Source organism: Cucurbita moschata, unplaced genomic scaffold (assembly GCF_002738365.1).
Source record: "Cucurbita moschata cultivar Rifu unplaced genomic scaffold, Cmos_1.0 Cmo_Scf00045, whole genome shotgun sequence".
Classification (NCBI taxonomy): Eukaryota; Viridiplantae; Streptophyta; class Magnoliopsida; order Cucurbitales; family Cucurbitaceae; genus Cucurbita; species Cucurbita moschata.
In genome coordinates this window covers 63671-120289 of record NW_019268561.1, presented here as the reverse complement: position 1 = coordinate 120289, position 56619 = coordinate 63671, and the positions used below count along the sequence as shown (strand labels likewise).

General features: G+C 35.8%; 6 protein-coding genes and 2 pseudogenes across 6 annotated transcripts; 4 read left to right on the top strand and 4 right to left on the bottom strand.

The window, feature by feature from the left end:
• The first annotated feature begins 4646 nt into the window (after nucleotides 1–4646).
• On the top strand, nucleotides 4647–7019 carry LOC111434482 (7-deoxyloganetin glucosyltransferase-like). The gene is made up of 3 exons (XM_023071892.1): nucleotides 4647–5166; nucleotides 5966–6067; nucleotides 6164–7019. The coding sequence occupies exons 1-3, from the start codon at nucleotides 4647–4649 to the stop codon at nucleotides 6910–6912; spliced, it is 1371 nt and encodes a 456-aa protein (XP_022927660.1). The 3' UTR covers nucleotides 6913–7019.
• Nucleotides 7020–10682: 3663 nt separating this feature from the next.
• On the top strand, nucleotides 10683–12882 carry LOC111434519 (polygalacturonase-like). Its single transcript, XM_023071933.1, has 3 exons — nucleotides 10683–11111; nucleotides 11815–12104; nucleotides 12205–12882. The coding sequence occupies exons 1-3, from the start codon at nucleotides 10683–10685 to the stop codon at nucleotides 12650–12652; spliced, it is 1167 nt and encodes a 388-aa protein (XP_022927701.1). The 3' UTR covers nucleotides 12653–12882.
• A 3300-nt stretch (nucleotides 12883–16182) lies between these two features.
• On the bottom strand, nucleotides 16183–23546 carry LOC111434518 (annotated as a pseudogene).
• A 6657-nt stretch (nucleotides 23547–30203) lies between these two features.
• On the top strand, nucleotides 30204–32135 carry LOC111434692 (cinnamoyl-CoA reductase-like SNL6). The gene is made up of 4 exons (XM_023072171.1): nucleotides 30204–30520; nucleotides 30599–30799; nucleotides 30949–31271; nucleotides 31358–32135. Exons 1-4 carry the CDS (start codon nucleotides 30239–30241, stop codon nucleotides 31455–31457), a joined length of 906 nt encoding a protein of 301 aa, XP_022927939.1. The 5' UTR covers nucleotides 30204–30238; the 3' UTR covers nucleotides 31458–32135.
• Nucleotides 32136–34598: 2463 nt separating this feature from the next.
• On the bottom strand, nucleotides 34599–36713 carry LOC111434691 (polygalacturonase-like). Its single transcript, XM_023072170.1, has 4 exons — nucleotides 36266–36713; nucleotides 35313–35602; nucleotides 34997–35225; nucleotides 34599–34906 (listed from the first exon to the last, which is right to left on the bottom strand). The coding sequence occupies exons 1-4, from the start codon at nucleotides 36698–36700 to the stop codon at nucleotides 34688–34690; spliced, it is 1173 nt and encodes a 390-aa protein (XP_022927938.1). The 5' UTR covers nucleotides 36701–36713; the 3' UTR covers nucleotides 34599–34687.
• Nucleotides 36714–38542: 1829 nt separating this feature from the next.
• Nucleotides 38543–40717, top strand: LOC111434690 (polygalacturonase-like). The gene is made up of 4 exons (XM_023072169.1): nucleotides 38543–38990; nucleotides 39654–39943; nucleotides 40024–40252; nucleotides 40343–40717. Exons 1-4 carry the CDS (start codon nucleotides 38556–38558, stop codon nucleotides 40559–40561), a joined length of 1173 nt encoding a protein of 390 aa, XP_022927937.1. The 5' UTR covers nucleotides 38543–38555; the 3' UTR covers nucleotides 40562–40717.
• Nucleotides 40718–45235: 4518 nt separating this feature from the next.
• Nucleotides 45236–46492, bottom strand: LOC111434517. The gene has a single exon (XM_023071931.1). The coding sequence runs from the start codon at nucleotides 46490–46492 to the stop codon at nucleotides 45236–45238; it is 1257 nt and encodes a 418-aa protein (XP_022927699.1).
• Nucleotides 46493–53018: 6526 nt separating this feature from the next.
• Nucleotides 53019–55898, bottom strand: LOC111434516 (annotated as a pseudogene).
• Between the last annotated feature and the right edge of the window lie 721 nt (nucleotides 55899–56619).

Below are 56619 nucleotides of genomic sequence, written 5' to 3'. Positions count from 1 at the left end.
AAAAAAAAAAAAAAAAAAAAAAAAAAAAAAAAAAAAAAAAAAAAAAAAAAAAAAAAAAAACCTAAGACTCTTGTACCAAATAATAAAGAATCAATGAAGAGAAAATTTTGATACGAAATCTTAAGAACTCACGGAAGAAGTAAGATTGGGATTACTTTTTTATCAAATATTGGAAGAAAATAACATTTTTTTTTTTTTTTTTGTTCAAATCACTCCATAAAGTAAGATTGATCATATCAAACTTCAATGATTTTAAGCCTGCAATCTAAACGGCATAGAATTGCAAATAAACTTAGCCCTTCAAGAAAAGAAAGCACAAATATTTTTTACTCCATGTTTCAACTCTACTTTACAAGATAAGAAACATGACTTTGTATAGCTTCAAAATCAAACCTTCCATCTTCCGTGAGACATTTCAAAAGTTATGTAACTTTCGTACTTCAAGATCATAGCCAGTAAATGTATTGTGAGGCTCCTGGTAAAGCTATATATAGTAAAGCTATATATGGTAAAACTATATCCGGCTATATATGGTAAATAGCTATATATAGTAGATAGCTAAATTTGGTAAAATTATATATAGTAAACTATACCATATATATATCTAGTCCTTTTAGCCATAGTTGAAGTCTTCTGTACATTTGAAGATGTACTTTTCTATTATCTGTAATTCTTCTGTACATAGTTGAAGTCATCAATACAAAAAATCCTTTTAGCCATGGTTCTCCTTCCAATTTTCTCTATCCTATTATTTGTGATCTATGTACATACTTGAAGTCATCAATACAAAAAATCCTTTTAGCCATAGTTCTCCTTGCAATTTTCTCTATCCTATTATTTGTGTTCATCTAGATCGAGCGTGTGCGTTGTTGTGCGATCTTAGCAACTGGTATCAGAGCTAACGACTGATATCGATCCTAACAACTGGTATTAGAGCTAACGACTGATATCGATCCTAACAACTGGTATCAGAGCTAACGACTGATATCGATCCTAACAACTGGTATCAGAGCTAACGACTGATATCGATCCAAACATGTATCCTAAAAATAAATAAATAAATAAAATATTAAAACTTAAGATAAAACACCATAAATCTAAATTTTAATCATCCTTCTAAAGTTGTAACCATCTAAAGATAGATGAAGACTGCATTTGAAGTATCATGAAGCCCTTCAATTCTTCTGATGTGAAATTTATTGCATGTTGAGTTCAACTTTAATAGAACTTGATTTTATGTTGCAGTAATTTGAACAACATTCTTCGAGATGTTTTGGTTCATATGAAAGTTTTAATTAGTGATGACCATAGGGCGAGACAGAGGCAGGGAAGCTTTCCCCATCTCCATTCCTATAAAATTTGCCATTTATTTTGGTAGGGATCGGGGCGGGAATTTTCCATAGAGAATTCTCTAACTGTACGTCATCAATGTAAACCTTTAGTCATATTTCTATTGCACTTTTTCTCTCCTATTTTTTATGTTCATCTAGATCGAGTGTGTATTTTTCTCTTATATTCTTTATGTTCATATATATTGAGGGTGTGTTTTGTTTGCGATCCTAACAATTATTTATCATTTAAAAAAAAAAAAGTTTGGGTATTATAATTGCATTGATGTTCAAAAAAATTCAATGGCTCAAAAAATTCAATCAACTCGACCCAACATACACGATTTGGGTTGAGTTATGAACTTATTAGGATGGGTTGGTTCAATTAAATGAAAACTTTATGAAATGGGTTGATTCATGAGTTCTCCTAGAACTAGATTGGGTTAAACTCAACCAATCTTAATTTATTATTTTTTTCTTACAATACAATTATATATATATATATACACTTTTATTTTATTTTTATTAGTTTCATAACTATTTTATGTTATTTATTCTCCCATATTTCTTTATACTAATTTTCTTTTTTTAATATTTGGAAAGGTAATGTTTTAAAATATATATTTAAATTGAGTTTCAATTTTTAATTAAATGTTTGAAAATCATTAATTAAATGTTCTACGAACTAACATTTTACTGTTATTCAAATAAATAAAAAATTGCATAAATGACGCGAACCAATCCAAAAAAAAAATTAAAATTAGATTAATTAAGATTATTTAATAAGAGTTATTTGAGCTAAAAAGATATACGATCCGATTGAGTTGAATCTAAAATTGGTATAAAACTTGTAATAACATCCATTGTTAGGACTTGCAAAAAAGTGCTATAAAATGTTGACTATAACTATGTTTTTGTTAGCTATCGTGTTCATTATTATTTATTATTATTATTATTTATTTATTATTATTTTTTTTTTTTTGTAGTGAAGTGAACTATCGAAAATCCAAACCTACGAACACTTACAAGAGAAGAAATATGTTAATGAACCAAAAAGTGCTTTATTAAGGGACATAGTGAATGCCATTAGGTATTAATTTATCTTAGTGGGATATATTTGAGATCAATTTTAGAATAAATGTTTATAGTCAAAGTGATTTTGAGTATTGTATTTCTTTTTTGGTCAAATTCTTTAATTAATAAGTCATATTAAAAGTGAAAACATGATTATAAGTGTGTTTAAAATTTTTGTTCCCAAAAGTGATTTTTAATCAACAAATGATTAAAATTTTCGAGAAAATGAGTTAAATGAATGATATAAAAAAGTTTTAGAGTTAAAAAGTCAACCAGTGACAAAAATTTAAAGGAATAAACGAATTTAGAGAATAATTTAAGTAAAAATATATAGAGAAAAAAGAGATTTGAAAAATGATGACAAAAATCTGAGAGTGACAAAAATGTTCGAGAATAACACACCGTTTAAAGAGAGAGAGATTAATACAAAATGTATGTTTGTCATCTTGCCACGCCCGAGCTCATATCTCGATGAGGCCTAAAGATAGTAGAGAGTCAACATCATATCTCCCCTACAGTACATTTTAAGATATTTTTTATTGGATACTCATGTCCATCAAATGGTGAGGAGTTATAAACTGATATCGAGCATATGTGTGGTGTTATATTGACACCCGTTATGGCAAGCTTGTGTCGTACAATCATAAGAACTTAACTCTAGACCTGCTCATTCAAAATAACGTTGAAACTATAATTTTTAAAGTCATGGCTTGGAGTACATTTGAACCATTAAACTTGTCTACCACAATGTTAACGGCATGTAAAATTGAGATGAGATAAATTGTAAAGAATAGTATTTTAAAAAACTTTTGTCATAGATAAGATACAGAACAATTTTAAAAATTGGATGAAGCAAAATCTAAAAGCTACGTGAAATCACTTTTAAATCTTATTCCAAACGTGCTTTTTTTTCTAAATTCTTAGAGAATCAATTATACCAAAGAGTTTGAATTTTCTAACAAGCACTTTTATAATCTTCCAAAGCAATTATTTTTAGTTATTCCTAATTTCATAGATTTATCGATTACTTTCTCATCTTTAGGTTATTAGGCTCTGGCCTTAATTTTTGTGTTTTCAATTATTAAGGAATAAATAGGAGTCTACCCGAGTTTGATTGGAGAAATCTTTTGAACCAACTCGAAATCAGGTTGATGATTAGAGTAGCCCGAATAAAGTTTCTAACTCAACCCTCTCTTTATAGGTTGAGTTGGATTGAGTTGTAGATTTATTATTATTATTTTTAATTATTTTATAAAATTCTACATATTATGTTCGGTTGATAACTAAAATTTCATAAAACTAAGCATCTAACATTCACAAGTCACAATGCATCAATAATATTGATGGCAAAGTCAAATATTCTTAATCTTTGTAATAATCATAAAAGTAGGGTAAGATATGGTTGGGTTGTAACTCTCTTTTCGGATTACTTAGATTGACTTGATAAAAAGATATTAACTCACGAACCAACTCAAATTTTTGATTTTATAGGTTATTATGCTCGAGCCTTAATTTTGTGGTTTCAATTATTAAGAAATAGTAGGAGTCTACACGGGTTGAGTTGAAGAAATCTTTTGAAACCAACTCGAAATTAGGTTGATGAACCGAGAAACTCGAATAAAGTTCTCAACTCAACCCTCTATTTTCAGATTGGGTTGAATTGAGTTGTCGAGTTGTTAGTAGGAGTCTACACCGGTTAAAATGGAGAAATCTTTTGAAATCAACTCGCAATTAGGTAGGTAAACCGAGCAACTTGAATAAAGTTTTCAACCCAACCCTCTATTTTCAGATTGGGTTGGATTGAATGGTTGAGTCGTTCTTTAAATTTTTTTTTTTTTTTTATAAAGTTCTTTCATTAATAACTAAAATCTCATAAAATTAAAATATCTAACATTCTCAGTCACACCATGCATCAATAACATTGATCACAAAGTCAAATATTCTTAATCTTTATAATAATTTTAAAAGTAAGGTAAGATAAAGATGGAATGGGAGGTAACCTTATATTCGAGTTGCTATCGTTGACCTGGTTAAAAGGTGCTAACCCATAAATCAATCTAATTTTTTGATTTTTCAAAAGTTCAACTCAACTAAAATTGAAAATATATCTAATCAAATTTAATTTTTATAGTTAAGATTGGGTAGTCTGGGTGGTAGACTCCAATAGCACACGTGACTCAAAAGATTTAAACAAAGAATCAACCAAATGTGGGTATAAATATGATGAAGCATTGAGGCACCCATATGGATTGTGATATCATGACGAGTGATAAGCCTCATGCTGTGTGCATCCCAGTTCCACTTCTAAGTCATGTTATGGCAATGCTAAATGTTGCAAAACTTCTCCACCAAAGAGGCTTTTCCATAACATTTGTCATCACAGACTATGTTCATAAGCGCATAATCAAGTCAAGAGGCCCCAATTCTCTTGATGGCATTCTTAACTTTCAGTTCAAAACCATTGCCGATGGTATTATGGCGCAGGGCACTGATATTGAGGCACCACAGGACATGGCCTCTATTTGTATCGCCATTTCTAACAATTTCTTAGCTCCATTTCGTAGCCTACTTTCTCAACTCAATCATGAGGCTACTCCGCCAGTTAGTTGTATTGTTAGTGATGGTGGTTTGTCGTCGTTCACCATTAAAGCTGCCATGGAATTTAACATTCCTATTGCACACTTGTGGTCTGTTAGTCCTTGCAGCTTTCTGGGTTTTATGCATTTTGGTGATCTTGTCAAGCGAGGGGTGATTCCATTTAAAGGTATCAAATAAACTTATATATATATATTTTTAAAAGATTGTACCATATATGTTATTACGATTTATAGAGGTTTAACTATATTGTTAAACTTTGAGTATTATTTTTAAGTTACAATTTAGCCAGTGGTGTAATGTCTCATGCCTTTCATCAGAATTCGAAATCCGTATTTGACACCATATAATCTCGATATTGTTGAAGATGGTAAGGAATGATCATGGGTTTATAAGTAAGAAATACATCTCCATTGGTATGAGCATTTTGTGCAAGCCCATAGCAAAGCAATAGAGCTTAAGCTCAAAGTGGACAATATCATACCATTGTAGAGAGAATACTGATCCCGCAGACAAGTACAAATTATTTTAACATGTTTTGTTCTCACTTGTTTCCTAAGAAAATTCTTAAGAGATCACCAACGTGTAGGATTTCTCCAAACAAAGCATATTTAATTATGGAGTTCTTATGATTGAGTCGTCGAAAAGGAAAGTGTATCTTGTTGGTATAGGTAATAACATTTAGTTTTTTTAAGCTTTTCTTAGTCACATTCGAATGTGGTTTTTTGGTATGTGCATGTGTACCCCTCTTTTACTCTAAGTGATTATTATTGCATTGAAGTCACCCGCTTATTTTTTTCATTTCTTGTCTTTAGAACTACATACTAGAGTCTTTTAGATAGTCTTAATCAAACTATTTGTGGAGTGATTCGATTCAAGCGTCGCTCCTAATCTTGATCATCAAGGTAATTCATTTCAAAACTTTTGATTAAGTTGATTCTTCATCGTTTTTAGATTGATTCATGCAGATGAGAGCTATTTAAGCAATGACTATCTCAATACTACTATAGATTGGATTCCAGGGATGAAGAGTATAAGACTTAAAGATCTACCAAGTTTCATTCGAACAAGTAATCCAAATGATATCTTTTTAAAATATTTTATTGAGCAAACAAAGTGGACTCGAAAAGCTTCGGCTATTATATTGAACACTTTTGATGCACTAGATCATGAAGTTTTGGATGCTCTTTCTTCGATGCTTCCTCCAATTTATACTATTGGTCCACATCACTTACTTTCAAGGCAAATCAAGGACCAAAGTGAAGAAGCAATAGCTACAAATTATTGGGAAGATAATCATGAGTGCATCACATGGCTTGATTCCAAGGAACCCAACTCAGTTATTTACGTAAATTTTGGAAGCATAACTATAATGACATTTAACCAAATCACTGAGTTTGCATGGGGCCTTGCAAATAGCAAACAACCCTTTTTATGGATCATAAGGCCTGATCTTGTCAACAGCGATTCACCCATTTTATCCCATAGTTTTCTTGAAGAAACAAAGGGAATTGGGATGATAGCTAGCTGGTGTGCTCAAGAGGAGGTTCTAAAGCACCCATCAATAAAAGGGTTTTTAACTCATAATGGATGGAATTCAACACTTGAAAGCATATGTGGTGGAGTGCCAATGATATCATGGCCATACTTCGCCGATCAACCAACAACTTGTCTATATTGTTGTGAGAAATGGGGCATTGCATTGGAAATAGATAATGATGTGAAGAGAGATGGAGTTGAGAGTTGTATCAAAGAGCTTATGGAAGGAAAGAAAGGCGAAGACATGAAAGCCAAAGTTATGGAGTTGAAAAGAAAAGCTGAGGAATCATGTAGACATGGAGGCTCTTCTTACTTTAACTTGGACAAGCTAATAACCGACGTCCTATTATCGAAATGCTATGGTGAAGTGAAGTAGTCGAAGTCTTCCCTTTAGCCCAACAATAAAAACTTTTATTGAAATTCAATGTCGTTTTATTTTTAGTATTTAATGATTTAGACTTTGTAATTTATAACATTTGGAGTTCGTTTAATAATATTATGTTATTATGTAAATAGATGAGCCCATAAACGAGGTTGATAAGATGCAGCATATTGTGAAGATTAAGGTGAGAAGTATTTCTGAAGTAAACATAAGGTAACAAGTATATCATCTCTAACTAGAGAACCCTCCATTTATTTCTACATTTTAAAAGTTTGAAACTCTGATTTGAAGTGAGGCATCTCAATCATGTAATTGTTGTAAGTTATCCTGAAATGTATTTTCATTAACTCTCATTTAGTTCATAATCCTTGATTCATACTCTCATTTAATTTGGTTATTAATTCTTTATAACTATTTTGTTTCATATTCTCATTTATTTGGTTATTAATTCTTATTTTGGTTATTAATTCTCATTCATTTCATAACCATTTTGATTCATATTCTCATTTATTTGGTTCAGTATTGGTATGTCTATATAAGACTTCTCTTGTTGGAGACGTGGAGTCATTGTCATTTTGTATTTGCCTAAAGACAATTGGGAGGAATTTTGTTGAAAGATTTTGTAGTGTGAGAGGGTAAGAAATACACTTGTAAACACTTTGGTTATAGTGATTGGCTACCACCTGTGGATGTGGAGAAATTTCTTCTCTCCAAACTATATAAATCTTTGTGTCTCTTTGTTTAATTTCTGTTTGTGGATGTGTGAGTGCGATCTATCTTGCTTCTGCTTCCTCCACAACAATTGGGTATTGAAATATTTTGGTTGTGGTATTGCGACACAACAAGTGATATCAAAGTGCTAGGTTTATGACATTTGGGGTATTGTGAAAGACTTGACCTCATCGACCACTAGACGTGTTCACACTCACCATCAATTATCGAAGATAAGTTTCTCATTAGAAGTTTGCTTATTTTATTCTTGAAAATCATATTTTTCAAGAACTGTGATTATCTCCATCCATTTGGATTTTGTTGGCATTTGTTGCTCAATTTAATCTTGAACTTGCACAACTCAATATAAAAACTGCTTTCTGCAGAGAGATTTGGAAGAAGAAATATATATGACACACCCAATTGGTTTTCGAGTAGTTAGACAACAACATTTGCCATGCAGATTGAAAAAATCTTTGTATGGGCTATGGGTGATATTTGTTATTGAAAAACATATTTTCATGAATTGTGAATATCTTCATCCATTTGTTTTTGTTGACTTTAGTTGGTCAATTTAATTGTATGATGCACAACTTGATATGAAAAACGGTTTTTTTGTATGGTGATTTGGAAGAAGAAATATATATGACACATTTAGTTGATTTTCAAGCCGTTGGAAAACAACACTTGATATGTAGATCGAGGAAAACAACATTTGATATGTAGATTGAAGAAATCTTTGTGTAGGTTGTCGGTGATATTTGCTATTGGAAATCATATTTTCAAGAATTGTAATTGTCTCTATCTATTTATTATTATTATTATTATTATTTTGTGCTATTGTTGCTTAATTTAATTTTGAGCGTGCACAACTTGATATGAAAAGCGGTTCTCTTATATGGAGATTTAGAAGAAAAAATATATATGACACGGCCATTTTTTTTTTGGTAGTTGGCAACAACATTTGTTATGTAGATTGAAGAAATCTTTGATGGTGTGAGGTATGTCTCTAACAAAGATTTCTTAATTTGATTTCCGTTGGTGTTTTGGATATAAATTGTTATCGTATCACTTTGGAAGGGGGGAATTTGAAAGTAGCTCATGGAGCTTTGGTGGTAATTAGAGGGACTAGAAGAGGTAGCATACACTACTTCAATGGAACCACGCTAATGGGGCATGTTGCTATGGCAAGTTCAGAAGAACAAGATATATCGCAACTATGGCACATGTGACTCGGTATGCTAGTGATTTGGATAAGCGACCACCACTGCGGGTATGGTGGTGCGATAACTCCCCCCATAGCCACTTTTATTACTCCTCACAATCAATCTGCACTTGTGGCTCTCTAGTAATCATGATCGACGAGTGGGCCGCCTCCCTACTTAAGGCATCGACGACTACGTTCACTTTACATAGTGGTATAAAATGTCTATATCAAAATCATTTTGGGGAAGAAATACCAAATCTTTAGTGCAAAAACCCCTGTAGCTAACTTCAAGTCACGAGTGGGGTAATTTTGTTAATAATTTTTCAATTTTCGAGATGCATAGACAATGACCTTCTCATGCCACATCACACACCAATCCTTTATTGGAGGTGTCACTATAAATCACATAACCTCTTGATCATTTGGCACCGTGAGCACTAGGGCTGACACTAACCCGTGTTTATCTTGGAAGCTCCATCACAAGCTTTGGTCCACACAAACAAAACACCTAGAGTAAATACTATCCACACAGACCAACACAAGTTTTTGCAGCATGTTTTGTCCTCACTCAAATACATCCTAGAAAATTTTCCAAATGGTTACCCAACATATTATTACTCTAAGCAAAGCATGCCTAACTATAGAGTTCTTATATTCAACCACCGAAAAGAAAGATGCATTTTATTGGTATAGTTATAGTGACTTTTAATTCTTTTAAACTTTTCTTAGTCATCGTATATTCATGATCATTCTCATACAAACGTAGGATCGGTTCATTAATGTATCTCTCCTTTACTCAGATATCACGATTATTAAATTATTTTAAATTTCATACTAGTTAGTAACCATCCATAACTCAAGATTCTCAAAAAGCTAAGTCGTTATAACCAACATGTGGAGTTAATATACGAATTCAATCCAAAGATTAAAAAACAAATGTTAAAAGAGTTTACTTCCAAAAGAAGAAAATTAAGAAAATGTTTCTTGAAAACCAATCAAGCTTGCGGTTATTGAACTTTCCAAGGAATCCCACGAGAGTATTTCTTTCAATAGCTTAGAGTAATGATTTGAAACAAAACGTACACACCATTAAAAAAAATAAAAAACAAGTTCATAATATTGAAAGAGTTGTAAATATGTGATATTCCACATGGGTTGGGGAGGAGGAGAATGAAGTGGAAACCTTTCTCTAGTAGACACGAAATAAGAAAACCCACAAGGAAAAGCCCAAAAACCTTGAGGGGAAGTCTGAAATGGAAAGTTCAAAGAGGACAATATCTGGATGAGCATCGGTTCCGCTGTGTAACTCTGAAAGACGTGTTTTAAAGTCTGAGGGGAAGCCCGAAAGGAAAAATCCAAAGAAGATGATATCTACTAACGATGGATCTATGGATCTGAGTGGAGGACAATATCTACTAGCGATGGATTTGTGGATCTGGACAATTACAACACCATTAAAAAAAAAAAAAAACAAGTTCACAGGGTAGTAGCATGTCGTTACAACTACCCTAAAGAGTTCACATGGGGATTGCATCCAAACGTTAAAAAACAAATGTTAAAAGAGTTTACTTTGGAAATAAGAAATTTAAGAAAATGTTTCTTCAAAACCCATCAAGCTTTCGGTTAGAGTAATGATTTGAAATAAAACGTACACACCATAAAATAAAAACATGTTCATATTGTACGCCATGTTACGTTCATGCATCCACTTTGACCCTAAACCCTGGTGCTTCTAACATGTACGCCACATGCATCTCTTTTGACTTTTCAATTTTGCTTCTTTTGTTCATCAAATCTCATACATTATATAAACCCCATTTCCTTACACAAACATATCATAAACAAAATGACCAACTTTCCCTTTTCTCTTCTCTTTATAATTATCATCTTCTTCCCACCATCATTGGGTGCTCGTACCTATAATGTTGTCAGTTTTGGAGCTAAGCCTGATGGCCGAACGGTGTCCACTGCCCCTTTTCTCAAGACATGGGCGTCTGCTTGTAACTCAGCTGCACCTTCTTCCATTTATGTTCCTAAGGGAAGGTTCCTACTCAAAGGCATTGTGTTCAAAGGCCCTTGTAAGAACCAAATCACATTCCGAATAGATGGCACGCTTGTGGCTCCCTCTGATTATCGTGGCCTTGAAGATTCGGATTCTTGGATTTTGTTCTCTAAAGTTAACAAAGTTTCTGTCGTTGGCGGTACTCTTGATGCGCAGGGTGCTAGTTATTGGGCGTGCAAGAAATCGGGGAAGAATTGCCCTGTTGGAGCTCCGGTATGTTATGACTCTGATATCATGTTAGTTTTTTTTTCTTTTTTCATCCAGTGATGTTAGAAATCACCACTCCTCTACAATGATATGATATTGCCCATTTTGAGGATAAACTCTTATGGCTTTCCTTTGGGCTTTCCCAAAAGGTCTCATACCAATGGAGATGTATTCCTTACTTATAAACTCATATCATTCCTTAAATGTGGGATTCCCTCCCAACAATTCTCAAGAATCCTCCTCTCGAACAAAGTACTCAAAGTATACTATAGAGCCTCCCTTGAGGCCTATGAACTCTCCAGCAGTCTCCTCTTAATCGAGGCTCGACTCCTTCTCTAGAGTCCTCGAACAAAGTACAACCTTTGTTCGACACTTGAGTCACTTTTGACTACACTTTCAAGTCTCACAACTTTTTTGTTCGACATTTGAGAATTCTATTGACATAACTAAGTTAAGAGTATGACTCTGATATTATGTTAGGAATCACGACTCTCCACAATGGCATGAGGCCTTTTAGGGAAGCCCAAAACAAATCCATGAGGAGCTTATGCTCAAAGTGGACAATATCATATAATTGTGGAGAATCGTGATTCCTAACATAAAATATCTTTACTTTTAGTTTTGAAAGGAACTCGTACAAACCTTTTAATTGTATTTTATTAATTTAGCTAAAAATAAGCGGGTTACTAAAATGTTGTACGTAATACAGTCGATGACATTCAATTGGGCAAACAACATCGTGATCAATGGATTAACGTCAATCAATAGCCGACAAACTCATCTCGTAATCAATGGCTGCAAGAAGGTGCTTGTTCAAAATGTGAAGGCAATAGCGCCGGACCAAAGCCCCAACACAGATGGAATTCACGTTCAAACTTCTACGGATGTTACAATCACTAGCAGTACGCTACAAACAGGAGACGATTGTGTATCAATCGGTGCAGGAACTTATAATTTGTTCATGAGTAATCTCAAATGTGGACCAGGCCATGGCGTAAGGTAAATAAACTTTGCTTAATTTTGACTTGAAGTTCCTTCTCTTGGAGGCTTCTATTTTGAATTCTAAGCGTAAAAAAAACCAAACATTTCTTTGGAACAGCATTGGAAGCTTGGGCAAGGAGCTCAACGAAGATGGAGTTCAAAACATAACCTTAAAGGACTCAATATTCACAGGGTCCGACAATGGCATAAGGATAAAAACATGGGCTAGACCAAGCAAAGGCTTTGTCAGGAACATCCTCTTCGACAACATTATCATGAACAATGCCAAAAATCCAATTGTAATCGATCAAAATTACTGTCCCGATAACAAAGGTTGTCCTAGACAGAGTTCGGGCGTACAAATCAGCAAAGTTACGTACCGAAATATTCGAGGAACATCAGCAACCCCAGAAGGTGTGAATTTCGATTGCAGTGTTACAAATCCATGCAAAGAGATAAAGCTACAAAACATAAAGCTTCTTTATAAGAACAAAGCAGCCATGTCGTCATGCAAGAATGTTCGTGGATCCGCTAATGTCATGTTGATGCCTCGGAGCTGCTTGTAGCAAAGAAATTTGGATCGTCTCGCCATGAATAAGTAAATATTAAATATTAAATGGTTTAAGATTCGATTTTTATTTGATTAGAGTAGAAGATTAAGTATTCATGACGTTGCTTGTTTATAGGGTGTGAATGATGTACGGTGACAGTTTATTGTTAGAGATAGGGGCTTGTGATGTTGTATTGTCTATTAACTAATGATTGATAATGATCAATGCAATCATTGAGACAATCACCACAAGAGATTAGACAGTTTGGAAAGCTTGATTAAGTGGAAATTAGGAGTAATTATGCTTGTAATATTATATCGTTCTTAATTAAATATAAATCTCTAGCTGGCGTAAGAGATTTTTGTTGTAAATTGTCGTGAAGATGTATTGTCTTTAACTTTCATTAAGTTTATAACCATTTTAATAAATAATCTATTTATTTTGGTTATTAACTCTCGTTTAAGTTCAAAATCCTTAATGGTTCATATTATCGTTTTGAAAGGTTGTCTAGGATGGTTGAGAGTATTGAGTTTGATTGAGTTTGAGTGTCATTTTGTATTTGTTGAGTGACATCTGAGAGAAACTAGGTTGAGAGACTTTGTAATGATAGAGTGTGAGATATACACTTGGTAAACAATTTGATTATTTGAGATTGATTGTCATCCATGGATGTAGGAGAATTTCTTCTCTCTGAATCATACAAATCTTTATGTCTCTTTGTTTTTTATGGTTCATATTATCATTTTGATACATGAATCATCCCTCTATAAAAGGTTGTCTAGGATGGTTGAGAGTATTGAGTTTGATTGGGTTTGAGTGTCATTTTGTATTTGTTGAGTGACATCTGGGAGAAACTCTGTTGAGAGACTTTGTAATGTTACAGTGTGAGATATACACTTTGTAAACAATTTGATTAGTTAAAGATCGCGTATTTATTTAGATTTCTGTCAATTAATATCTTATTAAATCTCATTGTAGTTAGGAGTTGATTTAGTTTTTTGATTTGTTTACTGGTTTGTCACCAAATTTTCTATCGATTTTTAGGTAGATTTTCTAAATATCTCTTGGTATTCTCTGTATATACAGAGGGCATTCTTGCTCTTCGTAATTCAATCTTCTCATAAACCATTCAATAACTCAATCTTTCACTAACAATTGGTATCAGAGCCATGCTTTAAACTTAGTCGTGCCAATAGATTGGTAAATCCTCAAATGTCTAACAAAGGACTCCAAAAAGAAAAAGGAGTCAAGCCTCCTCGGAGGCAGTAAAAAATGACTAAGACTCCAAAGGAGTCGAGCTTCGATTAAGGGGAGGCGTGCTTTATTCGAGGGGAGGTGTTGGATGATGAAAGTCGCACATCGGCTAATTTAGGGAATGATCATGGGTTTACAAGTGAGGAATACTAACTTCATTGGTGTGAGGTCTTTTGGGGAAGCCCAGAGCAAAGCTATGAGAGCTTAGGCTCAAAGTGGACAATATCATACTATTGTGAAGAGTCGTGTTCGTCTAACATAGTATCAGAACATGATCTTGCTTCCGTTTTTTGCACAACAATAGAAATTAGAGCATTTTGGTTGTGGTATTTGGGGTATTATGAAAGATTTAACTCCATCGACCACGAGACGTGCTCAGACTCACCATCAATTATCGAAGACATGTTTCTCATTGCAAGCGTGCTTATTTTCTTGGAAATCTTTTTTTTTTTTTTGTCAATAATTGTGTTTTCTACTCTCATTCAGATTATTCTTTTAGCGGAGAAACTTGTTACAAATGATAGTCATTCTGGTACTAAATCATGGCATGGATCGAGAATTTTGAACTCTAATCTCGAAGTATAAAAATTTGATGGAACCAATAATTTCGGTATATGGCAAGGCAAGCTTAGTGATTTATTGGCCATGCAAGACCTTAGTGTTTCTTTGGAAGAGGCGATGTTTGAAGACATGACAGATGCAGAATGGAGGAAATTTAATCGACAAGCTTGTAAAATTATTTGATCCTGTCTTGGCAAGGATCAAAAGTATTCATTTATGAAGGTGACCATGACGAAAGAACTATAGAATAAGCTTGATGCCAAATATATGCAAAAGAATGTGGAGAATAAATTCCATTTGGAGAGGAAAGGAAACATTCTTATAAACGTAAGGAAATCTCTCCCTAGTAAACGCCTTTTAAAAACCGTGAGAGAAAATCCAAAGGAGAAAGTCTAAAAAAGACAATATCGGTTACCCGTGACTTCTTAGGTAAGGCTCACAAACAACTTTCTTCTAACATATTTATGATATAAGTGAGCTTGTTAAAATAGGACTTGGGTTTATGCTTGATTTGGGATTGTTGTTGTTTTCCAAATAATTGTTGATAGTTTTGTTTTTAAGAAAATTGTAGTAGAAGTAAATTTGTGTTCGGTAAATTTTAAATTTAAATCTAAAAAGTCAAAATTATATTATTCAGTAAATTAATGCTAAATTATTGTGAAATAACTTTAGTAGCCAAAATAAACACACGTTCAATACGGGTGTACACCCAATCCGCCAACCCGACCCAACCCGAATTATAAGAGTTGGGTTGGGTTTAAAAGGACTTCGGGTTCGAATTGGGTTCATTTTTTGGAACTAGATCCAGTTCGGATTGGGTTGGAGTTCAAATTTTAAATTATTAGAACAATCCAACCCAACCCGAACCCGAAAACCAAGGCCCAAACCACGCAGCCCGCCCATCTGGTCTGACCCTGCCACGTGGCACACCTGCAATATTAAAGGTGCAGATTTTCTCTCTCTTGTTGAGACTTAATTATTGTCTCTCTTCTCAGAGGTACAGACTCTCTCTTATGAAAGGTGCAGACTTTTTCTCTCTCCTTCTATCTCATTGGGTTGATCTTGATCGTTCTCATCTCACGGTGTTCATTTTCTCCGTTGACGTCCTCATCTCGGATGTCGATCTAGCTCGACGATCACCTCTTTATTTCTCTGTCAGACTCTCTTCTCTGCTCCCATTTCTCCACTCGGCTTCGTCGACGTCGTGCCGACTGTCTCTCCGCTCGGCTTTCCGTTCCATATCCGTCGGACTTCTACACTCTGTGTTTTTTGTCGGACTTCTTCAGTCGGCCATAGTTTTTTCTCCACTTCTTGTCTTTTCTCAGTTTGGAACAACCCGAATCCAACCCGAAAATAAAGGGTTGGATTGGGTTGGGTTGTGAAAATTTTCAGGTTGGGCTGAGTTACCAATCCAACCAACCCGAACTTTTGGGTTGGTTCAAAAAAGTCCCTCAACCCAACCCGACCCGGATCATGTACACCCTACGTTTCAATTAAGCATGAACTTTAATTTTATATAATTCAACTTATAGTTTACTTTAAATACTTGGTCACACTAATTTTGATCTAAGTACTAAAAGAAAAGGAAAGTAAGAAAAATATATGAGAAGAAACCAATTAAATCTAAAAAGAAAATAATAAAAATGAGATAGATAAATGGTAAAGAATAATAGAGCCTACCGATCCTTAAGCTTCCACGGCATATTTTAGACTTGTAAATTAGATCAACCTTAGACGTTATCGATCTTTGAGCTTCCATTGCCTTTCTGGACAATGTCAACTAGATCAAATCTAGAGCCTACAAATCCTTGAGATTCCACTCCATTTCTAGACAATATCAATTGTTGGATCAAATCTAGAGCCTACAAATCTTTGAGATTCCACTCCATTTCTAGACAATATCAATTGGATCAACCCTAAAGCCTTCTCATCGTTGAGCTTTGCAGAATTACATGAGCTTAAAAGAGAATTAAATTGTTTTAGTAAGTCGTCGAAACACCAAGTGTTTCGATGATCAAATATGACGATTCTTCCATTGAAGAAAATTCATAAAATGGATGCTTAACAACCCTAGCAGCCTTGCTCATAAAATAGATGCTTTTTGGTAGCTTAGCACAACAAGTGGTATCATAGTTTTGAAGTTTATAGTTTTACGACATAACCGTTGTTACCTTATGTTTACTTGAGAAATACTTCTCACCGTGATCTTTCACAATATGATGCATCTTATCAACCTAGTTTGTAGGCTCATCTTTCTTCATAATAACACAATATTATTAAGATTTAATGGTATTTCTTACCTAAACAGTAAACGAAGTAGGAACTAAAATGTTTATTGATTACAAAGCCTAAATCATTAAATACTAAAAAAACGACATTTAAGGGAAGATTACGACTACTTCACTTCACAATAGCATTTCGATAATAGAACGTCGGTTATTAGGTGTCCAAGTTAAGGTAAGAGCCTCCATGCCTACATGATTCCTCAGCTTTGCTTTTCAAATCCATCACTTTGGCTTTCATGTCTTGGCCTTTCTCTCCTTCCATTAGCTCTTTGATACAATTCTCTGTTAGGATCGATACCAGTTGTTAGGATCGCACAACAACGCACACGCTCGATCTAGATGAACACAAAGAAAAGGATAGAGAGGAGTTGCAAGGAGAACTCTGGCTAAAAGGATTTTTTGTATTGATGACTTCACGTATGTACAACAAGAGAGTACAGAGAATAGAAAAGTACATTTAAGAGCTTTACTGGACGGGATATATATATGGTTCAGTCTACTAAATATAGCTTTACCAGATTTAACCATCTACTATATATAGCTATGTACCATATATAGCTTTACCGGATATAGCCATTGACCAAGCTATAAATACAGGGAGCAGACTCCATAACTCAACAATTCTCCCACTTGGAGACTGATCCTACACCATACCAATTAGAGCTTTGCATAGCTTTAATTTTCCAACATCAACACATTTTGTCAACATGTCTGCTGGATTCTTTGCACCCTCTATCTTCTCCAAACACATATCGCCTTCTTCCACTAACCTGCGAGTGAAATGGTACCGTCTTCTAATGTGTTTTGTTCTTGAATGATAGACTGGGTTTTTCACCAACTGTATGGCACTCTGACTATCTGTATAAAGGATCTTCTTGCACTGCTTCCGGCCTAATTCTTCTAGATAGTCTGTCATCCATATCATCTCCTTTCCAGCTTCAGCTATGGCCACGTACTCAGCTTCAGTAGATGAAAGAGCAACGCATTTCTGAAGCTTAGACATCCAACTCACTGCTGTTCCATCTATAGTGTAGATATACCCAGATGTGCTCTTGCTGGAGTCTACATCTCCACTCAGATCAGCATCCACAAAACCTTGCAGAACTACTTTGCCATTGCCATAACAAAGTGTAGTATTGGATGTACCTCTCAGATATCTTAGAAGCCACTTCACAGCTTCCCAATGTTCCTTCCCTGGATTTGCCATGTACTTGCTAACAACTCCCACTGCATGTGTTATGTCAGGTCTAGTGCAGACCATAGCATACATCAAACTCCCAACTGCAGAAGCGTACGGAACTGATGCCATGTGCTCACGTTCCTCAACTGTCTTGGGAGATTGCCCCTTTGACAATTTAATATGATTTGCCAAGGGGGTAGTCCTGGGTTTAGCGTTATTCATCTTGAATTTGGACAACACCTTCTCAATGTACTGCTCTTGGGATAGATTTAATGTGCCAGCAGATCTATCTCGAGAAATCCTCATCCCAAGGATCTGCTTCGCTGCACCTAAATCTTTCATCTCAAATACTGAAGACAAGCTTGCCTTCAGGTGGTTTATCTCCCTCATACTTGATCCAGCAATTAGTATATCATCCACATACAGGAGTAGAAACACATAAGAATCAGTGTATTTCTTGAGGTAGCAACACTGATCCTTTTCACTTCTGTGGAAACCACTCTTGCTCATGAAGGAGTCAAACTTCTTGTACCATTGTCTCGGTGCTTGTTTCAGTCCATACAAGCTCTTATTGAGCTTACACACCATGTGCTCCTTGCTTGGAGCTGCAAATCCTTCGGGTTGTTGCATATAGATCTCCTCGTCTAGATCTCCATGTAAAAATGCCGTTTTTACATCCATTTGCTCAAGGTGCAAATTCTCCGATGCAACAATACTCAGTAGAATTAAGATAGTAGTTAATTTCACAACTGGAGAAAAGATCTCAGCATAATCAATGCCTTTTCTTTGTGAATATCCTTTAACTACTAACCGAGCCTTAAACCTCCTTCTGCCATCTGGTTCAACCTTGATTTTGAACACCCATTTGTTCAACAGAGCTCTCTTTCCTGTAGGCAACTCAGTCAGCACCCACGTATTATTCCTTTCAAGTGAGCTCATCTCATCATCCATGGCTTGCTCCCACTTAGTTGAATCTTCCACTTGTAGGGCCTCATCAAAGGACTCTGGTTCTCCTTCGTCAGTCAGCAACAGATAATGTAATGAGGTTGAATATCTATCTGGTGCTCTGGTAGTTCTGGATGATCTTCTCAACACCTGCTCAGGTGCAACTTGCTCCACGTCTGGTTCTTCAGCAATAGGATCAGGAGTTTCTTGAGCTTCTGTTGTACCATCACTGTGTGAATTTTCTTGCCACTCAAATTCAACTCCCACTTGCTTCGTAGTCTCAGAGTTTATCTTCTCTCTGTCCTTGTACATGACATTTTCATCAAAGGTCACATCACAGTGTCTTAGGATCTTCATATTTTTCTCATCCCAAAACCTATACCCGAACATGTCAGAGCCATAGCCTATGAAGTAGCATTTCACAGCCTTAGCATCAAGCTTATCTCTCTTCTCTGGATCAACATGAACATACGCAGTACAGCCAAAGGTTCTCAAGTGAGAGTACTTGAGTTCTTTTCCTGTCCATACTTCTTCGGGCAATTTGAACTTCAAGGGTACTGACGGCCCTCTATTAATCAAATATGCTGCTGTGTTCACAGCATCAGCCCAGAATGCCTTTGGCAATCCAGAATGAATCCTCATGCTTCTTGCTCGCTCATTCAAGGTTCTGTTCATCCTTTCTGCAATACCATTTTGTCTTGCCTTACCGGGAATTGTTCTTATTAATCTAATTCCCTCAGCTGCACAAAATGTTATAAACTCTGATTTGTTGTACTCTCCTCCATTGTCAGACCTCAGGCATTTGATCTTCAAGCCGGTCTGATTTTCAACTTCAGCTTTCCACTTCTTGAAGGTGGTAAACACATCTGACTTATGTTTCAGAAAGTAAACCCATACCTTCCTGCTGAAGTCATCGATGAAGGTGACGTAGTACCTTGATCCACCAAGTGATGAAACTGGAGATGGTCCCCAGACGTCTGTATGGACCATTTCCAACCGCACTTTCTTCGGTTCTCTGGCAGCCTTTGTGAAACTAACTCGTTTCTGTTTGCCCATAACGCAGCTCTCACAAAGACCCATATCAACAGATTTTAAGCCTTCTAAAGCTCCTTTCGCAGTGAGCATCTTCATTCCTTTGACGCTCATATGTCCAAGTCTATTGTGCCATAGACTTGAATTGGAAGCACTCTCAGCAGCAGCAGTCATGTTTATACACTCTGCAGTAGTGTATAAGGTTCCAGATTTTGTGCCACGCGCAACAACCATGGCGCCCTTCACAATCTTCCAGGAACTCTTTCCAAACTCTGCTGCATAGCCTGTGCTATCCAACTGACCAATAGAGATCAGGTTCTTCTTGAGACCAGGAATGTATCTGACATCTTGTAATGTCCATTGATTTCCTGCTGGAGTTTGTATGGAGACATCTCCCTTTCCTTCAATCTCCAAGGTTTTATTGTCGGCAAGATACACCTTCCCGAAATTTCCTGATTTGAAATTTCGAAACAATTCCTTACTTGGAGACGAATGGAAAGATGCACCTGAATCCAAAATCCAGGATTCAGCTGGGCTATCCACACTAAGGATTAAAACGTCCTCAGCATCTTCTGTTGTGTATATAGAATCATCATCATCTTCAGATTTATGATTCTGCTTCTTCTTTAGCTTTGTACAATCTGTCCGAAAGTGTCCTTTTCCCCCACAGCTCCAACACGTTACGTTGGGTTTGTTTGGAGATTTTCCCCGGTTCTTTGATTTTGAACGCCCATGTTTGTTTGAGCTCTTTGATTTGCTTCTTCCCCTTCGATCAACACTGAGAGCATTGCCTGATGAATCTCCAGTTTCCCGTTTGCGAATACTTTCGCTGAGAACTACATCTCGAATTTCATCAAACTTCAGTTTATCAGATCCTCGGGAACTGCTGATTGCGGCAACAACAGTATCCCATGACTCGGGTAAGGATGACATCAAAATCAACGCTTTAATTTCATCTTCGAAATTAATTTCCACCGAACCCAGTTGACTTATGATCATATTGAATTCATTTATATGATCCGCAACACGTCCACCTTCAGACATCTGTAGATTGAACAATCTACGCATCAAATACACCTTGTTCATAGCCGACGGTTTTTCATACATATTTGACAGCGCCTTCATCAGATCTGACGTTGTCTTCTCCTTGATGATGTTAAACGCCACGTTTCTGGATAGCGTCAACCGGATCATCCCTAAGGCTTGTCGATCCTTGAGCTTCCACTGTTCCGTGGTCATGGTATCCGGCTTCACCCCCAACAGAGGTTCGTGAAGATCTTTCTGGTACAGATAATCTTCAATCTGCATCTTCCAGAAACCGAAATCGGATCCATCGAACTTCTCAATTCCAATCTTTGAACTTTCCATCTTCACAGATCGTGGTGAATTTTGCCTCGCTCTGATACCAGTTGTTAGGATCGATACCAGTTGTTAGGATCGCACAACAACGCACACGCTCGATCTAGATGAACACAAAGAAAAGGATAGAGAGGAGTTGCAAGGAGAACTCTGGCTAAAAGGATTTTTTGTATTGATGACTTCACGTATGTACAACAAGAGAGTACAGAGAATAGAAAAGTACATTTAAGAGCTTTACTGGACGGGATATATATATGGTTCAGTCTACTAAATATAGCTTTACCAGATTTAACCATCTACTATATATAGCTATGTACCATATATAGCTTTACCGGATATAGCCATTGACCAAGCTATAAATACAGGGAGCAGACTCCATAACTCAACATTCTCAACTCCATCTCTCTTCACATCATTATCCATTTCCAATGCAATGCCCCATTTTTCACAACAATATAGACAAGTTGTTGGTTGATCGCCAAAGTATGGCCATGATATCATTGGCACTCCACCACATATGCTTTCAAGGGTTGAATTCCATCCATTATGAGTTAAAAACCCTTTTATTGATGGGTGCTCTAGAACCTCCTCTTGAGCACACCAGCTAGCTATCATCCCAATTCCTTTTGTTTCTTCAACAAAATCATGGGATAAAATTGGTGAATAGCGGTTGACAAGATCAGGCCTTATGATCCATAAAAAGGGTTGTTTGCTGTTTGCAAGTCCCCATGCAAACTCAGTGATTTGATTAAGTGTCATTATAGTTATGCTCCCAAAATTTACGTAAATCACTGAGTTGGGTTCCTTGGAATCCAGCCATGTGATGCACTCATGATTCTCTTCCCAAAAATTTGTAGCTATTGCTTCTTCGCTTTGGTACTTGATTTGCCTTGAAAGTAAGTGAAGTGGACCAATGGAGGAAGCAATGAAGAAAGAGCATCCAAAACTTCATGATCTAGTGCATCAAAAGTGTTCAGCATAATAGCGGAAGCTTTTCGAGTCCACTTTGTTTGCTCGATCAAAAAATTCAAAAAGATATCATTTGGATCCGTTGTTCTTATGAAACTTGGTAGATATTTAAGTTTTATATTGTTCATCCCAGGAATTCAATCAATAGTAGTATTGAGATAATCATTGCTTAAATAGCTCTCATCTGCATGAATTAATTCAAAAATGAAGAGGAATCAACTCAATAGAAAGCTTTGAAATGAATTAACTTGATAGATCAGAAATAAAAAAACTTATTTTTAAACTCCTAAATTGAATCATTCCAAAACGACTTAAGTAAAAGAGTGGTATATGCACGAACTGACACCATATCCGAATGTAATCAAGAAAGGCTTAAAAGAACTTAATGTTACTACGTATACCAACAAGATACACCTTCCTTTTTGATGACTGAATCATAAGAAATCCATTATTAAACGTGTTAATCCTACGATAGGTGACCTCTTAAGAATGTTCTTAAGAAACATATAAGTGAGGACAAAACATGTTGAAATGATTCGTATTTGTCTATAGAGATAATATTCACTCTTAGGAGCAATAAATAAATAACATGATCATGTCACACGGAAGGTAGAGATCATAAGGTATCAAATCCATATTCCAAATCCCGATAAAATTAATACTAAAAGGTTTAAAAATATAATTAAACTTCTATAAATCCTAACCACATGTATAGTACAATCTTGTCAACATGTATAATACAATCTTGTCGTTCTTGCAGCATGATTAATTAAGGAACTTTATTAAAAAAAATTGTTTGATACCTTGAAATGGAGTTACCCCCGCTTGACAAGTTCATCAAAGTGCATACAACCAAGCAAGCTGCAAGGACTAATAGGCCACAACTGTGCAATAGGAACGTTAAATTCCATGGCAGCTTTAATAGTGAACGACGACATACAACCATCACTAACAATACAACTAACTGGCGGTGTAGGCTCATGATTGAGTTGAGAGAGTAGGCAACGAAATGGAGCTAAGAAATGGTTAGAAATGGCTATACAAAGAGAGGCCAAGTCCTGTGGTGCCTCAATATCAATACCCTCCGGCATAATACCATCGGCAATGGTTTTGAACTGAAAGTTAAGAAAGCCATCAAGAGAATTGGGGCCTCTTGACTTGATTATGCGCTTATGAACATAGTCTGTGATGACAAATGTTATGAAAAAGCCTCTTTGGTGGAGAAGTTTTGCAACACTTACCATTGCCTTAACATGACTTAGAACTGGAACTGGGATGCACACAGCATGAGGCTTATCACTCATCATCATATGGTTTTTCTCTTAACAAATGCCCCAACACTTGCGTCATATTTATAGCCATGTTTGGCTGATTCTATGTGTAATAACATATATTATCGGTTTTGGTCCATTGCGTGTAGTTGTAACCTTATAGCTTTAAAACACGTCTATTGGGGATAGGTTTCCATACCCTTATAAGAAGTGATTCGTTTCCCTCTTCAATCAACGTGAGATCTCACAATCTACACCCCTTAAGAGTCAGCGTTCTAGCTGACATACTGTTTAGTGTCTGGCTCTGATATCATTTGTTGCTCAAGCTCACCGTTAACAGATGTTATCCGATTTAGCCTGTTACACATTGTCGTGAGTTTCACGATTATAAAACATATTTGGTAAGGAGAGATTTTCACACCCTTATAACATCGGGACAAATTGGTAAAAGAGTCCATCATTTGTCTTTTCTTTCAATTAATAACAGCACAAATTCCAAACGTATAGAACAACACGAAAATGAAAAGGACAAAGGCAACTTCCTCCTCTTTAATGGAGGTGTGAATTTGACAACTTTTAAAGTACTTTCATAATTTTTTGGTTTTTAATTTTTTTTCAATGAAGCGAAAATCAAAATAATTTTTTAAAAACAAAAACTCAAATAGTTATTAAATGGAATCTAACCTTTTCATATTTGAATGTTCACGATAATAACTATGAACGAATTGGTTTAATAAGACATATATTAAATGATAGTCAATTTCAATGAGTTTCGTACTAGAATAGAGGAGTCTATTTAAGACCCTAACGACTTTTACGCAACAAACAAACTTGGTAGGTAGGAAAGATTTATTAAGAAAACCACGTAATCGAAACATATACCACAATTTAAAGAGAAGCACGTTCAAGTGAGTGTTAGAGATGAATACAAAATGTATGTTCATCATCTTTCAATGCTTGCCAACATCATGACATATGCATGTGTCATGATACTGCTCATGACTGCTCAAGAGTAGTGAAGAATCAACATCATGCTACCCATAAAGTACATTTTTTATCGAATACTCACGTGCATGGAATGGTGAAGAGTCATATGTCAATCTTTAAGTGTTTTTCTAGTGTTTAATTGACACAAATTATGGCAAATTTGTGCGTTACAACCATAAGCATTTAACTCCAAAATTGACAATGAAATTCCAACTAAATCTTTTATATGTGGGTCAGGTTGGGTTGAATGGTCAAATTGTTCTTTTTTAAAAATTCTACTTACCACATTACATGTTAAGTTAATAACTAAAATCTCATAAAACTAAAATATAAGTCACAATGCATCACTAACATCAGTTAAGAAACGTCAAATATTAGTTATTTTCATAATAATCTTAAAAGTAGGGTGAGATAAGGTTGGGTTGTAACCTTTTGTTGTGGTTGTTAGTGTTGACCTGATAAAAAATATTAACTCATGAATCACCCCAAAATTTTAGTTTTCCAAAAATTTAACCCAACCAAAATCGAAAAAATATCTAACCGAATTCGATCTTTATTGTTAGGATTATGTAGTCTTGGGTGGTCAGTTCTTTATATGAAAGATGAATACTCACAAAATTTGGTGTCAATCGAACACTTGAGAGACGCTCCAGGAGTTGTATGATTGATCATCAAAATCATGTTTACTCTAGAAAAACTATAAATGCCTCAAAATGTAAGAAAACATGGTATCAAATCTCCACCACCCTTGGGTTCTATGGCATAAGCAAGCTACCATGTGGCACCTACGTAGGTCACAGCGTGAGCAACCGTTGCGAGAAAAGTGTCTTAGTCATTTTTCTTTTAAAGGGTCTTCCAAGGACAGTGTCGGATGACACGAGTGTGTCAACATTGTGCTCAACCCATTTGTCGGAGGTTGGTATATACACCCGCTATCTGGTACAAAGTCCATAAATGACATGGCATGGACACAGGAAGGTTCATGTCCCGCTAGAACCTAAATGGATGGATGATCAAGATATTTCGTATCTATAATCGACACAGGGGTTAATTTTTGATAGACATGTCCGATTAAGCTAAAATGGTCGAGCTGCCCCGAGACATTGAATGGCATAACAATACATGGATTGTGTGGTTGGAAACCAAGATGATAATGAGATACTACGTTACTTGTGAGAGACCTTACATACATGGGATACAATACTTGGCCTAAAATAAAGGCAAGTCAACTAAAGTTTCGCTGAACATGCACACTTGGGTAGAGTATGTGGTTAAATAAATCTGAATTCCTTCTAAGTTGTGTTTGGTTAGCGAAGGCAAACCTCGTCTAAAGTCCAACAAAGTCACGAAATTGGACGAAAAATGTAAACAAGTCTTAAGTTCCCGTTCATGCATGAACGGACTTCTAAAGTGGTGCATCGTTAAATAGAGGGGCATAAGCATAGAGATCAACTAGTTCTGCCAATAATGATGAGCCAGCAACCTAAGGAGCCTATTTAAGACCATAAAGATTTTTATACAACAAACAAGCATGAGATAAGAAAGATTTATGGTGAAAACTAGGAGGTTGAGACACATACGGTAACGATAAGGGTTTCAAAAAAGGCAAAAAAAAAACCTTAAATCTCACCGAAATGGTGGGATTTCTGGTGAGGCACACCTTGCCAGTAAGGGCGTATTAATGCCTTGAGTCCCCATATTAAACCCTAGGTAACTTAGTAGCAGTCTTTTACTTTCGAGTCACCATCGTACCTGTGAGGGAGGAGCCGAAAGGTTAGGTGAGGGATCGACAACATCGTGAGACTTTGGACTTCTGTGAGCCCGTAGGTAGTAGCAAACCGACACTAGGGTACTTCGGGACAAGCGGAACAAACGCATCGCCAAGGACGACGGTGGTCTCATCGGCAACGGCAGTTGAACTCTGCGATTAGGGTTCATTGGGATCCTCGAGTGAAGAAGACGCAAAGTCGAGTCGGGTTTCGGCCTTTGAACCGGCCCACGGAACGAACGCGGGCCCTGTGCGTTTCGGCCCAACACGGATGCGTGCTGCAGCCTTGGTCTCGACTCTGTACGCGTGCTCTCGGCTCGGCTTGACGTGTACGGCATCTCGGCTCCGGCAAATCCCGCAGCTCGGCTTGGCGGCTTAGTTGGTCAGCTCGGCAGCTCGGCTTGGTGACTCGGTATCACTATAATATATCGATTCCAAGGTTTTCGACCCTTCCGAAGCCGTTTCTGCCCTTAGTTTTACCATCGGAGGTCAATATAGTTCCTAAACGTTAAGGACAGATTAGGTCGGGGGTTTATTTTGATAAATAGCATGAGGTTTAGCTGGGGTATGTTATGAAAGGTTCCTAAGTTTTTTATGTGGTTATCATAGGACATATTTAACTGCTGAGATTAGCTCGTTGTGAGTGACTTCAACCGAGACCATCAAAGTGAGTGCCCTTACTGTTGACGTTAGTTATGTATGTATGTTGGTGCGTGCCCTGTGGCCCTTGCATGCACCATGTGTTGTTAATGTATACTAGGTTAGATGTTTTTTTGAAGTGAAATGCTATGTATGCCATATTTATGTATATGATTCTAGCAGTGAAATGCTATGTATGCCATGTTTATGTATGTGATTCTGGCTGTGAAATGCTATGTATGCCATGTTTATGTATGTGATTCTGGCAGTGAAATGCTATGTATGCCATGATTATGTATATGATGTTTGTGACACGGTTTGTTACCCTGTATGTATGAGCTTGATTGACATGCCATGATTGTAATGAGAACCTCGCATGCCATGAATGAGATGACTAGTATGCTATGATATGCTTGCTCGATGTTGACCCAATTATGCTATGTAATGCGGCGAGGGGATGGAACGTTGTATGTATAATGCTATGGAGGTAAACCTTAAGAACCTCATGCACGCTATGGTTATGTACTTGGGGCACTCCCCCGTTATGCTACTGATGGTATGGACGCGTATATTCGATATTGTGTTCGCCACGATATCATGCAGGCCCTCCTTTGTCCGTAGCGTCCGGTATTGTATGTCATACATACCCGACCAAGCCAGGCCCAGGGAGTTCGCTTGCGAGCTCGCTTGGTGGGCCCACAGTCACACACGTGGGCTATGTGTGGAAAAGTACCATGCATCCACCCCCGCCCGGACAAAGCAAGGGCTAAGGTCATGGGAAGGAATGGAAGACAGACCCCTCTCTCAGTTTTCCTTCTTTTGACACTTGTGCTTATGTATGTGTGTCGTATGCGATCGTGTGTATCCTAATGTATGATTATATGCTTAACTCCAACAATGGGGCGACTTACTAGGTATTTCATATAATACTCAAGCCACGTGCTACCCATATTTTCAGGTAAGGGCAAGGCCCCCATGTACGGCTGACGGTGGATGCTGCGAAGGCCATGAAAGTCTTAAGGAGGGTTTGTAGTGTCGTCGACGTCTTGTGGGATTCTCTCGGTTATTAGTTATTGCAATTGTCCCTCTAGTTATCCGTTGTTTATTTCTAGGTTAGGCTGTCGTTATTGTTTTCCCCAGACATGAACTGCTTATAATAATGAACGTATTGGCAGTTTTGAGGCTATCTTACATAAACTATCGCACTTTCGTTATATGATTACAAGGTAACGTCACTATTTAGGCTAGAGAAAATTAGGGGCGTTACACATACATAGAGAAGTGAAGGTGAGGCGGTATCCAAAGTGGATTAGGACAGGGTAGGGTCAGGTTGGAAACAAAGAATGTAATCTCCATCCCATCTCAATTTAGCTAACAAATTTCTCCGCTACCTCCACTATTTCCCGCTTAAACTAGGGGTGTACATTCAACCCGACAACCCAGACCAACCCAACCCGAACTATAAGGGTTGGGTTGAGTTGGATTAGTATTTCGGGTAGGGTTGGGTTCATTTTTCTGAACCCGAACTGAATCGGTTCGGTTTCGGGTTCATGGGTAAAAGTTTCGGATTGACCCGAGCCATAAAAATATTTAAAATATATTAAGAATACATTTGTAGGATGGGATAAATAAAACTTAAAAAAAAATTGACAACCCAACCCGAAAATAGAGGGTTGGGTTGGGTTGGGTTGTGGAAAGTTTCGGGTTGGGTTGGGTTACCCATCCAACCAACCCGAACTTTTGGGTTGGGTCAAAAAAATCATCCAACCCGACCCAACCCAGACCATGTACACCCCTAGCTTAAACAAAGATTCTCTGTCTCTCCATTTGAGACAGGTCTCTATTAAACTATGAGACTAAATCTTTCACTAAAGTTAAATCCTTCAACCAAACGATACGTCTTAGCGACTAACCTTGCCTTACATCGAGCAGTAGAATTGACGGCTAATACGTCTTTGTCAATTGATTTAGCAACTAATAATAAATCTTGGCGACTAATCTTATTCAGGTGTAGGTTTTGAGCCCAACTCTTCTAGAAAACACTCCGTACTTTCATTTATTAATCAATATGAGATTACAAAGACACTTTGTATAAACTACTACCATAGAAGCTGAACGAAGATATTTATTTTTATGCACCATTATTTCCTCATCTTTTCAACACGACATTGTAACCTCTTCGAATAACTTTACCGATCTAGTTTGGTTTAGTTCTAGTCAGTTTGGTGGGGGAGTCACTACTCATGAACATTCAAGAAAGTAGCCACGTAGAAAGAAGGATTCAAAAGGACTAGGTTAAGAAGAAGTTATAAATACAAAAAGTACACGTGTAAGGTATTGACAGGGTCCACCGTGAAGAGTCCACGTGGCTTTCTAATTCGCATGCCAGATCACGATGAGATGACAGCCGAACGCGCCTACCAGTTGTCCTCTGTCCTATGACGATAATTTATCTATATTTTTTTTTTAAAATAAAAGCAATAAAATTTGGAAAAATTAACTTGTATATTTCATTGAAGTAGATGGAAGTTGGTTGATGTGGCTGCACCTTCCAAGTCACGAGTGACCTCATCAATGCCGATAATTTTGACCCTTTACTATTTTTTTAATCATTAAATATCTCTTTTTTTTAAAAAAAAATAAATCGCTTGATCTACTTGCTTGCTGGGTTGGAAGGAACGGATCAGGCAGGCAGTAGGAAGACTCACTCAACTAAAGATGAATCAGAGTGAACAGTCAGTCTCGACTCAACTCCTTATGAGAGAGAGTTTACGGGACAGGCAGGACTATTACTTCTTTCTCCTTTCTTGCTCACCTGCCTGCGGTTAGAAGGAACTTGCTTGCCAACCCCGAATCCTCATAATTTGGAGGCTTCAAGCATGTCCTCAACTTTTGAAGTCAAAGGTCCCGCGAACTACACCTACGAGTATTTGTGGGTTAGGTTGAATTGAGTTAAGTTGAGCAATTTTTTAGACTCAATCCAATTATTCAGAGCGGTAAATGTTTTCAACTAAACAACCAACCAAACCCAACTGATCCAACCAAATTTTTTTGTGTCCTTAAATATTTAAAAAATTATTAGACACAAAATTTAAAAAAAATATATATTTTTTGGCGTGAACCAATTGAGTTCAAACATGAGTGGGTTTTGCCACGTAACCATCTCTTTCCTTTACTCATTAATTGAATCTTACTTTCATTTAATTTAGTCTCCAACCAATCACCACCTCTCTTCCAACCAACTACTCATCTCCATGCCCTAAGTTTTTAATGCCATTTTCTCTCTATTTATATACATTCCTCTTTCCATATCAACATCTCATTCCTCCATTTGGGTAACACATATTGCCAATGGCTCCTTCATCACCCAACAATGTCGTGTGTGTTATGGATGCTTCGACCCCTCTCGGCATCGCCCTCGTTGACCGTCTCCTCCATCTCAAGTTCACCGTCCACGCCGCTATTCACTCGAGTATCAGCGAGTTCATGTTCAATGGATATGACAATAAGAGCCTCAAGATCTTCCACTCTGACCCGTTTGATTACCATAGCATAGTCGATGCGTTGAGAGGGTGTTGTGGCTTGTTTTACACGTTTGATCCTCCTCGACACCAACCCACCTTTGATGACGATGTAAGTTTAGCTCTTCTTATTTATATTTGTATAAACGCCCTAAAAATATTGATGAAAATTATGGTCAAAATATTGAAGGAAATGATGGTGATGGGAGAGATGGAGGTGAGAGCGGCACATAATGTGTTGGAGGCTTGTGCTCAAACTGACACTATTGATAAGGTTGTCTTTACATCTTCTGTCGCCGCTGTTATTTGGGGGCAGGATCGTAATTCCACATCTATTTCTCATTTAGATGAGAGATTCTGGAGCGATGTCCACTTTTGCCGCAAATTTAAGGTATTAACATTCCTTCTCGAAAAAGTTAGGTCGAAATTGTTTATAAAATAAAAAAGAGATGATTTGTGAAATTTAACATAAATACCAAATTAAAAATATGTGAATTGAAGTATTTAAATTACAATTATGCCCCTGAATGCATTGAACAGCTGTGGCATGGGCTGGCAAAGACGCTAGCAGAGAAGACTGCATGGGCATTAGCTAGGGACAGAGGAGTCAACATGGTATCGGTCAACGCAGGGCTGTTGGTGGGCCCCGATTTGACCATTGATAATCCGTATTTAAAAGGAGCGGCGGAGATGTACGAAAGTGGATTGTTTGTGACCGTTGATTTGAACTACTTGGTGGAGGCCCACATTCGTGTGTTCCAAGATCTCTCATCGTACGGTCGGTACATCTGTTTCAACCACGTCATCAACACCAATGATGATGCAGCTGATCTCGCCCGCAAATTGACGTCTTTGCCCCCAGGGTTAGTGCCTTTTTTTATTTATTTATTTAGTTTTCCATTATTTCTTATTTATTTATTATTTATTTTTTAATTATGTTGATTTACAGAGAAGAGCAGCAATTTGCGAGGGAGATTCCACAGAGAATAAGCAACAAGAAGCTGAACAAATTGTTGATGAATTTTAAGGGAGAAGAGCAAATAGATTGAAGGATAGTTCAATTTTATTTTTAAAAAATAAAATAAAAATGTGTATATGAGAGATATGAGAAAAGTGTCTCGATGTTGTATGTATTAATTATGTAATGGCCCACGCTCACCGCTAGCAGATACTGACATATCGGTTTCCCCTTCGGGGCCTAGTGTCCTTACTGGCACATCGGTTCGTGTCTATCCCCCTTTGGGGAACAACCTTCTCGTTGGCATATAGTCTAGTGTTTGACTCTAATACCATTTGTAACGGCCTAAGCCCACCGTTTGCAGATATTGTCTTTTTTGAATTTTTTGTTAGGCTTCCTGTTAAGGATTTAAAAGGTGTCTGCTAGTGAAAGGTTTTCACACCCTTATAAAGGATATTTCGCTCTTCTCCCCAACCAACGTGGGATTCTCACAAATTACTACGGGAGACAAATTTTTGGATCTATTTTCAATGATTTTAAAGAAGCAACCACATTGTGGCCAGAGACCGTCCATTTAACCACACAGACGTGGAATCTCTGTTTAAAAGGAAAATGAGACGAAGAGTGGAGAGGAATTTCTAATCGCTAACTAAATGTGGCCGGCGAGAAAAGGCAAGTCTATTAGATGCCTTAGGAAAGCGTGTGCAAGTTTCTTATTGTTAGGAACAACTTTGGACATTGGTATGATGTTGTCTATCTTGAGTATAGACGCTCGTGGTTTTTACTTTTGGTTTGTTCAAAAGATCTTATACTAATGGAGATAGTATCCCTTCTGTATATACTCATGGTTTTCCCCTTATTAAACAATGTGAGACTCTAACAAGCCTCAACAATTCTCCTCTCGAACAAAATACACCATAAAGCCTTATTCGAGGCCTCTTCTCTAGAGCCCTTCAACAACCTTCCCGTAATTGAGGCTCAACTCTCCTCGAAAGTCTTCGGATGAAGTATGCCCTTTATTCAACACTTGAGTCACTCTGACTACACTTTTGAGACTCACAACTTTTTTGTTCGACACTCGAGAATTATATTGACATGATTAAGTTAAGATAAGGGTATGAATGTATATCATGTTGTTGAACACAAGCCTTTGTGGAAAACATTCACACTTTTATTAAGACCAATAAAAAAGAAGTTACAAGACACTTTGTAGAATACTACTACGTATTGCTTTGCTTGGAATAACTTGTGACGAAATATCTAGACAATGAACTCACACAATTATTGGACTTGATCCTATTGAGCTAATTATGATATTTTAACACTCATTTCTACTAGTTCACATTCACGGTACCACGTTGATCATCTGTTTTTTAATGATAGTTGTGTTGACATACTTAGATTTTGACTTTTGAATTCTTTTCGATCGTCTAAGTTGTTGAGGTACTGGTTTTTTTTTCACTGAATTCACCTCCTCAGCACTAATCCTCATTCATCGTACCACGTTGGTCATCCGTCTTTTATAATAGTTGCAGTGAAAACTTAGGATTTGACTTTCAAATTCTTTCCGACCATTTAAGTTGTTTTGATATTTTTTTTTCTTTTCATTGAGTCACTTCTTGCTCAAGAACATAAGTATCACTTGGATCTTCAAGTGCATTAACACTTGACCAAATGTGTGTAATTTGCTCTCCCATCTTCTGTGGTAGAGTTTTTTCTATGCTGTTTGAGTCTGTCAAGACTTTCTTCTTCGAGGAACACCACGAAGATATTTCATCAAACCTATATCTCTCGTGGTGTAACATCTTCCAATTGTTGGATCACTAACACTTCTATTTCATCAAATCCTTGGACTTAGTGACATTTTTCCTGCAATTGTAGCAAATACTTTCAAATCTCTTCCTTTGAAAACTTTTGTTGTCGTTCTTCTAAGCTCTCCAAGCTTATGCAGCTTCTTAGTGACTTCTTCTTTTGCCAGCATTTTTGTATCCACCTGCACTTCTTCGTCACCCTTCAACGTGACGACTTTCATTGCTTAGCCATTGCTTTTTGGCTGGCTAGCAAATTTTTAAACTCTACAAGTGATGATTGAGCGGATCATCCATGTACAGTAATAATGAAGCTTCTATACTCTGGTTGCAATTTGTGGATGATGATTCTTTGATGATCTTTTTATTTGAGCTGCTCTAATGATAGACTCTTAATCTAGTTCAGTAATCTCTCAACAAATCGATTTGACCTTGTGGAAGTATTGAGCGATCGCCATATCGCATTGTGAGATTGATAACAACTTGTTATTCAGAAGTTGTAACCTTGTATGTTTTTATTTGAGAAAAGCATCTCTATCGTGTCTCATACTCTTTCGGTATCTTGTCATCTTGAATGTGCTCCAATATCTCTTCTTCAAATGTGTTTTTCAAGGTAAACATTGTCTTGCATTTCTTCACTTCCTTGTAGATAGGACATCATGCATGTCCTGCCCACATGTTATAGTTATTGCCGTTGAGTTTCTTGATTCCTCCAATGACTTGGAGATCGCCCAATCGTGTTGGTTGATATGAAGAAACTTATTCACTAATAATCTCAATAAATCATTCCTGATGCGAAAGATTAGCCAAACCTGCCACCACAAATCATACTAGGAGTTTGAAGAGATATAACAACCTATACCATCTCCCTTGATACCAGGTTAGAAACAACAATCCTCACATTGGTATGATATTGTCCACTTTTAGTATAAGCTTTCATTAATTTACTTTTCGTTTCCCCAAAATGATCTTTCCCTTAATTAAATAATGTAGGACTCCAACAATTCTCAACACGCTCATACGTAGAAACTTCTTCAAATTTGCATGAATTAGCTGACCGATCTCCCGTATGAGCAATCATTTCTGAAACTGGTTAGGAATCGACTCCATGAGACTAGCCGAAATCCAACCATCTCTCTCTTCTTCTTCTTCTTTTTTTTTTTTTTTTGAAGGGCATCATAGCATGCTATTATTTTTTTTCATGGTAGTCTCGAAACTTGGCGTATGTAATATATGTCAACTTTTGAAAACTTTTGCTTAACTTTGGGCAAATCCAACCATGTTATTATTATTTTTCATTGATTATGTTTGAAATAACTTTACTAGCGTTTAAGCCTATGAAAATGTTTAAAAGAAAAATATTTTAAATGATTTTTTTCATATAATATTCATGACGTACATATACTAACAAATAGAGTATGATTTCTTAAGAATACATATTCACATTAAATAAATCATGAAAGAAAACTCTAAACAAATGAGATTTTCAATTAAGTTGGACTTTTTTAATTCATCACAAGCAACTTTGTGGCATAAGTACTCCCATACTTGATCCACCAACGTTGTTGCATGTCGATGTCGTTGCCTTGTTGTTATACGTAAGCTTGATGTCCTCCAAACGTATGTCACCACATGGATTGGTAGGGCTGCAATCAAATGTTATAGCCTCTGATGTTGCTGATGTTCCTCCAATGTTTTTATACGCCACATCGCTAATCTTCACTCCAGCACTCTTTAAAACAACAAAAACAACACTTTATTAGTTTATTCCAACACCAATTAATGGTTTGATGTACTTGTGAAATGACAACAACTTAGTTACCTGACCAGGACAACCTTCATTGTCCGGACAATAATTTTGATCGATTATGATGGGATTCTTAACATTGTTCATAACGATGTTCTGAAACACAACATGTTTCACGAAGCCATTGCCAGGCCTTGCCCACGTCTTTATCCTCACACCATTATCGGATTTAGTGAACACTGCATTCATCAATGTTACATTTTGGACGCCTTGTTCGTCAAACTCTTTTCCCAAGCTCCCAATGCTGCATTATTTATTATTATTATTATTCTTATTATTTGAGATTAGATCATAAAAATGTTTGATATGTTGTAAAGAATTGATTCATTACCTTACGCCATGGCCAGGCCCACATTTGATATGAGTCATAAACAAATTCTTAGTTCCATCTCCAATGGATATGCAATCATCACCAGTTTGGATGGTAGTTCCTGTGATGGTTACATCGGTTGATGACTGCACATGAATGCCGTCAGTATTGGGGCTTTGGTCGGGAGCCATTATCTTCACATTCTTAACCAATACATTATTGCAACTGTTAATTGTAATATGAGACTGCCGGCTATTGAGTGATGTCAGCCCACTTAATATGATGTTGTTCGCCCAATTGAATGTTATTGACTGCATCAATTTACCCAAAAAAAAAAAAAAAAAACATGTTACTAACGAATGTCGGGATAGAGTCCCACGTTGACTAATTTACAGGATGATGATGAGTTTGTAAATGAAGAATACATCTCCATTGGTATGAGGTCTTTTGGGAAATCCCGAAGAAAAGCCATAAGAGGTTATTCTCAAAGTGGACAATATCATACCATTGCGGAGAGTTGTGATTTCTAACATGGTATTAGAGGCATGCCCTTAACTTAGTCATGTCAATAGAATCCTCATATGTCGAATAAAGAATTGTGAGCCTCGAAAGTATAGTCAAAAGTAACTAACGTGTCGAGCAAATTGTGTACTTTGTTCGAGGGCTCCAGAGAAGGAGTCAAGGGTTCTATAAAGATGTAGTCAAAAGGGACTAATGTGTTGAGCAAAGGGTGTACTTTGTTCGAGGGCTCCAAAGTAGGAATCGAGGGTTCTACAGACCTCAAGAGAGGTTCTATGGTGTACTTTATTCGAGAGGAAGATTGTTGAGAGGGATAAGTATGGAGAATAGAGATGTATTCGTACTAGGCATTTTGGGAAAGCCCAAATAAAATCCAGAAAGGTTATGGAAAAAGTGCAAGGACATTTAGGGTAATTATATTAATAATTATATGGTTAAGGTTTAAGACGACATACCCTAGCTCCCGGTGGACAATCCTTTCCAGAGTCCCTGCAGGCCCAATACGAAGCGCCCTTTGCGTCAATGTTGCCGCCGAAGAAAGAAACATCGTTAACTTTAATGAACAAAATCCAATACCCAGAACTTCCAAGGGCACGGTAGTCTAGAGGTGCCACAAGGGTTCCATTCAAACGGAATGTAATCTTGTTGTTACATGGCCCTCTGAATGTGATGGGTTTGAGCAAGAATCTTCCCTTAGGGACATTGATGGTGGACGGCGTGGAGGAGCTGCAGGCCGATGTCCATGCCTTGAGAAAGGGTCGAGTCGAGTCGGTTTTACCGTTGGGTTTTGCTCCATAAGTAATCACATTGTAAGTGGCTGCACTCGAGAGTTGAAGGAAGAAATAGATGGAGGAGATGATGAGGAGTAATGTTTTGATTGTGTAGGCCATTTTTGGAGAAGAGAAGATGATGGGATATAAGAGGCATAACAAATGGAATGTGTTATTTATAGTGAAAGAAAATGGAGTGACATGCACTTCTCCATGTGCATGAATGTGCCTAATTGAGGTGGCGGCTGATAAGCGGTGGTTTGATTAAATTGAGGGAAATCTGCGGTGGTTTGATACATACATTCTTGTGTTTTCTATTACGTAAACAATAAGTATTATTGTTTGAATACTCAACTAAATACGCCGTTAACTTTATGTTGAATCTATGGTATGGATATTTACAACATTTTATGGCATAAACACCACTGCTTTATTTGCATTGTGATGCACGGTCTCCAAACTAATTAAATATATGATAATGTTATTGATTGAAAGTACAAAAACAGCCATTCATACGCTCGGTTTTCCCTTGAATCCGAAGGCACACCAACATAACTACTGATCCACAAAATTATTGGTAGAACAACTTTAGTAGTTATCAATTCGTGGAACAAATAGAATATAATGTCCTGAATTTCTTATTTCTAATGATACATTTGTTGTCATCCAATAGAATATAATATCCTCTAGTCATTAATTGTCCAACACTCAATAAATTATACCATCAATCAGGCACAAATTGAACACTTTCTAACAGTTTTATCTTACCATGACTGGTTTCAACTTTCACTGTGTCTTTTACCTCAACTTGCATCTCTCTTGCATTGTCCAGTTGCACCTAAATTATTGGCATCTCATCAAGCTTTTAGAACAAACCATAAATCACACTTTTTTTTGGGGTTAATATCAACAAGCCATAAAAAGTTTTTCTTCTTTTTCATTTTTTGCAAAATTCATTTGCTAATCTTTATACCAACAATAAGATTTTATTTTATATGCTCATATCTTCTGCAATAGTAACATTGAATGACATTCCTTGTGTTACTTCGATTATTGAATTATTTTTTCCATCATTTCTCCCTCTACCTCGGTTACCACAACCACTACGACTGTTGTGAAATCCTCCTCTTCCGAGGCCTATACTTGCTCAATGAATATTTTTTCCTTCGTCACGCTCGGTCTCCTTCACTTAAAGTGTTTTTTTTCATTCCTTATTGATAATCTATTGATTTTTGACTCATGAGATTGAAGTGAGCCCATTAGTTTATCAACAAAGAATAACTTCTTAACATTCTTGTAGCAATCGTTTCCTTGCAGCAATTGTTTCCTTTGAAATTTTCTCTGGGCCTTACCTAGGCTATTTTTTGCATCAACATAGCTTAGAATATCCAAAATTAATCATGTTGAGATAGGAATCAAAGCTGTCCGCCTGCTTTCTTCTATTCTACGAAGCTATCTTACCTATTAATGCAAGAAAATGATAATATATATATAACTCATGAAAATGGGTGCCGTAGCTATATAGCTGCGCTTTGGCATTCAATGGAAGACCAATCGGCAAACGTACGAATGGCTGTTTTCGTACAACCAATCAAGATTGTCATATATTTAATTCATTTGGAGATGGTGCATCATAAGGGTTTTAAACACAACAAATAAAATATTGTCAATATCCACACCAAAGTTTCAACATAAACTTACTTATTGTTTACGTAATAGGAAACACAAGAATGTATGTATCCAAATTTACGTGAAAAAGAAGCACACAATTTGTGGGATACACAAAGGAAAATGCATGAGGATTGCGGCGAGCAGATTTCCCTCATTTTAATCAAACCACCGCTTATCAGCCGCCACCTCAATTAGGCATATTCATGCACATGGAGAAGTGCATGCCACTCCATTTTCTATCACTACAAATAACACATCCCATTTGTTATGCCTCTTATATCCCATCATCTTCTCTTCTCCAAAAATGGCCTACACAATCAAAACATTACTCCTCATCATCTCCTCCATCTATTTCTTCCTTCAACTCTCGAGTGCAGCCACTTACAATGTGATTACTTATGGAGCAAAACCCAACGGTAAAACCGACTCGACTCGACCCTTTCTCAAGGCATGGACATCGGCCTGCAGCTCCTCCACGCCGTCCACCATCAATGTCCCTAAGGGAAGATTCTTGCTCAAACCCATCACATTCAGAGGGCCATGTAACAACAAGATTACATTCCGTTTGAATGGAACCCTTGTGGCACCTCTAGACTACCGTGCCCTTGGAAGTTCTGGGTATTGGATTTTGTTCATTAAAGTTAACGATGTTTCTTTCTTCGGCGGCAACATTGACGCAAAGGGCGCTTCGTATTGGGCCTGCAGGGACTCTGGAAAGGATTGTCCACCGGGAGCTAGGGTATGTCGTCTTAAACCTTAACCATATAATTATTAATATAATTACCCTAAATGTCCTTGCACTTTTTCCATAACCTTTCTGGATTTTATTTGGGCTTTCCCAAAATGCCTAGTACGAATACATCTCTATTCTCCATACTTATCCCTCTCAACAATCTTCCTCTCGAATAAAGTACACCATAGAACCTCTCTTGAGGTCTGTAGAACCCTCGATTCCTACTTTGGAGCCCTCGAACAAAGTACACCCTTTGCTCAACACATTAGTCCCTTTTGACTACATCTTTATAGAACCCTTGACTCCTTCTCTGGAGCCCTCGAACAAAGTACACAATTTGCTCGACACGTTAGTTACTTTTGACTATACTTTCGAGGCTCACAATTCTTTATTCGACATATGAGGATTCTATTGACATGACTAAGTTAAGGGCATGCCTCTAATACCATGTTAGAAATCACAACTCTCCGCAATGGTATGATATTGTCCACTTTGAGAATAACCTCTTATGGCTTTTCTTCGGGATTTCCCAAAAGACCTCATACCAATGGAGATGTATTCTTCATTTACAAACTCATCATCATCCTGTAAATTAGTCAACGTGGGACTCTATCCCGACATTCGTTAGTAACATGTTTTTTTTTTTTTTTTTTGGGTAAATTGATGCAGTCAATAACATTCAATTGGGCGAACAACATCATATTAAGTGGGCTGACATCACTCAATAGCCGGCAGTCTCATATTACAATTAACAGTTGCAATAATGTATTGGTTAAGAATGTGAAGATAATGGCTCCCGACCAAAGCCCCAATACTGACGGCATTCATGTGCAGTCATCAACCGATGTAACCATCACAGGAACTACCATCCAAACTGGTGATGATTGCATATCCATTGGAGATGGAACTAAGAATTTGTTTATGACTCATATCAAATGTGGGCCTGGCCATGGCGTAAGGTAATGAATCAATTCTTTACAACATATCAAACAATTTTATGATCTAATCTCAAATAATAAGAATAATAATAATAATGCAGCATTGGGAGCTTGGGAAAAGAGTTTGACGAACAAGGCGTCCAAAATGTAACATTGATGAACGCAGTGTTCACTAAATCCGATAATGGTGTGAGGATAAAGACGTGGGCAAGGCCTGGCAATGGCTTCGTGAAACATGTTGTGTTTCAGAACATCGTTATGAACAATGTTAAGAATCCCATCATAATCGATCAAAATTATTGTCCGGACAATGAAGGTTGTCCTGGTCAGGTAACTAAGTTGTTGTCGTTTCACAAGTACATCAAACCATTAATTGGTGTTGGAATAAACTAATAAATTGTTGTTTTTGTTGTTTTAAAGAGTGCTGGAGTGAAGATTAGCGATGTGACGTATAAAAACATTGGAGGAACATCAGCAACATCAGAGGCTATAACATTTGATTGCAGCTCTACCAATCCATGTGATGACATGCGTTTGGAGGACATCAAGCTTACGTATAACAACAAGGCATCGACATCGACATGCAACAATGTCGGTGGATCAAGTATGGGAATTCTTATGCCACAAAGTTGCTTGTGATTAATAAATAAAAGTCATGCTTGATTTAATATCTCATTTGATTAGAATTTCCTTTCATGATTTGTTTAATGTGAATATGTATTCTTAAGCAATCATAGAAATTAGTATGGTGTATTTAATTAACCTCTTAATGTATTTATGTAATGAATTGGTCCTTTTTACACCCTATATATTTTTTCTCACTACTTCATGTATATAAAGATAAGATATATTGAACAAATAATAAGGCTCAAAGAATTAAACATGTACATAAGTCATTTCAAACATAATCAATGAGAAATAATACTACTACGGTTGGACATAGGAAAGATAACATCACCTATCTTGTTGATTGATTTGAATCACGAGTTTAGAATCGAGTTTTCCTTACTCTTAATCTTGATCTTGATCACGTAGGTAATTTGTTCCAAAACTTTCCCTTTGGTTGTTTCTTATCGTTTTTGAGATTCTTGAATAATTTAGATCTAAAGGTCTTGTTCTTGAACAAGGTTCTTAGATCAAATCACATGAGTTTCAGAACATTTGGTATCAGAACTTTCTTTTGGTTGATTTCTTATCGTTTGGTATTAGAGCTTTAGGCTCAAGATCAAATGTATGTTTCCTTTACTTTTTATTTATTTTTATTTCTCTAGTTTTTAATTGGCTCAGAGTTTGAAACTCAATCTCAGCTCTATTAAAAACTTTGAGAAGTGAGAATGAGAACTTCATTTGTGTAAATGAGTGTAAATAAAGTGCCTTTGAATGAATATACGTGAGAGAGTTTTGTAAGTTCCTTTGTATATCCTTACCTTACTTTTGCAACAAAGGTTCATAAATAGATTCGAGAACAAATCCTCTCGAAGAAGTAGAGATATGAACCAATACATCAATCATGCAATATAAATTTCAAGGAAGATGTGAAGAAAAAGGTTGTTCAAATTATCATAAGATGCATCAATTCATGCCACATTAAAGAAAAATCAAACTTCATAAATTGTATGTTTAGAATCATTCAAGCTTGACATGATCAATCTTGTTTCTGGAGTGATTTGAATCTCAATCAAGTGTTATTGTCCTCCGATATTTGATCAATAAGGTAATTCGAGTCTTACTTCATTTGTAGTGGTCCCTTATTATTTGGTATCGTGTTCTAAAATTTTGTATTTCATACCATCTTGAAATTTTGGAATGCATAAAGGAAAAAATATGTATTTTGATAAAGATGCAAGGAAAGATTCCTTTTACATTCTTTGCCACATGTCACAAAAGGAGATCAACCAAATTCATGTTTCATCTAGGGACGTTGTAAGAACCCTGATCCATTTTGGATAGCTTTTAAAAAAAGTTTAAATGAAATCCACCCATCTATGAAATACGTGTCTAAATTATGTCCATTAATAAATTTAAAGGACTAAGTAAGAGAGAGACAAATTGTACAACTCATTCAAAAAAAGAAAGATTGTCTTATGCCGAGAGATATTGTTTCAAATGATGATATTGTTACTGATGACCTGGAGACCAGCAAAGACAATATGCAAGTATATGTTGCTCCATGTCCACTAGAGACAAAAAGTGAAGAAAGTAAAAAGGAGAAAGAGCGTGAGGAAGAAATATTTGATACATGTACCGAAATTAAAGAGAAAGAGGTACTAGAGTTTGTAAGGAGAACCATGTTTTGTATACCAAACTTTTTGAGAGCACTTAAACTAAGTATACCTCTATATATATATATATATATTTTTTTTTTGAATTCTTACATGAAATTAAAATGCTTATTGACATACAATATTAAATGATTGATTCCAGCCCGAGACCACATCAAACTTATGAAAAAAAATAAGAGGTGACATTCTCATTTCATTTTTCCATCCGACCATGATCTATAGATAAAAGTAAAGACATCAAGAAGATTTAGACCACAAAATGCAAATGATTTTAAGTTTGCATTACAAGGGAATCAATTGAGTTCGAGGATGAATCCTCTCGAAGAAGGAAACAATGATACAAAATAAGGTGTTTTAATTTTGTCATAAAGATTTCAGGGTGTTTTATTTTAAGTTTTAGAGAATTATCTTTAAGATTATAAGTTACATTTAGACAGCAGTCATTATGGTAATGATGTCGTTACAAACTTTCAATTAAGCGTAAGTTAGTATAAGGTTTAATTTCAAAGCTGTAATTAGTCATTCACGTTATTGTTTTAGCATATTTTGGATATTAAAAATGAAATTTGCCTATTATGTTTGAAGCCATGAGCTTCTTCTCTTGTATTTCTTGTGTTTAGATTTGTATGCTAGAGTTATTTAAGTAATCTTGATCAAGGTATCTTTTCGAGTGATTCGAATGACAGAGTTTAAAAACAAGTTTTATTTATTCTTGATCTTGATGATCAAGATAATCTGTTCCAAAACTTTTATTTTTATCGTTTTTGGAATCTTGGATACTTTAGATCAAAAAGTCTTATTCTCAACAAGGTTTTTAGATCAAATTTTAAGAGTTTCATAGCAGTTGTGCTCTCTTGGTCGATGAGGGATCATTGAGGTCTACTTGTGTCGTTTGAGAGAAACTACCATAATCAAAGAATAGATTTAGAATTTTTTTTTTCTTTTCGTTTCCCTCTTTTTTAATTTCGAAGTTTGAAATTCAAAACAGTTTGAATAGAAAATAAAAAACATAGCAAACAAAATTTAGTTTTTCAAGCTTAAATTAAAATTAATGAATAATTCAATTATGAAAATAATGAGTTTGAAGACTTGATTAAAGTTTTCTCATAAAAAATTTGAAAATTAAATGGATTTAAGTTTAACTCACTCAAATTTGATATTCAATTTGGTTAACCTGAATTAATCTTCGAAAAGAAAATGTTGGCTTCACTTCAAGATGTGGGGTGTCCTAACCAAACTAGAAATCAGTAGGTTGTGCCTCTCATGTTACGTCGAAAGTAGTGGTGCTATATGAGTGCTACTTGTCGAGCCGTAACAAAGGTTGAGTAAGAGAAATGTTATGATGAGACCGAAAATGATGGTGCATCCTCTAACACAACAAGAAGTGTAGACAGTAAAAAAGAACAAAAGCAACAGTATTGTTAATGGGGTTAGAGACAAGCTTAATGGGAGCTAGATGGGGTCCCAAGCCATGACCTTAAAAGTTGGGGTTCTTATGAGATTTTTGACAAGCGTGCTAGAGTTAAATTTGTATGAGTGAAATAAGAAAGTTCGTCAAATTTAGTGCTAATCGAACATCAAATGAACATTCCACGTTACACGACTCCTCTTTGTTTTGATATACATGGGTGATAGATCATATATATGCTTTAGAATGTACATGGAAGAGATATGATATTGACTCTTTACCACCCATAAAACTCATGCTCTAAGTGAGTTACCCATGACGCATGTGTATGTTAAGACATAGGATGACGCATGTGTATGTTAAGACATAGGTGAGTGTTGGAAGATGAGTCTCTTGAGAATTTTTCTTTCCAAATAAAATTCTAATGACAATGATAGATCGACATTAATGTGCCAACATTGCACCACTTCCCATGATTCAAAAGTTGCCTTTTGAAGCATAGGGAGAACTTCTTCTGCCTCCTCGACAATCAATCCCCTTGTTAGGGTCGGGAGGCTATATAATTATTTATTTCTAAAATGCCTAAATCATATTTCTAAAATATATATAGATAATGAGCTCATATAATTATTGAACTTAACGCTATCAGGCTAATGATGATAGCAAACCTTATCTATAGATAGGTGATATATATCAACGTCCCAATAAAAGTTAATAAGAAATAAGATTGATGCTTTAAAGAAAATCAAGAGTTATCCGATTAATATTCCTAACATATAGATATATATAAATAACCAAAGCTATAATAGATATTGATTGCTTGATTGGAACATGGTTCTTTGACATGAAATTGTTAAAGTTGAAAAAAAAAAAAAAGGTTTTGGTTCTTTGTTTTGTCAACTCAAAGCCCAAAGTCCACTTCTTTGATCCAATCTTTAGGTTTAGTGTTCGTAGTTGCTCGGATGTTCACGTTCGTAGTCTCAAAAATACTTTTAAATTTTTAAAAAAGTTTAAAAAGTATTCTTACCGTTAATTTTGGATGAAGACCCTTAATATTTTGTTTATTTAAGCTTCTAAAAGAGTTTCAAAAATACCTTTAAACTTTGGAAACGTTTAAAAAATACTCATGAGTTTTCAAAAATTTCGTTAATACCCTTAATTTTTTTTTTCAACAACTTCAAAAACATTTTTAAATCTTTTAAAAAAATTTAAACACAACTTTTATAAGAAATTACCACGTTTCAAAACTACCCAAAGGAACATTAATAAGGGAGATAATCTATGAGGTGCCAATAAACTATTTTTGTCTATAGACCTTTTTAAAATTCAAGGGTATTTTTGAAATAAAATATTAACTGTTTTCATGTAAAATAAAAGTAATTTTGAGATTTTTTTAAAAAGTTTAAGAGTATTATTAAAAAAATTTAAAGTTGAAGATATATTTTTATTAATTTAGACTATAATATAGGGTAAGAAATATGACAAATGGATAAATGTATAGTGTTGGACTTAGAGCGATGTATCCTTTGAAAAGATTTATTTCATTCTCGTCTGACTATTCGTGCATAGATAGCCAAAGACAGTACATTACTAAACCATAAGATTATAGAGAGACAAGGTGCTTTACGAGCACAAAAGCTTGTAAGACTCGAGCGACATGATTTTTAGAGAGAAAAAGTGCTTTACGAGCACAATAGCTTCAAAGCTGTTCACACGTCCTAGACAATCTTTGCTCTTAAAGTGAACACGAAACTTTAAGTTGTCTAGTCCCATCTCCATATACCAAGCCTTGTAAACGCCATCAAATTTCTTGCTATCTCCCAGTTTAATGTTGATCTGATCGAGTGCAAACTTTGCTACATCGACCACAAGTGAGATTAAAAGATTAGGGATTTGAATCCACTTCTCTTCTTTAGGCACATCAACAGGCCCAACAATATGTCCAGGACTTACTAGGATGACGACACTTACTAGCTTTCTGACTCTTTCAGATTGATATTTCACTTCGAACACCACAAATTCATAATTGAGACAACGTTCCAAAAAGTCAATGGCTTTAATATGGAGACGGTACTTTAGACTATTTGGGCTCAACTCCCAATACCAACCTTCATAAACACTATTGAATTTCAGAATATTTCCATATTTACGGTTGAACTCATCCACTGCAAACTCTGCAACCACTTGCACACATGGCTCTTTAACGGAAGGGATTTGAATCCACTTCTCAACAACTAGGCTGGAAAGTTGGAAAGATTCAAGAATCAAGATTTTCTTACCAAGGATGTTCTTAACGAACACAACAGCCTCATAGCTGTTCACACGTTTAAGACAATCGATCGCTTTAAGTTTGAGACGAAACTTTAGGTCATCTCGACCCATCTCCATATACCAACCCTCGTAAATACTATCAAATACCAAGTAATCTTTATATTTGATGTTGAACTCATGCACCGCAAACTTTGATATCTCTATCACAAATACCGCTTGAAGATTAGGAATTTTAATCCACTTATCTACCTTGGGTGGATCAACAGGTCCAACACAGTGTCCAGGATTCGATATGATCACGAAAGATATTAACTTTCTGATTCTTTCCTTATCAGGTTTCTCTTCGAATACAACAACCTCATAGATAAGCAAACGTCCAAGAAAGTCTACTGCCTTGATATGAAGACGATACTTAAGGTTGTTTGAACCCAGCTCCAAATACCAACCTTCAAAAATGCTATTGTATATGAGACAATCTCCATGCTCAGCATTGAACTTTTCAACTGCAAACTTAGCAACCTGTTGTAGGCAATGCCCGTTAACATCGGGGATTTTAATCCACTTCTCCACGACCTCTCCTTGAGCACAACCCTTGCTTGAAACACTCATCGTGTTGTCTGGTATACACTATGAAAAAACTTTGCGATGGTTTTCTTCCATTGGTAGCTCAGTATTTATAGAAGTGATCGAGTATGCTATTGGTATAATGAAAGCTTAAAAAGATAAGATTGATGCTTCTAAGAAGATGGAGAGCTATCCAATTAATATTCTTTATATGCATTTGTATTAGAATGGAATATGATTCTTAGACTTTAAATTGTTTTAGTGAAAATGAAAAGAGATTCTTGCTTCATTATTTTTACTAAAAACTCACTTCTTTTGAAGTTTAATTCACATGTGATATATTATCCGGACTAAATTAATAAAAATACGTTTCCAATTTTACATTTATCTAAAAAAAAAAACCACTAAACTTACAAAGAAAGAAAAAAAAAAACCTTAAACTAATAAAAGTACAAAAATATCCTTACAGTTAGTTTTGGATGGGAACGGTTAACACATTTTCCAAAAATAACTCTTTAACATTCACTAGAGTTCAAAAAATACCCTTCAACTTGTAAAAGTGTTTAAAAAATATCATTTAGTTTTTCAAAAGTTTCATTATACCATTAAACTTTTTTAAAAAAACTTCAAAAATACCTTTTAACCCCCCAAAAAAAAAACACTTTAAACTTTTTTAGAACATTAAAAAATACTTTACTATTAGTACCTTGTTTCAAACTACTCGTGAATTTTAAAAAATAACATTAAAAAATTTGGATATAATCTAGGAGGGTACAAACAGAAAGTTTTCGTCTATATACTAATGGTAAGATTTTTTTAAAACGTTTTTTTTTTAAGTTAAAGGTGTTAATATTATTTTTCAAATTTTATGGATAGTTTTTCATCAAGAGTACTTTTGAACTTTTTTTTAAGAACAGAGGGTAATGAAACTTTTTTTTAATTCAAGGGTTCTGAAGCAAGACCGTAACACAGCTTCTATCCAAAACTATCAGATATTTTTTTAGATTTTTTTTTTTTAAACTTAAGAGTATTTTTAGATTTTTAAAAATCTAAGAATATTTTTTAGACAAAATATTTAAAGATATTTTTATTAATTTAGCGTACTATAAAAAAAAACTTTTAAAATAATACTTTATTGCATACATGTTCATATTTATCAAAGAAAAATAATATTAAAAAAAAAAAGTTACATCATAATATATTATAATAAAATATTTTAAAAGGTTTGGTGAAATCTCATTCAAAATTAATGGAAAACATAATAATAAAAAGAAATTATTGATAATTAATAACTATTTGTTTTTTTGGTCATAATGTATGAATGCAAAGGATTCGAGTTCATCGTTTATTATTAATTTGATTGGAATATGATTTTTTTACATTAAATTGACATAGTTAAAAACAAAGAGATTCTTGCTTCTTCTTTTTACCATTCAAAAGCAATGACCCACTTCTTTTAAAATTTAACTCAACAATTTTTAAGAACTTAATTTCTTTTTAACCATTTATAGAAAATAATAATAATTTTATGCTTAATCTCAATTGAAAATCAAAAATTAAGAAATACTATCCAATTGAAGATCGTTTTACACAACCTCTCAACCCGATAGCAAAAATTACTGAATCAGCTCAAGACTCATAACGAAATAGACTCTATAGTATACTAACTCCTTCACGCCATCATCGTCAATCGGTACTCAAGTTTCATATACAAGAAAGAGTAGAGCAAGTGAGAATATAAATATACGTAGTAAATAGCTCGTGTACAACTTAAACATTCTCAACTTACATTTCTTAGGCCTATCTTGATATAATAATCGTATAACCTAAGTATAAAAATAGGGAAATGGGCAAGTATAAAAATACTGAGTAAGCAACCTAGCTCCTTGTAGAGTCTCGTCACATCTTTAACCTAGTATGTATCAACGAGGTTTCCTTTGGGCTTTAGAAAATTTGGACCTAATCTCTATGGCTATCTGAGTGTAACAACCCTAGATTTCTACTTACCTAGAGTTGCTACCGTTATCATAATGTAATCATTTTATGCGAAAATAAGCGTTTAAACTTTTATCATAAGACATAAACTTCATCTTAAAACACCGTCATGGACTACTAGTTTGAAAACATCTTTAAAACGACACAACGAAATACTAAATAAAATAATTAAGCGTTAAAATTAAAAAACACCTTATTCTAACCTAAGTCTAAGAAAATAAGTATAACTACCCATGCATATGTCATGCTCTCAAATTGTGATGTCATTATCAGCCGTAATGCCTTACCTTTACCAGAAAAAATTACCTTTACCAGAAAAAATAATAGTAGCACATGATTTGAGTATTTTAAGAAATACTTAGTAAAAGACCCCTATCGAGGTTAAATGCAAACACATGCAATCATGAATGGGACACATTATATCAGTCTATTTTCATACAGCGACTATCCTAAGCAGGCAATTGGATGTGTATTTACTTTACTACACACAGTCTTCATGTGCGAATATGGACCCATCAATTGGTTCGCACACCTCCTAGGCCCCTTTCTGGTTGGACGAGCATTCTCTGGTAGCTGTTAATACTGGACACTCATTACGAATAACGGCCGTCATGACAGCATTATGGTAAAATAATAATCGTTTCCCTATCTCACAGCGTACGCGTCTGTACTATCATGAAAGGAGAAGGGGTATCCCCCGATGCATGAACACACAATAATGCATGATATCCCAACATTTTTCCTTTTTCATTATTATGTATTACAACCTCTCTAGCGTTTTGCTTCATATCGTATCATTCATCATATCTTTTTTATCATATCTTCCAACCATATATCAGGGTTGTATCTCATGCTAATTCGTCATTTTGAGGTCAATCATATCATATATCATAATAGTCACATAACATAACTCGAGCATGGCTTCAAACATATCATGTCTTAACATATCATATAGTGAACATATCAATTCATTACATACGTCATAATATTTACGTATCATCTCATACACATATCATATCATAACAGTTTGCATATACGAGTATATGAACATGTGCGAAGCCTCGGTCATGTGTCATTATTCACACAATTATAACTAAACCGATGGTAGGTCCACTTACTTGGTTGGCATAGGCTGAAGCTACTATGACCCCTTGATGCTAGCTTAATGTTGGTCTCTGAAATTTAATTCTTTCTGAGGAGTTCCACAATTATATGCATTCTAATATACGAAGTAGTTCACCTAATTTAGCATAAAGTAATTTGAACTTATCTTCTAATAATTTAAACTAAACTTGATTTTGCATCTTCACTCACCTAATTTGACATAAAATAATTTAAATTAATTAAACCTAATTTTGCTAAAATAATTTAAACTAACTAAAAAATTTAAACTAGCTCAAACTAGTCACCTTAATAGTTTCGGAAAAGTTGAAACTAGTAAAAAAGTGCATGAGTGTATTAGACCCAAGGTGAATAAGTCAAAATGCTGGTCTTGAGTCGTCTGAAAGTGTACTCTCTGACTCGCTCGAACCATTTACTTAAGATGATAAAACAAAGTGGGAGACCTCTCGGTCACGGACCTCTCAACTTAAAAGCAACATGGGACAAAAAAACTTATCAAACCGGTCAAATATGAAGGTTAAACACGATTTTTCTCTATACTTTCTCTAAGAAATCCAACCTCTCTTTTTTTTTTTCCTTATTTTTTACTGTCATGACGCTATTTCTTAGACTTAAAATGGCTGTTATAGTATAATATAATAAGAGTAAAATTTTAAATACATAATAATAAAAATAAGGTTAAATTTGCATAACTTAAAAACCAAACAACACCCCACTTTAAATAAATGGAAAACAATTATAAGTTGGTGTTTTCGAGTTGATTACATATAAGGTATGGATTCAGGATATAACTTCAAACAAAATATAGAAGACCCAAAACATTAAGATTGATTGACGCCCCAAGACGACCCCCTCTTTGACCACGTAGCTCTTGAAAGCTCCACTACTTCGACCAGTAGCCTGTGTACATTTGAAAAAAATGGGGAAAGAGGTGAGTATAAAAATACTTAATAAGCAATTTATTTCTCATCGCACTCTTATCCTTGTAAGTTACAACTAAATTTTCTCTGGGCTATGTGAGATTATGAAAAGGCCTCGAACTTTCGACGGAATCTTATTACCATCACAAACCTACTCTGGGTCTAGAGGTCGTTCATCCATTTATGGGGTGGCAGGTGTACTAGACCATAAATCTCATCTTTAATTGAATTTATTTCCTATTCTTAGACTTAGTCAACATGTATAGCTACAAATGACCGGTGTTCTAGTTGAATGCTACCTCATCAAATCTTTGTGTACAGTATGCTATTTAGTTAGTCTAAACATCATTTATGGAAGATTAATCGACATACCTTTATGAAGGGCCATAGAGTTACTCTAAGTGTGGGGATGTGACCTTATTTGCTTGCCAATTACTTAGTTACATGTGTGTTCACACGCCTCTTATTAGAATGGGTTTATAGTGCAATGACCTTTTTTAGGAGAACCTTAACCATTTCCACCATATATAGCACCGGGTGGCCTCAATGCACTATAATATTCGACCTATACCTGCCTCAATGGTACTTAAACTCCTATCACTTGGCAGGCGATGCTAGAGCTAAGGGCATGTTGAAGGAGATAGGAGGCAGAGACTTGTGTAACACCGTCACATTGTTACTAGGCTTGTTTAGTTTTCATAGTCGTCTTTGTCATGGAGATTTACTAGGTTCTTAGGATTTTCTAGACAGTTTAAATCTCATCTCGCATTTTTAAAATGCTTGAAGTAGCTCCCTAAGGTTAATCCAATCTATGGATGCACTCTAGTCTAAAACTCTAATCGTCGCTCATGATTCTACGGTGCTTAGTCTACTAGAAACGTATTGACCAGGTTAATGTGTAAAATGCTCTAACTCTATAACCCTAATCTTAACTTTGTTCCCTCATGCATGGTCTGTTAGGGAGATATTCCAACCTATCATCTGAATCATGGAAAACATATTGTAAGCATTCATATAATCTCAACAAAGAGATAACATCCATCAATAACCCGAAACACATATCACAACATCTCATCCTCCTTGCTAACACATCAGAAAGCATTAAAATAGACATGCAATTTAAATTCTCATCCTACAGAATTTCGATAGTTTTTCATAACATACATAGCATTCACATCCAAGTTGTCTTTCTACCATCCTCATCATGCATGTTTTAACCATCTTAGGCAAGAAATGCTTGCATGCTAGCACATCCCAACAATCTCTACAAATCTTACTTAAGAAAAGTCTATATGTCTACATATTCAAATTTTGTGTGCCTTTTCAAGCTAGATTCTCTACTCCTTAGGTGTTTAAAAATTTCTAAAAATTTACTGGTAGGTCCTAAAAATTGACTGGTAGGTCCTAATTCAGGTAATTACGGTTAATATAAAATTAAAGTGAAAAATGGTCTAACCAGAAAGGAAACAAACCAGAAAAACTACCTCAAGCACTCTTACACACCTTCACGCACAGCTGAATAGCTTCTATGCACGCAGCCCCTTTGTGAGTACAAATGCGCCTAATGGAGGACCAGACACGTTCTTATTGTAAAACAACACAGACATGGATAGGTGTTTTCCATGTTGAGTCAGGTCGGGTTAGATCAGAGCAATGTTGGAGTGAATCAGTTTGAGCCATGGTTCGAGTCTCCCTTTGATGACGTGACACGTGTCCCCATCAAGCGTTGAAGCATTCCTCCGCTTCTTGATCGACACGTGCCTAGCCATCGACAAATGCATATCTCGCCTAGTCGCCTGATGCGAATCCATGCTTTTGGCCAACGCATCTCCCATTAGTTGCGTGATGGTGTCTCCTTCAATCTTGTTTTTCTATTTTACTTTTTTTCATAACCTTTTCAACATAATTCGATTCAACTCGATTTCTTCACCGATATTAAATAGTTTTAATCTAGCTTTCTATTTAAACTATTTTAAATCCAAATAAAGTTTCTTCACAAAAAGTGTGAAATCCTTTCTAGAACAACATACTTAAATTTGGTAACCTAATTCAACTCAAAACTTATTGCTTGAGAAATAAAGAGAACAAAAATCTACAACTCTCATTACTTGGTATTCCTTGTTTCTTAGTAGATTTGAACGATTTAAATGTTTAGATTGAATATCCACCTGGTTCTAAATAATTTTGTGAAGGAGTTCGACTGAAATCGGACTCTAGGCGGTAGGATCGAGAGCTCCCCAATGGTTACCTTTTCAAAATGAAAAAAACTTACTCCAAAAAGTTTTTTATTTTTTTTAACATCATCTTAAAAAGTTCTCAAAACTTCAATAAAATCTTGAATTTTAAAAGAACCATGAAATTGATTGTCATTGGGCTCTGGTGTTAAATTATTTTCCTCATTGTATTAGGGTAACACAGACCCCTTAAGGAGTGAAGGGTGGAAAATACCATTTTACCCTTCCAAAGTTGACTTTTTATTCATTTGCTCTTGAATGGGTGGATTCTTCTAAATATTTTTCTGTTCTACTGGATAATCATCCTCTAGGATTCTCAATAAAATTCGAAAAATCTGAAATATCGGGCTCATGTGTTACATAGAGCTCATCCACTGTCATATTATTTTCATTCCGGTCTAGCATTACATTCATCTTCTTTGCCTTTTTCTTACCTTTTCCAATGTTATGACATAGATGATATTCAAATGGTTGATTCATCTTGAAACTCTCTTTCTAACATTACAAAAGGAAGTATTATAAAAATAAATATAACAAATTGATAGATGTTTGAGTCCATAAATATAACAAATTGATAGATGTTTGATGTTGGACTCAAAAGGGATGTATGCTTGAAAAGATTTATTTCTTTCTTGCATGACTATTTCTTTATAGATAATCAAATACGATTTTTTTTTTTTTTTGTAATCATCACATGTTACAAAATATGAAGGGGAGTTCCAATACTTTCTTTTAATAAGCTTAAAAGATTCGACGATCTTGATACTTTTACTCAGAAACTACTTTACATACACATAAGACTCATAGTGATGCACACGACTAAGATAGTCTTTTGCCTTTAAATGAATACGAAATTTTATGTTGTTCTGACCCATCTCCATATACCAACCATCGTAAATGCCATCGTATTTGAAGCTATCTCCAGACTTAAAGTTGAAGAGTTGGAGTCATCCAATGAAAACTTTGATGTCTCTTGCACACATGAAAACTGAAGATTACTAATTTTAATCCACTTCTCGACCTTGGGTAGATCCATAGGCCCAGCGCACTGACAAGGAGAAAATATAATGATGATATTTTGCTTCAAAATTTGTTTCTCTTCCACAATAATAATTTCATAATTGAGACAACAGTCTCAAAAAGTCTATCGCCTTAATATGCAAAAAAAACTATAGGCTATTTGGGCACATCTTAAAATACCAACCTTCATAAATGTTATCTAATTTCAAACAATCTCCAAATATAATTTTGAGCTGCTCCACTATAAACTTTATAACCACTTGCAAGCCAGGCTCCTTAAGATTAGGTATTTGAATCCACTTGCCTTCAAGTAGTGGTGAACCGCGAAACTTGAAAGGTTCGAGAATCTTGATTCTTTTGGAGAAAAAGTACTCAACAAGCACAACAACCTCATAGTTGCGTATATGGCCCAACCAGTCTTTCGCCTTAAGATGAAGACGAAATTTTATGTTATCTTTACCCATGTCCATAAACCAACCGTGGTAGGTTTGAATATTAAGATGGATTGACACTCCATGACTACCTTGGTTTGACTGGACAGCTCTTGAACGCTCCACTACCTTGACTAGTAACTTGTGAACATCTGAGAAAAATGGGGAAAGAGGTGGGTATAAAAATGTTCAATAAGTAACCTACTTGTAGGCTCTTATCGCACTCTTAACCTTGTAAGTTACAACGGAGTTTTCTCTCGTCGTTAAGAAGATTCGACCAAATTCTATTAGATATTTTGAGCTTATGGGAAGGCTTCAAACTTTCAAACCAATCTCATGACCATAACAAACCTACTATGGGTCTAGCGGTGGTTCACCCAATTCTAACGTCGCAGGTCTACTAGATGATAAATCTCATCTCCAGTTGAATTTATTTCCTATTCATAGACTTAGTTAACCTGTATAGCTACACCAATAAATTACTCATAATCTTGTTGAACTACTACCTCATCAAATTTATTAGCATAGTATGACATCTAGCTAGTGTGAACATCATCTATGGAAGATTAATTAGCAGATCCTTCCGTAGGGCCATAGAGTCATTATGAACGTGGGGATGCGACCTTGTATGCTTGTTCGTTACTTGGTTTCATGTGTGGTCACACGCCCACTCCTAGGATGGTTTTACAGCACAGAGTTCCATTTTAGGAGAACCCTAAACATTTCCACCATATACGGCTTTCTCAATGGTTCTTAACCTCCTACCACTTGGCTGGCGATGCTAGCGCTAAAGGCATACCGAAAGAAGATAGGAGACAGAGACTTTTGTGACCCTACTACTAGGCTTGTTAAATTTTTATAGTCGTCTTTGTCATGGGGGTTTACTAGGTTCTTAGGGTCGTCTAGACATTTTAAATCTCATCTCGTATTTTTAGGATGCTCGAATTTAGATCCTCATGGTTAATCCAATCTATGGATGCACTCTAGTCTAGACCTCTAATGGTCGCTCACAATTCTAAGGTGCTTAGTCTATTAGAAACGTAATGACCTAGGTCAATGTGAAAAATGCTCAAGCTTTAGAACTATAATGTTAACTTTGTTCACTCATGCATGGTTTGTTTGGTAGATATTCCTATCAATAACCTAAATGATGGAAAGCATATCGTAAACATTCCTACAAGCTCAACCAATTGATAACATCCATGAACAACCTCGAGCACAGATCCCAAACATCTCCTCCCTTGAGAGCTTTCAAATAGACATGCAATTTAAATTTTTACCCCAACCTTCATTTCACTAGTTTTTCTTAACATACATAACATTCACTTCCAAGTTGTCTTTCTAGAGTTCTCCCCTACCTATTTTAGCCCCTTTAGGCAATAGATGCTTGCATGCTAGTAGAGACCAGCAATATTTACACAACTCTTACTTGAAAAATATAGGTAATGACTACTTCCTCAAATTTTGCGTGCCTTTTTAAGCTAGTTTTTTTTCGCGAGGTAGAAGTTCAAAAATTCTAAAATTCTACTGGCGGGTCTTAATTCAAATAATTAAGGTCAATATAAAATCGGGGTGAAAAACAGTCTAACGAGAAACGAAATAGGCTAGAAAAACTAACTTAAACCCTCTTACCAACTTCACGCACAACTGAACAACTTCTATGCGCGCAACCCTTTGTGAGTACAAATGCATCTAAGGGAGGACCACATGTGTTTTTGTTGCGACACATGATGTGTCACAAGGCGTTTCAAATAAGAAAACTCTGGTATTAGCACTATGGCTTTCAACTTAAATGGTTTCAATTTCAACCAATCTGTAGTTGATAGTCAAGGTCGTGTAATTAATACCTGGGCTGATATTACAAACTTGAAAAAAAAAAAAAGGATTGGCTTGTCCCTATTTTGACTACTGTATTGGGAATCACAATCGGCGTACTTGTAATTGTATGGTTAGAAAGAGAAATATCCGCCTGGATACAACAACGTATTGGACCTGAATATGCTGGTCCTTTGGGAGTTCTTCAAGCTTTAGCAGATGGCAGGTGTTTTCCATGTTGAGTCAGGTCAAGTTAGATTGGTGCAAGGGTGGAGTGAATTAGTTTGGAGCATGGTTCGAGCCTCCCTCTGATGATGCGACACGTGTCCCCATCAAGCGCTGAAGCATTCCTCCGCTTATTGATCGACACGTGCCCAAGCATTGGCAGATGTGTTTCTTGCCTAGCCGTTTGATGTGCGTCCAATGCTTTTGGCCAACGCATCTCCCATTAGGTTCATGATGGTGTCTCCTTCAATCTTGTTTTATTATTATTATTCTTTTTTCTCCTAAACTTTTCAACTTAACTCAATTCAACTCGGTTTCTTCAAGAGTTTTAATCCAATTTTCCATCAAAACAATTTAAAATCCATTTCGTTAATCATAGAGACACATAGTTATTTTATAAATAGGTGCAA

Bases quoted from the DNA above. Each gene is read 5' to 3' on its own strand.
- LOC111434691 (XM_023072170.1), bottom strand. From the start codon at position 36,700: ATGGCCTACACAATCAAAACATTACTCCTCATCATCTCCTCCATCTAT. The intron at 35,603-36,265 runs GTATGTCGTCTT...AAATTGATGCAG, and splicing joins ATTGTCCACCGGGAGCTAGG to TCAATAACATTCAATTGGGC. The intron at 34,907-34,996 runs GTAACTAAGTTG...GTTGTTTTAAAG, and splicing joins ATGAAGGTTGTCCTGGTCAG to AGTGCTGGAGTGAAGATTAG.
- LOC111434482 (XM_023071892.1), top strand. From the start codon at position 4,647: ATGGATTGTGATATCATGACGAGTGATAAGCCTCATGCTGTGTGCATC. The intron at 5,167-5,965 runs GTATCAAATAAA...TGATTCATGCAG, and splicing joins AGGGGTGATTCCATTTAAAG to ATGAGAGCTATTTAAGCAAT. The intron at 6,068-6,163 runs GTAATCCAAATG...TTGATGCACTAG, and splicing joins ACCAAGTTTCATTCGAACAA to ATCATGAAGTTTTGGATGCT.
- LOC111434519 (XM_023071933.1), top strand. From the start codon at position 10,683: ATGACCAACTTTCCCTTTTCTCTTCTCTTTATAATTATCATCTTCTTC. The intron at 11,112-11,814 runs GTATGTTATGAC...TACGTAATACAG, and splicing joins ATTGCCCTGTTGGAGCTCCG to TCGATGACATTCAATTGGGC. The intron at 12,105-12,204 runs GTAAATAAACTT...TCTTTGGAACAG, and splicing joins GGACCAGGCCATGGCGTAAG to CATTGGAAGCTTGGGCAAGG.
- LOC111434517 (XM_023071931.1), bottom strand. From the start codon at position 46,492: ATGAGTGTTTCAAGCAAGGGTTGTGCTCAAGGAGAGGTCGTGGAGAAG.
- LOC111434692 (XM_023072171.1), top strand. From the start codon at position 30,239: ATGGCTCCTTCATCACCCAACAATGTCGTGTGTGTTATGGATGCTTCG. The intron at 30,521-30,598 runs GTAAGTTTAGCT...AAAATATTGAAG, and splicing joins AACCCACCTTTGATGACGAT to GAAATGATGGTGATGGGAGA. The intron at 31,272-31,357 runs GTTAGTGCCTTT...GTTGATTTACAG, and splicing joins TTGACGTCTTTGCCCCCAGG to AGAAGAGCAGCAATTTGCGA.
- LOC111434690 (XM_023072169.1), top strand. From the start codon at position 38,556: ATGGCCTACACAATCAAAACATTACTCCTCATCATCTCCTCCATCTAT. The intron at 39,944-40,023 runs GTAATGAATCAA...ATAATAATGCAG, and splicing joins GGGCCTGGCCATGGCGTAAG to CATTGGGAGCTTGGGAAAAG. The intron at 40,253-40,342 runs GTAACTAAGTTG...GTTGTTTTAAAG, and splicing joins ATGAAGGTTGTCCTGGTCAG to AGTGCTGGAGTGAAGATTAG.